Source organism: Vigna radiata, chromosome 7, assembly GCF_000741045.1.
Source record: "Vigna radiata var. radiata cultivar VC1973A chromosome 7, Vradiata_ver6, whole genome shotgun sequence".
NCBI classification, from domain to species: domain Eukaryota; kingdom Viridiplantae; phylum Streptophyta; class Magnoliopsida; order Fabales; family Fabaceae; genus Vigna; species Vigna radiata.
In genome coordinates this window covers 11,860,718-11,931,056 of record NC_028357.1, presented here as the reverse complement: position 1 = coordinate 11,931,056, position 70,339 = coordinate 11,860,718, and the positions used below count along the sequence as shown (strand labels likewise).

At 33.1% G+C, this 70,339-nt stretch overlaps 8 protein-coding genes across 12 annotated transcripts in view; 4 read left to right on the top strand and 4 right to left on the bottom strand.

Annotated features, from left to right (window-relative positions):
* The window catches only part of LOC106766065, a 735-nt gene extending 12 nt beyond the window's left edge, over positions 1-723 (top strand). Inside the window, exon 1 of the mRNA XM_014650823.1 lies at positions 1-723. This exon is cut by the window's left edge and continues 12 nt beyond it. Within this exon, the coding sequence (XP_014506309.1) occupies positions 1-723 (723 nt within the window).
* Positions 724-5,218: 4,495 nt separating this feature from the next.
* LOC106769354 (eukaryotic translation initiation factor 3 subunit I-like) lies at positions 5,219-11,106 on the top strand. Of its 2 annotated transcripts, XM_022783131.1 has the most exons (11): positions 5,219-5,370; positions 6,766-6,853; positions 7,091-7,111; positions 7,207-7,422; positions 7,497-7,712; positions 8,475-8,602; positions 8,689-8,808; positions 8,928-9,017; positions 9,392-9,478; positions 9,583-9,662; positions 10,822-11,106. In XM_022783131.1, the coding sequence occupies exons 4-11, from the start codon at positions 7,239-7,241 to the stop codon at positions 10,895-10,897; spliced, it is 981 nt and encodes a 326-aa protein (XP_022638852.1). In that variant the 5' UTR covers positions 5,219-5,370; positions 6,766-6,853; positions 7,091-7,111; positions 7,207-7,238; the 3' UTR covers positions 10,898-11,106. The 2 variants fall into 2 exon arrangements, with proteins under 2 accessions (XP_022638852.1, XP_014510436.1); XM_014654950.2 differs by lacking the exon at positions 7,091-7,111.
* A 166-nt stretch (positions 11,107-11,272) lies between these two features.
* Positions 11,273-13,031, bottom strand: LOC106769355. Its single transcript, XM_014654951.2, has 3 exons — positions 12,510-13,031; positions 11,888-12,037; positions 11,273-11,547 (listed from the first exon to the last, which is right to left on the bottom strand). Exons 1-3 carry the CDS (start codon positions 12,894-12,896, stop codon positions 11,344-11,346), a joined length of 741 nt encoding a protein of 246 aa, XP_014510437.1. The 5' UTR covers positions 12,897-13,031; the 3' UTR covers positions 11,273-11,343.
* A 270-nt stretch (positions 13,032-13,301) lies between these two features.
* Positions 13,302-15,618, top strand: LOC106765374 (mitochondrial outer membrane protein porin of 36 kDa). The gene is made up of 6 exons (XM_014649962.2): positions 13,302-13,528; positions 13,679-13,746; positions 14,076-14,186; positions 14,503-14,589; positions 14,728-14,936; positions 15,043-15,618. The coding sequence occupies exons 1-6, from the start codon at positions 13,480-13,482 to the stop codon at positions 15,347-15,349; spliced, it is 831 nt and encodes a 276-aa protein (XP_014505448.1). The 5' UTR covers positions 13,302-13,479; the 3' UTR covers positions 15,350-15,618.
* An 8,725-nt stretch (positions 15,619-24,343) lies between these two features.
* Positions 24,344-26,805, bottom strand: LOC106766754 (hypersensitive-induced response protein 2). Of its 2 annotated transcripts, none has more exons than XM_014651498.2 (6): positions 26,649-26,805; positions 26,178-26,392; positions 25,528-25,648; positions 25,353-25,444; positions 25,168-25,264; positions 24,344-25,000 (listed from the first exon to the last, which is right to left on the bottom strand). In XM_014651498.2, the coding sequence occupies exons 2-6, from the start codon at positions 26,364-26,366 to the stop codon at positions 24,639-24,641; spliced, it is 861 nt and encodes a 286-aa protein (XP_014506984.1). In that variant the 5' UTR covers positions 26,367-26,392; positions 26,649-26,805; the 3' UTR covers positions 24,344-24,638. The 2 variants fall into 2 exon arrangements, with proteins under 2 accessions (XP_014506984.1, XP_014506985.1); XM_014651499.2 differs by having other exon boundaries at positions 26,178-26,384; positions 26,649-26,804.
* Positions 26,806-42,918: 16,113 nt separating this feature from the next.
* LOC106767264 (mediator of RNA polymerase II transcription subunit 10b) lies at positions 42,919-46,760 on the top strand. 3 transcript variants are annotated; one of them, XM_014652114.2, is made up of 7 exons: positions 42,919-43,074; positions 44,469-44,547; positions 45,340-45,582; positions 45,681-45,761; positions 45,861-45,963; positions 46,078-46,167; positions 46,493-46,760. In XM_014652114.2, the coding sequence occupies exons 3-7, from the start codon at positions 45,350-45,352 to the stop codon at positions 46,562-46,564; spliced, it is 579 nt and encodes a 192-aa protein (XP_014507600.1). In that variant the 5' UTR covers positions 42,919-43,074; positions 44,469-44,547; positions 45,340-45,349; the 3' UTR covers positions 46,565-46,760. The 3 variants fall into 3 exon arrangements, with proteins under 3 accessions (XP_014507600.1, XP_014507601.1, XP_022638851.1); XM_022783130.1 differs by lacking the exon at positions 42,919-43,074 and adding an exon at positions 43,164-43,483; XM_014652115.2 differs by lacking the exon at positions 44,469-44,547 and having other exon boundaries at positions 42,981-43,074.
* Positions 46,761-51,884: 5,124 nt separating this feature from the next.
* LOC106768600 lies at positions 51,885-59,513 on the bottom strand. The gene is made up of 10 exons (XM_014653837.2): positions 58,921-59,513; positions 58,266-58,343; positions 57,600-58,156; positions 56,021-56,653; positions 55,715-55,869; positions 53,724-53,935; positions 53,488-53,621; positions 53,026-53,357; positions 52,840-52,943; positions 51,885-52,333 (listed from the first exon to the last, which is right to left on the bottom strand). The coding sequence occupies exons 1-10, from the start codon at positions 59,216-59,218 to the stop codon at positions 52,263-52,265; spliced, it is 2,574 nt and encodes an 857-aa protein (XP_014509323.1). The 5' UTR covers positions 59,219-59,513; the 3' UTR covers positions 51,885-52,262.
* Positions 59,514-61,357: 1,844 nt separating this feature from the next.
* Positions 61,358-68,052, bottom strand: LOC106766064 (protein NRT1/ PTR FAMILY 4.6-like). The gene is made up of 5 exons (XM_014650821.1): positions 68,014-68,052; positions 66,262-66,373; positions 65,966-66,183; positions 62,418-62,849; positions 61,358-62,296 (listed from the first exon to the last, which is right to left on the bottom strand). The coding sequence occupies exons 1-5, from the start codon at positions 68,050-68,052 to the stop codon at positions 61,358-61,360; spliced, it is 1,740 nt and encodes a 579-aa protein (XP_014506307.1).
* Positions 68,053-70,339: the final 2,287 nt, after the last annotated feature.

Here is a 70,339-nt window from a genome sequence, read left to right as displayed (position 1 = left end):
ATGCCCGACCGACCTCCGCCTCAGGTTGAAAAGTTTGATGGCACGACGAATCCAGATCATCATTTGCGGAACTTCATTGATTGTACAGCCTTTTACACTCAAAGTGACCCGGTAAAATGTCGGGCGTTCTCCCTATCACTGAGGGGTGAAGCCCTAGAGTGGTATTACACCCTTCCACCCAATTCGGTGGACAGTTTCTGCATGCTGATGGGCATGTTCAAAAAGCAATACTCCACCAACCGGTACGAGGAGGTTACTGCGGCCGAGCTAGTCAATCTCAGACAGGGGAAAGACGAAACTCTCAGAGCCTTCATGCATCGATACAATCACGCCGCTCGGAAGATAAAAGGTGTCAGTCCCGAATTCATCATTAGCAGTCTACCCAATTGCCTAAAAGCGGGATTCGTCTCTGAAAGCTTATACGCTGAGTTACCCAGTACGTTGGAGGAGTTGCAGCAAAAAATGGCCAAATTTATCAAAATGGAAGATCAAAGGATCTTTCGGAAACAACAACACGAGGAGCATCCGGTAAGTGGTAACAAGAAGGAGGGGAAGCGTCGGGTTGAAAATGCCCGGGATCAGAAACCACCGGCGATTCTAAACCCTAGATACGACCGCTATGCGCACCTTACTGTCCCTAGAGAAAAGGTGTTGGAGAAGGCTCTACAGTCCAACCTGATCTTTCAAAGAAGAAAATTTCCACCTAAAAACGTGGCGACGTAGATATGTCGATTCCATAATTCAGGGGGGCATACTACTGAAGGCTGCCAAACTCTCAAAGACGAATTGGAGAAGCTAATTTGTGCCGGACACCTCCGGGAATTTGTGAAGGAGGATTCTGGCCGCACAGGACACTCTCCCAGAAAGACATGAAGAAGCCCAGAACAAGCAAAGCAGAAGGGTAACCACTCATGCGACCGTTCTCGTAGTCCCCCGAGGCATAGATCCCGTAGTCGACCTAGAGAGCCGGATCTCACGGTCAAAGGTAGGATTGATACTATTTCGGGCGGTTTTGCTGGAGGAGGTGCTTCATCCTCAGCCCGAAAGAGACATTTGAGAAGTCTACACAGCGTACACTCGGTGGTACGCAATCCAGTGTCAATGCCTGATATAACCTTCACAGACATGGATTTTCATGCACCAGATCCTGATCAAGACGATCCCATGGTCATCACAGCCCGCATTGCACAGTATGATGTGAGCAAGGTCCTTGTTGATCAAGGCAGTTCAGTCAATATACTATACTGGACAACCTTTCGAAGAATGGAAATCGCAGAAGATGTGATTGCTCCGTTTAACGAGCAAATTGTTGGTTTTGCTGGAGAAAGAGTAGACACCAGGGGGTATCTCGACTTGCGAACCCGCCTGGGGTCCGATGATGATGGTAAGGAGCTCCGAGTTCGTTTTTTGCTGGTGGAGGCGAACACGTCCTATAATGCCCTTCTAGGATGTCCTTGCCTAAATGCTTTTGGGGCAATTGTCTCTACCCCACATTTGGATATGAAATTTTCTACAGATAGAGGAAATATATGCACCGTTTGGGCAGATCAGAAAACCGCTCGTCAATGCTACGTAGCCGGTCTAAAGGTGACGCCTTACAGAAGAGAGAACCGTACTGAAGCTATTCTGATTGATCTTGATCCCAGGACCAATACGGACGAGCGGATACAACCTCAAGGCGAGATAAAGCCTTTCATAGTGGGTAGAAACGAACAACAAACTACGTCCATCGGGGACAACCTTCAACCGTTAGAAGAAAATGCATTGAAGGAGTTATTAAAAGGCAACAACGACTTGTTCGCCTGGAGCGCGTCGGATATGCCTGGAATCCATCCCAGCGTCATCGCGCATAAACTGTCCATATTCCGAGAGGCCCGACCGGTGTCACAAAAGAAACGGAGGTTTGGTGATGAAAAGCGGACGGCCATTCGAGGTGAAGTAGATAAGCTCCTCAAGGCAGGGTTTATACGTGAATTGACCTACACTACATAGTTATCTAATGTAGTCATGGTAAAAAAGGCAAATGGACAATGGAGAATGTGTGTGGACTTCACTGATCTCGATAAAGCATGCCCTAAGGATTCTTATCCTCTCCCCAATATTGACCGGTTGGTAGACGGAGCTTTCGGACACACCGTTCTAAGTTTTTTAGATGCCTACTCGGGGTATAATCAAATCCCGATGTACGCCCCGGATCAAGAGAAGACAGCCTTTATCACAGAGCAGGCCAATTACTGCTATGAGGTCATGTCGTTCGGACTCAAGAATGCGGGCGCCACTTATCAACGCCTAATGGATAAAGTCTTCCATAATCAGATAGGCCGTTGCATGGAAGTATATGTTGACGATATGGTAATCCGAAGCCACACACATCAACAACATCTTAAAGATTTAGAAGAAGTCTTTCAACAACTCAGACACTACAACATGCGTCTAAACCCTAATAAATGCACTTTCGGGGTGTCCGCCGGAAAATTCTTAGGTTTCATGTTAACCTATCGAGGAATAGAAGCGAATCCAGACAAATGCTGGGCGATATTGGAGATGCAGAGTCCCACTAAGTTAAAGGATGTCCAATGCTTAGTCGGACGTCTAACAGCCCTATCACGATTCATACCGAGGCTTTCTGATCATATCAGACCTATCCTGAAGAACATGAAAAAAGGTGTACCTCGGCACTGGGATAACGATTGCGAAGAAGCCTTCTCTAAAGTAAAAAGCATTCTAACCAGTCCACCTATCATGGCTCGTCCAACTGAGGGGTTCGAGTTACAACTCTACTTGGCTGCATCCAGCCACTCGGTAAGTGCAACTCTCATCCAGGAAAGTCCCGAATTTAAGCTGATATATTTCACCAGCCGAACCTTGCAAGGGGCAGAGGAAAGATATTCTCAGGTGGAAAAAGTGGCGCTAGCCCTGCTGACAGCGGCACGACGTTTCCGGCCGTATTTTCAGAGTCATCAGGTAGTCGTCCGGACAAACCATCCGATTGCTAAGATTCTCAGGAAGCCTGATTTGGCGGGGAGGATTGTAGCCTGGGCGATCGAGCTATCTGAATTCGGCCTACGATATGAACCACAAGGTTCCGTTAAAGGTCAGCACCTAGCAGATTTTGTAGCCGAAATCTACCGTCCGGAGGAACCCAACATTTGGCATCTCAATGTAGATGGGTCTTCTGACAGAAGAGGAGGAGGAGCCGGCGTTGTGCTCGAAGGACCAGACGACCTACTGGTCGAACAAGCGATCAACTTTAACTTCCAACTTAGCAATAACCAGGCAGAATATGAAGCTCTCATTAGTGGATTATTACTGGCCAAAGAGTTGGAAGTCAATCATCTGGAGTGCAGAATGGATTCTCAACTAGTTGTGGGACAGCTTAACGGAACTTTCCAGGCCAAGGATTCTCAATATGAGAATGTAGAGTGAAATCACTCAGCTAATTCAGAATGAATTAGGTAAAGAATCGCAAGTATATTGTAGAGCAAAATAGCATAAGAGAGAGCGTACCTGGCTTGTCATTCCAGTCCTGTATATATAGATTATTATCAAATATAAACAAAATATAATATAAACAACTATACCTGAATATCTGGTTGTTCAGATCTTATCTGATATAATATTTGTTAAGATATAAATGCGATGGATTATATCCTCATGATGGACCGTCGGCCCAATAATAATGACCCATCATTTATGATGAAGGTTCACTAATCTTTTGGACTGTTCGGTTACTAGTCGTAACCGTTCGGCCCAAATAGCATACCGTACACATAGATTTTTCACATGCCTATATTCTAGGGGGAATTTATCTATTTCATGTGATATTTTTTTTGAAAAGTTTCTAAATTTTTAAAATTAAATAAAATAAGAAGGAATGTAAAGTTAAATATATAAAATGTATAATTTGTATTTTTCATTCTTCTGGTATATTTATATTTTTTTCCATTTTAGTTTTTAATTTCATAAAAATCATAGTTTTAATTTAATCCTTAAATTTCTATATATTTCTAGAGTTTAATAATTAAATTATTTCTTAATGATACAGTGATATTTACGAATAAAGTTTCTTATACAAAATTATATTTACGAATAAACTGTTTTTAGGTGGAAGGACGAATTTTAAGACATTTTAGCATCGAAATGGATTAATTAGTTGCATTATATAAGAATACAGAATTTTGTTTATATTAGGTTGACTCTCATTATAGTGTAATTATTTGATAATGTGGAAATGAGGAAGTATAATAGATTATAAGATTTAATTGTGATTTTTTCTTTTATCTGATAAATTAGAAAATACCATTGGAAATAGATATAAGAAATATAAATAATATTATTTTTTATTTTTTGGTGTTGAATTTTTCAATATTTAAATATAGTTTTATTTTATGAGAGTAATATGAGAAATTATATCTCTTAATTGGGTTAAAATGAATATTGATGGTATAATTGTTTTGGTTTGGTGTTATAGAGTGATAAGGAAGTAAGAGTAAATATGTGAATAACTTTTTACTTTTTTTAAGAATGCAAATTTTTATTTCTATTAAATTATAGGGTCATTTATGTTTTAGAGAATGTTTAGAAGAAGGATTTCAAAAGACTTACGTACAGATGATTTTTATTTATACAATATAAGTGGTTTAATAAGTTTATTCCATGTATTTATTTATATTTTTTTTATGATAAGTATAATTTCTGAGATATAATTTTTATCATGGTTTTTTTTAATAAATTTTGATGTAATGACAAATGATGGATAAACTTTAAAATGTACCATAACAAAAATGTTAAAATTGATAATAATACATAATATGATTTTATTTAGAATTATGAAACAATAAAAAATAAAATACACATTTAAGGTCTCACTTAATTCATTTAAGAACATATCTATCATTTTAAACGATTTTTTTAAAATATAATCTTATAACATAATCGATTCTTTAATTCTTCTAAATAGTAAAATATATTAACTTAACACAATTTGTAACTTTACAATAAATTTATATATTTAAAAAAACCGTTTATACAAGTAAACATTTATCACATTTAATAATTAAGTCAAATAAATTTATAATTTAATATTTATAAAATATGCTATATAATAATTTTTTAAAATAAATATGCCATCCAAAATAAAATAGATAAATAATGAACTGGCATCATAGAAAAAAAAAAAAAAAAAACCTTAGGGCTTTTTGCCACTGCAAATTCAGGGTCAGGCCCATAGGCTTCATATTTATATGAATCTGAATTTAACTTTGGATCTCTGAATTACCATCACCGGAACCAAATCATACTCGGCTAGGCACATTCGGAGGAAGACCCATCATAGCTTATTCTGCAGCTTTCACACCTTCATCTCTTCAGGTACCATATGCTTTTATTTTTTCTTCTTTTTTGTATGTATATATAATAAAGAGACAAACTCTTCTTTCTTGTTTTTTTGGAGAGGTTTAATTTTCCAAGCTATCTTTCGATGTAACATAGTTACGAAGTAGGATGTTAAGCATGTCTGAGTTGGAAACTCCAATGGAATGGAAGAATTTGAGTTTCGGCAAAGGGGTATTGTTTTCAAGGTTAAGCGCAAGGATTGAGCGATCTGGGTTTTCAAATTGACCCTGTTGGAGTCTTCCCTAGCTTGTGTTGGAGATACCCCACATGGGTTGGTGGAGTAAGATACTTTAAAGCTTCCACCTTGTGAAGCTTTCTATTAGAAGTGAATAAGTTGAGTAGAAAAAAGTGAGGCAGTGTATTTGGGTCTCTAGAAAGAACACTCAATGCGTGGTATGGGTAGGCATCATATAGTCACTTCTAAGTTTTAATACTTAACTTTACACCAAATTGAGATTATTGCATTGCACACCGTCTTGGCTGGTCATTTGTTGAAACCACAGTGTGGTTTGGACAAAAGGGTTTGTGAAATTTTCATCTCATGCAAATTTTAACACTGATTGATTGATTGATTTTAATATATTATTCCAATATATTAGGATTCATTTATAATGTTGGGATTTGTATTCCTTTATGCTTCACTGTACTATCAAGGGCAAGCTGTGAAATGGGATGTTTTCTCTGGAAATTCTCTAATAAGTGTAGAAGGTTACTGTATTATTTTGATTATACACGGGTGCTTGGAATCTAAATTATATTTAGAGAAATAAATAATGGTCGAAAGTTCTCATATAGTCTTATAAATGAGTGATTGTTTTATAAATTATACCAATTGCACAGTTAGTTTTGTGAGCTGCAAGGGTGTCACTGTTGCACTCATTTTGCATCCTCTTGTCATATATGATGAATTTCCATCCCGTTGAACTTTGAGTTAAGACTATGTGAATATTTCTATCTATTTTAATTTTATTTGCGTATCATTTATTTTTTATACATAAAGAATTCATATATATCATATATTTTAATTGTTATATGGCTTCTGCTATTTACGCATAATATATGGTGGATTGTCGGCTTTCCAATGTTTATCACCATCAACTATCACTGGTGCCCACTAAAATCATATTGTTAAATCATCATTTTTTTCAGATAGACATAAGTATTGTAGATGTGTTCATGTTCATATATTCTTGGAATTGCAGCCTTGCTAATTATCTGCTATCATTAGCCGCCCGGCCCCCCAATATTTCATAGTTCATACTTTTTATTTACAGTAAACTCTCAAGGGTGAAGAGGAATTTTAAGTATGTATTTAGTTGTAACATATCTTCATTACTCAATTTTATCTCTCTGTTTCACTTTGTCTCACAGCACGGCTCCAGTTCTCTCTCAAGGTTTCTTTACTTTCAGAAGTTATCGTGTCTGGCTTTGGCCATCATAAAAGTCAAGTCTTCTTCACGTAAGCGAGAATCCATAGATCTCATTTGTACTCTTGTTCATGTTAATCCAACTTATTTCTTTGTGTGCATGTTTCATCATTTTTATTTAATTTGAGTTGACATTCAGGGACTAATGACTATATCTTTGAAAAATTGTTCTTGAATAATTGAATGGAAATTTACTTGATTCTCTCCTTTATTTTGAAATTGTTTGTACCTGTTCTTTTTACAAATGTACGGGACTTCTCTCTTGTTAGCAAGGTTATCAATGGAAGAAGGTGAAAATTATGCCAAATAAGCATGCCATTGCAACCTATGTTACTGCCATAGTCGTTTTCCTTTGGTTCACAAATTGCCTATTTTGATTGGCCAGAAATTCGTGACACCTTAAAACCCTAACCAAAGATGAGGCCGATTTTGATGAAGGGCCACGAGAGGCCACTCACGTTCCTCAAGTACAACAGGGACGGTGATCTCCTCTTCTCCTGCGCCAAGGACCACAACCCTACGGTCTGGTTTGCCGACAACGGTGAACGCCTTGGCACTTACCGTGGTCACAACGGTGCCGTTTGGTGCTGCGACGTCTCAAGCAAGTTCCCTATTACTTTATCTTTCTATTTAGCTTTTCAAAACTGTTCCTCACACTGATTGTAAGTGGTGCAGGAGATTCTGGTCGACTCATAACGGGGAGTGCGGATCAGACCGCGAAGCTATGGAACGTGCAGTCTGGTCAGCAGTTGTTCACCTTCAATTTTGATTCTCCGGCCCGGTCTGTTGATTTTTCTGTCGGGGATAAGCTCGCTGTCATTACCACTGATCCTTTTATGGAATTGCCCTCTGCAATCCATGTCAAGCGCATTGCAAAAGATCCCTCCGAACGTAACATTTTTTCCCCTTGCTGATCTACTGTCTGTTTTCATAGATTTATTGAGAAACTCGCGTAGAAGAACATAAAGAAAACATGCACATATTTAAACAATTTTTTCATACGCACTTTTAGGAAAAAGAGAATGACAAGAAAATGAAATAATTTTCTTCTTAAGCTAATGCATACCTTAAAAATTAGATTTTAAAGTTATCCGAAAACTGTTATAAATTAGTTTACCCATAAACTAAGTATTACAGAGAAATTTATTTCATTTTCCCTTCTTAGGTTTGTTTTTCCTCGATGTGCTTACGGAAAAATTTGTTTTTACAGGTCCTTTGGGTTTGTTTGGACGAATTTCTTCAAAAGGATTTATAGAAGTGAAAATCAAGAAGAAAATAAAATGAGTTGATCAACTTGTGCGCAAGTTAACAAAATACAAAAATTAAACAAACTATATGAACGAGTTTTACGAATTAGCTTTTGCATAAACTGCTTTTTTCTTTTCTGCAAATCTTTATGAGGAAGTTTGTCCAAACATACCCTAAATAGATTATGTATTATTTAAAACCAGCTTTTAAGAGTTGTGTGAAACAATTTCTATGAATTGGTTTATGCACACTTTAATTTTAACCTCTGGAAAAATTTACTTTTGTCCAGATTCTTATTTTTCACATATAAGTGTGTTTAGAATTTAACCAATGGAGAATTTAGTTTCTTTGGTCTCAGCTACTATATCTATTGCCTGTGTTAATTCTAATGCTTGTTTTTCTCAGAGACTGGGGAGTCTGTACTTCTCATTAAGGGTCCTCAGGGACGAATAAATAGAGCTGTTTGGGGACCACTCAACAGAACCATCATTAGTGCTGGTGAAGATGCTGTTATTCGTATTTGGGATTCTGAGGTGACTTCACTTCCATTTTACCGGACCCTCTTCTTTCCTCTACAGTTTGTTAACATTGTTACATGATTTCTCTCATTTCTTTGCAGACGGGAAAATTGATTAAGGAGTCAGACAAAGAATCTGGCCATAAAAAGACAGTGACATCACTTGTCAAGTCTGCGGATGGTTCACACTTCCTTACAGGCTCTCTGGACAAGTCTGCTAGGGTATCAACTTTTTTGTTTCCGTGATTTCTTTTTCCTGTTGATTCTCATGTTTTTGTTTTCTTTGAGAGTTTATTTTATTTTCACCTAACCATTTTTTGTTTGTTTAAATTGTTAACTAGCTTTGGGATACTAGAACATTGACTCTTATCAAGACCTATGTCACAGAACGGCCAGTCAATGCAGTTGCAATGTCGCCACTTCTTGATCATGTGTGTATATGTGTATTTTAAATAAGTTAACCTTGAATTGTGATATTCTTTTCATTTACCAATGCGAGTATTTTTTTCATCTGCTTTATTAGATTGAAGTCTTTATCCGGGAAATCAGTGTCCTATCATTTTTGGAACTTGGTTGAATTTATTTTCATTATCTTGCTTTATTGGTAGAGATTTATTCCTCAATCCACATAAGGCCGATTCTTGTATATTACCATCGGTATCTAATTTATGGACTAAATGTTATTCCAATATATTTCATCATTGCTATCACCTAATGTACGTCTTCTATTTGCTTTAGAATCCTCCTGTTATTTATTTGGTCCTATGGTTTTCTTATGATTTTCTGAATTCCATGCCCTATATAGGTGGTACTTGGAGGTGGTCAGGACGCATCAGCTGTTACAACCACTGATCATCGTGCTGGAAAATTTGAAGCCAAATTCTATGACAAGGTAAGTGTTTTTCTTTCTTCGTGTACTATATTTAGTTCTATAAAAATATAGAATTTCTACTCATTTTTCTTTTTTATTTAATATATGTATTTTCATTTGATTAGATTCTTCAAGAAGAAATTGGGGGCGTGAAAGGGCATTTTGGACCAATTAATGCATTGGCCTTTAACCCGGATGGAAAAAGGTATATCCAGTGTCCTTCAACTCCCTCTTGCATTGCATCATGACTTACTTTCATTCTTTAGACCTACCACCGTTTGTTGTTATGTTAGAGAAGCCGACAACCATGATTATGTTAAACTACTTGGTGAAATGGATATGCACTCTCTTTATCAAATTACTGTTTAAAATCTCAGTATCTGGTGTTTACCATGTGCATACTTCTCTGTTCTTCTATGGGGGATCCACTCCATTGATCAATCAAAGCCCCATATTTTGTGTAATTGTTCATAACCATATGAAGTCTAAATTTGAACACTTGGTTATGCAGATGATTATTATATGAAATATAGCCTTGTATGAAGATGCCTAAATTTCGGACAGTAGTTATGGTGATGTCATTAGATGTACGAAGAATACACAATCTGATATCGCTAGATGTAGGAAGAGCACTGATATCTTTAGATGTCGGAATAATATATATAGTCTTAGATGTAGGAAGAATGGATAATATGGTGATCACATGAAGTGGTTCTGATTTTGTGATTGATCATGAACTGATGAAATACTTATATTCAGTTGTCTCTTGCCTAGTAATATCACTATTTGCCCTTACAATTTGTTAGGTTCCTAGATGGAGGAAACCAGGAAAACCACTGCAAAAACCTAAACTTACTGAATAGATTTCTTATTATTGATTCTATGCTACAAGTACAGTCTGAATGCATCCAAGGGACAATGTTCCCTTCACACAGGATGCAAATGACCCTGTCAACAATTCAACGTCCCTGCATACAAAGATCCCCCAACTATATAAAGAAAGTCTCACCCAACTAACAACTACTTCTCTATATGTTTCCTCCTAACATACACATTACATATCCTAACACAATTAGAAGGAACTTTTAAATTTATGCTACAATATGTATTTGTTTTCTGTACTATTTAACTGTAACTGTCATAAAATGAGTTTGAAGACACCTTTTTGCATTTCATAATTAGCTTACTAGGGATTGAACAATGTTGTAAGTTAGCACATTTCTTGGTTGGCATCTTTTTCAATTATCATTATGTCTCAGAATATCTAATAGTTGTGACTGAACATTATTGCACTTTAGTGTTAATCCTTTCTGAATGGCTTTTTCGTTTACTGGTCTTAGTAAAACAAACTTTTTCTTTTGTAGTTTTTCAAGTGGAGGTGAAGATGGTTATGTACGGTTGCATCACTTTGACTCAGATTATTTCAACATCAAAATATAGTGCTGGATGATCCGTGGTTAATATTATATGTGGTTCCTAGAAGTTAGCTTTTAGTTTCTTTCAACTAATGAAAAGCCGATATGATTATATGTTGGTAATATGGAGGGATTTATGAATTAAATTATGCCTTTTTGTATTATGCTGTATTAACTTTAACACTATCAATTTTGGTTTGAGGGGAATTCATACTGAAGGAGTTTTTCTTTGAACATCGTGATTTTGACAAGATTTTAAGTTTGGCTACTATTTGGGAGTAGAGGTGTCAAATAGGTTAACCCGACTCGATTGGATGAGCCACATTATAAATTTGCGTTGGTCTGGTTAGATTCATATTCTGAATAGACTAACTTTTTTTGGTCTGGTCAGTTCCTATTTGACTTTTAAGTTATATTAATGAAATAAATTTTAATTTTAGATAGGTATTCAGACCAATAACGAAATAAGCTTTAAAAACTGCATATCTTTGCAGTTGGTTCTATGATCATCTTCTGCAGCGCAGGTGCCACCCTCATAAGATAAATTGCAATTTCAATTTCACTTGAATGTCCTCTAACAGTTATTACTACTTCCTTCAGATCTTCATGTGAGAATTTCTCAGGCCAATCACTTTCGCTTACCTCATCTTCAGTACAGCAAAAATAAGTCCTTAACTGCATCAGAAGAAAAAAGACTGCTAAATTCTGCATTGACATATATTTGTCCCCCTTTTTATTTCATACAATCTTCTATATTTGTTTTCATTGTATTTTTCTATCTATACATGTTTGCTTCTTTAGTCACTTTCCTCCTTTTTTTCTTAACAACTTATTTTCAAATTGCTTATCGCAATTTGCATTGTATATTAATATCATCAGTGCATGGTATAGATTATAACCATACAGGAACCATGTAGTTTTGTATCTCTGATGAATAGATATAACACTATTTGAAGAAGTATATTTTAAAAAATAGACTTTGTTCCTAATTTTAAGAAATCACTGATAAACTTACGTGTAAGTCTAGTCTTCGGAGTACAGGGCATGTCTTAAGAATTATGGCTACCCAACCCAGATCCTGTCGAACTGTAGCCACTTTAATAACTTCAAGATGCCTCAGCCATGGAAATGTTAATGCAGACAATCTATTTTTCATAACCTCACCCTGGAACACACATGTCAAACATTTCAGACAATTAACACTACTTCCATCCCAGAAATGATGCTACAATCTGTCTGAATTTTAAAAAACTTTGTAATACATTTTTACCTATTTTATTACAAAGCAACAACTCATAAAATCTAAACTCTCATTAATATTATATGTGATTGTTTGTGAAAGAATATACTTTCAAAATATAGAAAAATAATTTTTAATTTATATGACTCAACATCTCCTTGGTCCTTCCGTCATCATATATGCAATCGAAAATAGTTTGGTTAATTGCCACTATTCCCCATCAACTTTTAATGTCAAAAAATAAATATTAACATAGAAAATAGAGTTTAAGAATAAAGTAAAGATAAAAAGTGTGTTAAAGTATGATAGTTGGAAAGGAAAGAAGAAGAAAGAAATCGAAACAAGTGCAGAAATGTAGAAGAGCATAAGATAAATTGATCTGCTGAAAACCACATACCATGAAACAACTGCACTCGAGGATCAAAGTTTCCATCTGGGGTAGAACAGTGGGAAGTTTGAGGATTGGCCAAAGCTTCTTATGACAAGCAGAAGTGTCACTCACAGGACTGTAGAAAGTTGTAAGTCTGGGCGCATCAAACACAAGTTCAATTTCTCTTCCCTTGTATTCCAAGGTCTCCAAACTGGTGTTGTGGAGCACGAGTTTCTTCAATTGTTGGCAAAGACTCACGTTCAGGTACTTCAATTTCTGGCAAAAGGGATTCTCTATTGTAATGTTTTCCAAGTTGTAACACTCACACAACCCCAACCATTCAAGATTGCTGCAGCTAGACAGCAAAAACCGGAGATGAATCTCAGATTTCAGATCCACTCGGAAGAGGTCCATTGTTGTGAGTGTGCTGAAACCATGGTTATATGAGATGTGGGGGGCAAGAACACAATGCGCCAAGCGCAGACACTCGAGAAATGACTTGAAGCCACTTCCACCCTCTTTGTTGCCAACAATATCACAAGGAAAGACATGGTATTTTATCAAAACATGTTTTTTATAACATTAATCATTAATAAAGTTGATAAATATTGAAATATTTGTTTAATAACAAATTATATTTATTTTTCGAAATTTTATTTTTAAAAAAATATTATTCAATAATAAAATATTTCCCTTTTATGATAAAAGAGTAAAAATTGGTAGAAAGAAAGATGCATCCTTGTTTGTATAGTTTACACGTAGTAGAAGCAATTGACACCAGAAAAAAGAATCACGAATATGCTCCCAGCTCAACTCTTGTCCCGATTCTCGTGGCAACTCTTCCTCTTCTTCTAAATCAACGCTCACGGTTTCATCTTCCCATCCAACGGTTCTCCTTCATTCTCTCCCTCCCCAATATTAGGGTTTCGTTTTCTTCAGCTTCGGACACTTCCCACATTTTCTCCTCTTCTCCCTCTTCAGTTTTCTTGCAAAAATCATGGTGAAAGGTCCAGGTCTCTACACTGACATCGGCAAGAGAGCTCGAGGTAACTGGTTTTTCCTTTCGAACCATTCAGTGAATTCAGTCTTCATTTCTCTCTCTCTCTCTCTCTCTCTCTCTCTCTGCTTTTTCTTTTTTCGATTTTCATGCACTAATCTGCTTGAATATCTCACTTATACTGATGATTGCTACGCAGATCTTCTGTTCAAGGATTATCAGAATGACCACAAGTTCACCATCACCACTCACACTTCTACTGGAGTGGTAATAAATATTTGTCTTTGTAGTGATTTTATCGTTTGAACTTGATGGAAAACGTATTGTTTTTGTTTTCGTATATTGGTTACTCTTTAAGTTTCATTGCTTTTTCTACATTCTCATTGGAACCTCGTCTTGTTAGAGTTAGAAGTTTTGCATGTTGTTCTGTCTGATTATTTTGCAATAATTGGCAGTAATTTAAAAATGATTCAAGAAACTAGAGAAGCTTTTTCATTTGAGATTATGTTATGTTAGCTTGAAATCTGGATTTAATACTCTGTTGTAATAGCTTAGGTCTCGTTGAACTGATGATTTCGCTGGCTTTATGTGTTCAGGAAATTACTTCAACTGGAGTCAGGAAGGGTGAGTTATATTTGGCCGATATCAGCACTAAGCTGAAGAACAAGAACATCACATCTGATATCAAAGTGGACACTAACTCAAGTGTAAGTTGAAATTTATTGGTGAAATAGATTTGAATTAGAACACTAGCCATTTCTTTCATACCTGTTGGATGTAATAAAAAGGTTCTTTGATTGTAGATGGACAATATTTTTGCCTTGTGATTAATAACCGGTTATTCGCTTTATTTATTGTATTATGGGTTTGCAGATTTGTTATTTGAGTAATTTGTATTACTGTGCTTGGTCACTTTACAATTGAATTGACTATTGTGCACTCAGAGTGTCATGGAAAAAAAGTCCGATGAGTAGCTGGTTAGAGACATATGATACATTTCTCATCTGACTGAATACTTTTCAGCTACGTACAACCATTACCGTGGATGAACCCGCTCCTGGACTCAAGGCAATTTTTAGCTTTATTTTTCCAGATCAGAAATCTGGCAAGGTAAAAGGCATTTTCTTAAATTCACTTAATGCAGGCAATATAGGTTTGTGTTTTCTTAAATTCACTTAATGCAGGCAATAATAATAGTTTTAGTTATCCTGGATAATGATATCTTCTGAATTGTCCATGGTTTAACAGGTGGAACTCCAGTACCTGCACGAGTATGCTGGAATCAGCACCAGCATTGGATTGACAGCAAATCCCATTGTTAACTTCTCTGGTGTGGTTGGAAATAATTTGATCGCTGTGGGGACAGATCTTTCATTTGATACTGCGTCCGGCAACTTTACTAGATACAATGCTGGGCTGAATATTACACATGCTGATCTCATTGCATCTCTAACTCTGTAAGGATCTAATCCCAAGGCCACCAATTTTAAAGAGGGTTATCGATATATTGTTGTTCATCTTGAATTGGTCTCATGATTCATCCGTTCCTTTTTCTTAATGTAGAAATGATAAAGGTGATACCCTTAATGCCTCATATTACCACATTGTAAGCCCTTTGACTAACACTGCCGTTGGCGCGGAGCTTTCACATAACTTTTCCAGCAATGAGAACTCACTCACCATTGGTACACAACATGCTCTGGACCCGTTAACGCACTTGAAAGCTCGGGTGAACAACTATGGTCTGGCAAGTGCTCTGATTCAGCATGACTGGAATCCAAAAACTCGTTTCTCTCTTGTTGGGGAGGTGGATACTGGGGCCATCGGAAAGAGTGCAAAGGTTGGTCTTGCTGTGGCCTTGAAACCTTAGATTTAGGCTTCACTTGTTGAGGTAATAAGTAATCGTAGGGTTTCGATTTCCCAATGAACCTTTGGTCCTTCATTCTGGAGATATATCAATTTCTTGATATATTGGTGTGCTCGAGTGTACAATCTCAATAAGCACAAACAAAACTTCAATTTGTACTTAACAGATCCACTCGAATTTTATTGATTTAGGGGCACCTTTGAGTAAGTTTTTGAGGTATGGAAGGTGATTAATTTCAATATAATTTGGGGTGCACATCAAAGGTTTGATTAGATGGCTGGTGAGTGTTTGGTAATATTTAGTTTTCTTGGTTTTATATTTAAAATCATCCAGATTTTTATTGTATCTATTAAGATGCACATTACACAAAACGACCCGAATGAGAAACCGATTTAGACAAGGATTAATTAAAATTTATTCCAACTAGTTGAAGTCTTTTTAAGAGTTCTGAAATTAATTTTCTCCAACCTTTTAAAGGGGCAGAAGGCGTATAGGGGAAGTAGTACTAAAACGAGCAAGAGTGCCTCTCATCTCTTGGAGTTGTGTGATGGTCTCGCGTCTATTAATTTTCTGTATGGATTTGATCTAGGAAACTTTTATGTTGAAAACTAACTAGAGAATCTAAATTCTAATTACAGTCTTTAAACTATTAATTCTTTCTGTTGAGATTTAATAACTAAACTTAACAGACTTTGTAAATTCGATATTTTTACTAATTTTTGTTTATTAATTTTTTTTTTATTTTCATTTAGGAAAACTGCAACTTAATTCAACAAAATTTAACTAAGCCAAAGGTGAAGACAATGTTAAACTGGATTAATATAATGTACCTCAATAAATTGTTTCAATACAATATTATTTTTATTTTTATTCTTTAAATGTAAAATTAAAGTATTTGCTATATTCTATGTTCTAAATTTAAATTTGAATTTATTGAAAGAATATTATTTTGTATTGTTTATAACATGTTATTTATTGAAGGTGAAAAAAACTCCTCCTATATAGCAGGTGAAGTTAACTGAGGGGTGATATCTAATAGTTGGTGTAGATGCTGATATACTCAGCAGAGGATGTTAGTCATTCGTTAATTTTTATACATGTTAAGATTTTGAACTTTCTTAAAATTTGAATATTATAAATTTAATATTTTTAATTGAGTTTTTATTAAATTTTTTAATTTATCAATTAATTAAAAATTTTACAATGTAATTTTTTCATTCACTCAACTAGTTTTAAACACGTGTGTGGGTTAGTATTTCGTTGTATGAAAAAATAATAAATAATACTAAGTTTATAACTATGTTTTCAATAAAATCAATTTTGAAAATGATTTATATATTTATAAAGTTAATATGTCTATAAACATATAAATAATAGATTTTGTTAAAAATACAAATATAAAACATGTGAAAAAAATAGTGTGGATTTTCTAAAAATATAAAGGATATAGAGAAATATATATAGTAAACTTGTTAAAAATATAAATCAATGAATAATCAGTCTTGTCTAATGTATTGTTAAACTCGTTTAATTAGTATTTGTATAGTGTATATTATTAGACTCATCTAATCAGTATATGACATTTAATAAATATTAAATCATTTGTCTAATTAAATAATAGATACACTCGTTATTAGTAGACTCATATAATATATGAATTAAAAATCAACTAATTTTTTAAATAATTTTTAGGAATGCATATCATGGATTAAATTGATTAAAAAAATTAAAATTTTATATGTACTATCAATTTTGGAAATTGTGATTTTAAATTTGAGAAACTAATAATGTTATTTAAGAACTAAGATTATAATTTTTTAGATATTACATGATAGTACCAAAAACAATTATATTTCACTTTTATAAAAGTAAACATATACAAATCAATCAATCAATCTTAAGATAAACAAGTTTTTTTAGACTTGACCATCCAGATACATGTATTGATGTTGAACTCTTAGGGACCTGCACCGTGTGTGGTGAAACAACCCGCTCACATCAAACTACCACATACCAAGGTTAATCCATCAAACATTTATGGCTAAGCAACAACCATTAGACTAATGATCTCCTACTACTCTCCACGACATATCTTACCCTTCTCTACTTGAGATGGGATGTTTATTAAAAGTTTCATAATCATCCACCATTTTGGAGCCCTTACATCAATATATTACACTACTGAATACCACCATAGAATTTCTCTAATAGATTTATGGAATTACATCAAGTACAAATATCATGCACATTCCTTTTCACAAACTCAACATCATTACCAAATCATAATTGAATAAACACCATATCATGTGTGAATAAATATCATACCCACTCATATTTAGATCTTAACCCACAAAACATCACTAATATAATAATACACATGCATAGAATCCCAAGTGACTTAATTCAAATAGATCCAAAATAATAAAAACACAGAAACATGCATTGGCTTAGGAGCGGGGAGCGCTCAACGCATGTCTCTATTCAACGCCATTGCTTACGCAACCATGCTCGCCCAACAAGCCCCACCTCTCACCCAACGAATTATAGAGGAAAGGTTCCAAACCCATAGAGAAAAAATGTCTCTCAGTGCTTAAAAGTGTTACTCAATGTCACACAACACATGAGCTTTCTAACTTTGCAACGCTCAACACCACACAGGGTCGCTTAACGTCACACCAGAAACCAACAACTATGATTATTGATCTGATTGCACTCAAGACCTATCCAAATGATTGAATTGGTATTCTTGACACTAAAATTGATCCAAAAACATGTTTAAATATCATATTGAATAACAATTTTCTCAATTGGCCAATGACTCAGTCCATCAAATCAAACCAATAACCACCACAGTCCCACACAACAACTTAGCATATCAAAGACTTTAACAAAACAAGAAGCTAATTGAGTCTTAAATGACACAAACAGAGACTCCTAACATCAAGCTCACTTAATAAATAATCCTATAGAATTTCACCTGTCAACCCATCAATTTTAAATCAATTTCAACCAGCATTCTAACTCATTACCTAAAACACAATTTAGCAAAAATATCAGTTAATGATGGCCTCAATTTCATCAATTCAGACAACCAAAACAAGTATCATTGAACAAGCAATCACATAAGAATTTTCTCGTAACAAACAATAATATACTAAAATCAAGCATCTATATTACAACACAACAGAATTTTAGCAAGCTCAAATACACAAATTCAACAACTCAATCCATTTAATCCAACCCAAGCATACAAACTCAGATTATCACTATATTGAAAAACTTAAAAACAAGTTATTAAGCTTCCCTTACCTAACAAATGATTAAAATGTTCTAAGAAGCTTAAAACAACTCCAAACAAATAGGAAGCTCTATCTATTCCTATGAACAATAGAAACACGATCAGAGCATATCGTTAAAAATACTTATCAACAAAGACTTAAATTGATGACTCAAAAGACATACACAAGTTGAGTGAGGCTCACATGCAACAAATATAAGAAAAGACAAGAGAAAAGAGGTTGGAACTCAACTTACTCATATAGAGAAACTGATTGGTCTAAGTTAAAGAGCTTGTCGTAAGGATCACTCCTACAGTCTTGGTTCTTTAAACGGATGAAGGATGAACAGAGGTTGAGAACTCTTAAAAAGAAGGTAGAGAACTCTAGAAAGGTGGTTCCTAAATAATTTAGGTGTTTTTAAAGTAATGAAACTCATTCCTAATAAAACTATTTATATCAAACTCTTTTAATATTAAAATAGTCTCACAAATTTTAACCTACTACCACTCCTAAAATACCAATTTCTAAGTTTTTACATTGTTCCTACTATTTTTTACTAAATAATATTAGTTTAAATTTTGCATAATAAAAATATAAAAAATATTCAACAATAAAAATATTTATATAATAGTTTAGTATAATAATGATAAATATATTTTTTATTAGCACTTTTTTAAGATAAAATTATTACATGACAATTTTTTTATCTGTAAATACTTTGTATTATTAATAAATCTATATTATTTTTTTTCAAATAATATTATTTTAAGACATAAAATTAAAATATATTTTTTTCTAAATTTAACTTTATTATATGGCAAAATTATTAAAAATCACAAAAGGATAAAATTAAAAATTAAAAGATAATATAAACATATTAATACTTTAAATATAAGGTAATCATTAGTAAATTATTAAATGATCAAATAATTAAAAATCATAAAAGGATAAAATTGAGAATGAAAAAAGAATAACATAGGAAAAAGAAGTAATACTATGAGTTATTCTTTAGTAATAAGTATGTTAAAAATACATTAGATAAAAACATTTAATTATGGCTAAAATATATAATAGCTTAGAAAGAAAAATTAATACTTTAAATATAAGTTATTCTTTGATAATAAATATATTAAAAATACAATAGATAAAAACTTTTAATTTTGGCTAAAATGTATCTAAGAACACAAATTTAAAAAAATTAATTAATTAATTATTTTAAATATTAACTTTTTGTTTTAAATAATTTTTAAGAAAAATTTTGTATGAGAAGGAATTTTTAAGTTGATTAAGAAAAAAATAATCACGAGAAGGAATTCTTACGTGATAATATGAAAATTTTGTATTGTTAATAAATATATATTTCTACATTTAACTTTGTTAGATGACCAATCAAGTAATTAGAAATCATAAAGGGATCAATTAAAAAACAAAAGGTTTAATAGGTTCGGAGGTTCCTATATTTGTGAGTTTATTTCAATTGAGTCCTCCAATTTTGAAAGTGATCAATTAGGTCCCTAATTTTTTCAATTTGATTCAATAAGACCCTTTCCGTTAATTGTAGATAATGCCGTGAAGTTTTTTAACATGTAGCATTTGACGCTTGAAGGTTGGACAGTTTGAAGTGCAGAGGTGGATAATTTATTTTTTTTTAAAATTATTGGATAATAAATTAATAAATGAAAATAAATCAAAAAATAAAATTAGTAAACATATAAAAATTATGTTTCTAGGTCACAATTGGTCAAGTCTGAAAAAGAGGGAAAATTTGCCAAAGGAAAGACCTAATCGCACCAACAACGAAATAGTTGAGAAAGAAGGAACATCAATTACATCAAAAGGTGAACTAAATTCTAACTGATAAGCAAGGAAAACAGTGAGAGAACTCTAATGTTAAAGTCTACATACCTCCACCACCATTCATGGTCCTTAGTAGCAAGCTGAAAGTATGTCAATGCCATAGTGACAAAAGCGGTGACAATCAATAGGATGATGAAATACATTAACATAGATCTGCTATGGGAGGACGAAATTGGTGCTTGCGTGAGAGAGTTACTGGGATAAAATGAACAAACGAAATCGGTGGAACTCGTCAGCGGATAAAAAGACAAAGGTAAATGATCAGAGGAGCGTGAATAAAGAAATAAAGGAAATTGCAATTGAGATTAGGGATTTGGAATGAAAAGAAAAATAAATGAAAGAGAGGAAGTAAGAGTTAAAGAAATCGGTACCAATTGGTGAGAGGGAAGGGAGAAAGACGAAGGTTAACCTTAAGTAGCAGATTTTCCCTTTTTTTGCATACACGACCAATTGTGACTCCAAATTGTAACTCCAAATTAGTAAACATTTACTAATTTCATTTATTGATTTATTTTTATTCATTAATTTATTATCCAATAATTTTAAATATTTTTTATCTACCTGTGCACTTCAACACTGTCCAACCTGGAAGTGTCAGATGCCATATGTTGAAAAATTTCACAGGCGTTATTTGCAATTAACGGAAAATGTCTTATTGAATCAAATTGACAAAATAAGGGACCTAATTGATCATTTTCAAAATTGGAGGACCCAATTGAAACAAACTCACCAATATAGGGACCTCTGAACCTATTAAACCAAAATAAAAATAATAGTATAGAAAGTAATCCATAATTTAATATAAATTATTTTTAATAATTTATTAAATAATCAAGTAATTAATGATTATAAAAGGATAAAATCTAGAATGAAAAAAATAATATAGAACAAATATTACAACATTTCAATTATACGGCAAAAATATAAAATTAATTTATAGTCATTTAGCATAACTATAAAAACAAACTTTATATATACGAAGTATTAATAATCAAAACTATACACGAGAATGATTATCTAAAACTACCAAGGCTAAAACATAATTAATAAGAATAAAATCACTAAAGCTCTTACACCGCTGGATCAACTCCATCTAATGTTTGTTCTATCGTCACATCATCACCTTCTACTCACACCCACCAGATGATTATTGCCAAGACTAACAACGCACAAGAACTTCCAACAAGACACTAACAAACATGGTAAGATATTGATATAAAACAAATTATATAATATACATTAAGATTTCATACATGAGTCATATTTCACATAAAACAATCCAAACAATCTTAATCAAGCTAAGATCTAGACTGAACTATCCAAATTTAGTATAAATGGCGAGCTATAGCAAGTCATGCACTTTTGGTGACCTTTATTGCTCAGTAGAGCCATTACAAATGGGTTTCACCCTACCACACTCACAAGGTTAGTGTGTATCACGTCTTAGGCCATACCGGAAGCACCTAGGCTTTTGCCTCCTGCTACTCTCACCACATGTATTAATCCTCTCTACTTAAGAATGAAGGATCATTAGAGTGTCAGGATAACTCCCAAAACTAAGCTTCCTACATTCATACCAACAATACTTTGATACAACCGCTAAGAATTCAGCATAAAAAATAACCATGTGATCAAATTCACTTGCACATTATGTAACACTTCAAGCATAGCATTCAATATTTACAGACTATACACTCTAAAATACTACCAATTCATACTTTAAAATGCACATAAAATAAAAACTAGCTTCTCTTACCTTAAAGAGAAATAGTATAGCTCTAAGAATGCCCAATAGTTGCTTAAATCACAAGGAGCTCTAGAAACGCGTACAAACCACCGAATTGTGATCAGAGTGAGTCCTTAGGACCTCAAATCAACAAAAATCCAGGAATAAAAGATCATTGACATGTGCGAAGGGGTTCCTAAGCATGATCATTGACTGAAAATTGAAAGGAAAATTAATAGAAACTTACTTGCTCTAAACCAGAAATTGATTAGATAGGAATGGAGATTACTCAGTTGTGTCTCCTAGGTACTTCATGATCGTCAAATAGAGAATCAAGAAGTTATATATCTTAGAGAGATGGTAGAGAAACTCAAGGAACAAGTTTTAAAGAAATTGTTTGTGTTTTAAGTAATGAAACGAATTAAAGAAATTCTATTTATATTATTAAATTATTTTAAAATTAAAATACTTAGTCTCATTATTTTAAAACATTCGTCAACTCTAATATTCAAATTTATATGTTGTTACATATAAAGGATAGAGTTAAAAAATATTATTATTATTATTATTATTATTATTATTATTATTATTATTATTAATCAATTTAAAAATGCCTTAAATTGATAAAATAGTAAAATAACTTATTTATATATATATATATATATATATATATATATATATATATACTATTTCTTAAAATAAATAAAAATAAAATATATATTTTTAAATTTTATTCTATTTATAACCAAATAATTATAAATCATAAAAAGATAATACTAAAAATGAAAAAAATAGTATGAATAAATTTACACTTTAATAAATGACCCATTAATTAGATGTTATAAAAGAATAAAATTAAAAATAAAAATATAACATATACAAATTAGTTTAAAAATAAAGTAAATAAGTAAAAAGGTAAAATATATTTTATGTATATGTAATAAAAAAATAAGTATAAATAAAAAGTTAAATAAATAAATAAAAATAAAAAATAAAAAATTAATTAAAATTTTTAATAAATAGATAAAAATATAAAATAACTTATATATATATATATATATATATATGTGTGTGTGTGTGTGTGTGTGTGTGATAGTAAAATAAATATAACTAAAAAATAAAAAATATCAAATGATTAAAAGTCAATTTTTAAAATACTTATAAAAAAATAAGGGTTAAATATGTTTTTAGTCCCTATACTTTGGGGCGATTTTGGTTTTAGTCCATCTTTCAAACTAAGGTAGAATTTAGTTTGAAAATGAACTAAGGTACAATTTAGTCCTTCAACTTTAGAAAACTCTAGTTTTAGTCATTTTTACCAATGTTTTTTAACTTTATTTGTTATTTCAAGCACGTTTCATTATAGTATTTGGATTGTTTACTCTGTTTGACACTTTTTGCTTCAATGTTAATTAAGAAACGCGTTTGAAACAGCAAATAAAGTTAAAAATATTTGGTAAAAAAGACTAAAACCAGAGTTTTCTAAAGTTGAAGGACTAAATTGTACCTTAGTTTGAAAGAGGGATTAAAACCAAAATCTCTCCAAAGTATAGGGACTAAAAACATATTTAACCCAAAAAATAAAATAAATTTGTTAGTATGTTATTCTTTTTATATTATAATAAATAATATCAAGGTACACACTGAACTTAATAAATTGATCCTTTACAAGTTAGTGCTCACCCGAAACAAAAGATTTTAATGTCATTTTTACTCTAAGTTTAACCAATTTTTGAAATATTTTCTTTTTCTTCTAAGATACAAGATTTTAATTACCAAATAGTTCTCTAATTAATATTTCGTTTGTTCTACTCAATTTTTTCAATTTGCTTTCAAAATATCCTTTTTTATTCTGCTTGATTCCTTATTTTAGAGGAACTACAAAGAAAAATTATGACAGTTAAAGGAATTAAGTGGAAAATTGTGAAAGGTTGAAAAGACCAAATGATCAAGAAACAAATACTAATTTAACTAAGTAATTACTAATGTGGTACTGTTTAGTAAAAACATTTGAGGGATTAATCTATAATTCTATGAAAACTGTTCAACCATCACCAACTGTCATGGATCTTTTAACAAGTCTGTCTCATTGGAATGATAATTTTTGGCTGAAAATATTAACTAGACATCCCCAAATTGAATCAATAAGGCAACATCCTGGTAAACATAATCTGAGTCTTCAGTGGGGCATACAAAAGCTCAAGCCATAAGCTAAGCAAGTTTATTTTAGTATCAAAGGGAAAAAGCACAATACAATGTTTGACTATTCACAACTCAAAAGAAATCAAGGATAGAAAGACAGTGGATGTGGAAAGGCTTATTAAAACGTAAGTTCAGACTTAACAGTCATAGACAAAATTAAAATGTATATATGGATAGAGTTTGGAAGAGAGAAGGTTCCTATAGTTCTAGTAATGTGATATTTGTTGCTTCATGACCGAGTCATACTTCCTTGTAGAAGACCATCTCTAAACTGTGAAGCAATATCTCTTACAGCACCTGGTCCGTGTGGAACAAAAACAGAATTGGATTTTGAGGACGCACCAATCTCCTTCAACGTGTCAAAGTATTGGGTCACCAAAACCATGTCCATTACATCCTTAGATGATGTCCCAGGAACATTCTCTGAGAAGGCTAGCACACTGTCCCTCAGACCATCTACTATGGCTTGACGCTGCCGAGCTATTCCAAGCCCTGCTAAATACTTTGATTCTGCCTCTCCTTCAGCCTTTTTAATCTGCAGAATCTTCTCTGCTTCAGCTTTCTCATTTGCAGCCACCCTCATTCTTGCAGCTATTATGGCATAGGGTAAATAAAGCTGGTAAATTTGAGAGGACATTGATACTGATACACTTTTATTCCAAAACTATAAATTTTGTTTAACCTAACCGCGTCAATGGCACTAATTTCCTGTAAATGAATGTTCCTTCTAATTATACTAAACAAACACATATTCATACCAGCATTTATCTCGTTCATGGCTCTCTTCACACGCTCGTCTGGTTCAATATCCACAATAAGAGTCTGGACTATCTCATATCCGTAAGCAGACATAGCCTTCATATGCATATAGCAAGTTAAAAACCAATGGATGATAACTTCCTAGTCCTCACTCCTTAACATACACACACAAAAAACTAATCACCTTTTCAAGTTCTTCCTCAACAGCTCTTGCAATTTCTTTCTTCTGCTCAAATGAGGCATCTAGATCCATCTTAGGAACACATGCCCGAATGACTGAAATAGCATAATGGATTTGTCAGTTTTCTGCAATAAACCTAACTTTTATCAAGGAGTTTACTAAGATACAAAATGGGCACCGTCAAAAACATAGGCCTGAATCTGTTCCCTAGTATTGCTAAGCTTGTAAAAAGCATCAACCGCCTTCTCTGCCAGCGCTCGATATTGAATAGACGCAACAACAGTGACGAAAACATTGTCCTGGTATGTAATAAGTTCAGATAAACGGAGAAAATTATGAAAAAAGAAGTATTACATAAGAGTTTCTCATTTATAACTTATTAATAACTTCTACTCAAAATAAGCAAAAGTAATTTATAGGAAGTCACAAAATCAAGAATCCTTAGACTTATACAATCAATATTTTAAAACACTTACTATGAAAGGAGACAATTTATATGTAGTTTCATGAATATTGTTCTCTAATTGGAATTTTACTTTGATAATACACATTGATATTTAATAGAATATTTTATTATGAAAATTATTAAGGTAGAACTTCAAATTTGATTAAAGAACAGTAACAAAAAAAATCTATAACAAAGCTTCTATGTTTTATCTATTATAAAATTCAACAAACTTACTAGACGTACGGTGATGTATGATTAATCGACATTGTAAAAACCCTATACATCGCAGGTACATTTCCATTAAATTGGAAGACCAAACACCCCCTAAAGCTAATCAAGTTAATTGTGTTGGCTATACAATCTGGTAATCAAGAAGAAACCTTTGTTTTTGTTTCGCAACGAACATCCAGTTGTTGCACACGCAAAGAAAGGTAACCAGCTATTTGAGTGCCAAAGAACCAGGGCACACAGTGGAAACCAGGTTCAAGCACATCAGCATATTTGCCAAAAACCTCTTTGATAGCTACCGTAGATTGTTCCACTTGAAGACAACCCAGAGCTAGACCCATCTATATTCTTTCGGAACCCTGAACAACTAATTGTCAATAAAAAAAGAAAAGAACATGATTGTTATATTATCAACAGTTTTCACAACAAGCAGAACATGCAAATTGAAGGGTACTAATAGCATGAAAATTTAAAAGGGGTAAGAGTGTAATGAAGTGAGATCTAATCGGAAGAGAAAGAACTCAAAGAAAACGCAATATACAGAGAATCATAACATACAATCTAATTCCGAATTAGAAGAAAATTAGAACGAAAGACCCAAGAAAAGAAGATTTTTTTGTTACCTGAAAGTTAGAAGGAAGGAAAAGGAGTGCCACAAACACAGTTTTTTTGTGTATGTCTCTGTATCAACCCAACATTTGCGGGTTCATGATCCCCTGCTGTTAAGATATGAACAAATACACCTTCATTCTTTCCGTTCCCTTTTTTTATTTTCAAAGTGAATTTTAAAATATTTTTATTGTATTTAAGTATAACTTTTAAAGTTTAGAACAAAATTAATTATTTTTTCTATGGTAGGCAAAACGGACGAGGGAATGGTCCTTCAAAGAAAAAAAAAAAAAAAGTAGATCGGATCAGGATATTGAACACGTTAATCCATGTTATTGTCACTTTTTTTTTCTTTATAAATTTTTTACTTATTTTTATTTAGTTTATATTTGCATTTAGTATGATGTAGAAATAAATAATAGTAAAATAGAAAGTGTTATAAATATTTTACTGGATCAAGAAAACTTAATATTTTTCTCAATATTTTCAAAAGAACCTTAATGATTTTGGTAGTAAAAAAAAGACAGAAAAAAAAGGAGAAAAATGCGGGAAAAAAAGAAAGAGAAGAAATAAGTGAAAAGAGAATTTGTTTGATAAAAATCAAATAAAATATTTTATTATTATTTTTATTATAACAAAAAATAAAAACAAAAAATACATTCAAAAGAGTGTTATATAATTTATTAATGGACATATAAAAGGGATTTATTTCTCTCTTACTTCATAATTATAATAAATATGTATCTTATATTTATTTGTATTTTTTTCCAATTTGGTAGTGGTGTCAAAATGGACCATCCGATTGAGTCTATCATGGGTAGATGATTTAGTGAGTCAATCCAATCCAACTCATTTATTAGTGAGTCAGAAAAATTCGAACCCGACCAAACTCACACCATGGGTTGGTGGGTGAAAAAGTTGGTTCACTGGCTCACTCAATTAAATTTTTTTAAATAAAAAAATTACAAACTTTCTATAATTCAAGAAAAAAATAATAAATATTTTTTTATAAAATTAAAATTAAATTCTAATAAAATAAAATTGGATAGGTGAACTGATGAGCCAACCCGACGCATCACGAATTCAAGCCAGATGAGCCGAGTTTAAATTTGAACTATATAAAAAAAATATATAGTTTTTTCCAGCCCAACTCAGTCCGAACCTGTGGTAGGACAGATTAACCCGCGAGTTGTAGCTTTTTTCACCGTGCTACCATTTTCGTATTAGAATTTAGTTTTTCTCATATTTTTGTTTAAATTTTTATCCAGCCTTTGTTTTTGTTTTTTTTTTTCATATCTATCATCCTCTTTTCTATTATCATGTTTCAATCTAATTGTTGAAATATTTTTAAAACTGTATTTTTATTTAACTTTGATTTACAGTTGACAGTACAGCTGGAGAGAATCTAGGTTTGCCTGTGGAGTGAGTGGACATATGCATCTTCCTTTTTTTGTTTGATTAAGGTGCATTGGATTGATGCCAAGATATTTTTTTGAAAAGTTTCTAAATTTTTAAAATTAAATAAAATATGAAGGAATATAAAGTTAAATAAAATGTATAATTTGCAATTTCCATTCTTTTGGTATATTTATATTTTTTGCCATTTTAGTTTTTCAATTTTATAAAAAATCATAATTTTAATTTAATTATCAAATTTGTATATATTTATAGAGTTTAATAATTAAATTATTTCTTAACGATACAGTGATATTTACGAATAAAGTTTCCTATACAAAATGATACTTACGAATAACGTTTTCTATACAAAATTATATTTACGAATAAGTTGTTTTTATGTGGAAGGACGAATTTTAAGACATTTTAGCATTGAAATGGATTAATTAGTTGCATTATATAAGAATAAATATATTTATAAATGAGTTATGAATTTTGTTTATATTAGAGTTACTCTCATTAGTGTAATTATTTGATAATTTGGAAATGAGAAAGTATAATAGATTATAGGGTTAAATATGTTTTTAGTTCTAAAGTATTACTGATTTTTGGTTTTAGTTCCTACTCAGAACATTGATGACATTTCATCCTTTTAGTATTGAAACATGTAACTTTAGTCTCTAAAAATGGAAGGCGTTAAGTTATTGTTAATGTGGCTAACGACCCTGCCACGTCTTCACTGAGCACTTTCTGCCACGTTGGTTTTTTTTTAACATTTGGATTACCCTTTTTTGGATTTACACATGTGTTGAGTGATCACATCAATTAGGGATCAGATTATGAAATAGGATTTAGGGCAAATTCGTTTTTTGCAATTGGGGAAAAGTGACGTTTCTAGAAACATTACTCGAACAGTGAATTGGAAAGCTTCTTCTCGAAGCATTGTATTAAGGTGGTCGTTGTGGTGGTCGTGAAAGAGACATTGGGTGTGAAAGGCAATCGCGCATTGTGTCAAGGTAAGTTCTCGTACTTTGTTTATGATTGCTGGGTCGATTTTGGGAGTAAAGTGTTAATGTCTGAATGTAGGTCTAGAATTGGTGTTTGAAGTTTGTTTGCATCACATGGGAAAGTTTGTTAGTGATAAGGGGCTACAGTATGTTGGCGGAGAGGTACACGTGATAGTAAGACTTGATCCAGATCATTGGTCTTATTTTGAAGTAGTTGGAATTGCTAAAGAATTTAAGTATGATGCAGACTTCAAACTATGGTGGAAGGGGTCCAAGGAAATGCTGATGAATAATTTGAGATTACTGGGTGATGACAGGGTAGCAATGAACTTGGCTAAGTATGCAGAGGAGACTGACGACATGGTAGAAATATATGTTCAACATACTCCCAGTGAGGTAGTGGAAGTTCTGTTTCTTAGTTGATGTGAAGAGACACATGATGGAAACATGGAGGGTGTGGCTGAGATTGTAGAAGAGGGTGAAATGAGTGTACAACAGGGTCATGCTGCTGAGGAACATATAGAGGTTCAAATAGGTGAGGAAGAGGTCGAAATTGGTGAGGAAGAGGCTGAAATTGGTGAGGAAGAGGTTGACATTGGTGAGGAAGAGGCTGAAATTGGTGAGGAAGAGGTAGATTGTGATGGTGGTCATGGACATGATTATGTTGATGAAGAAGAGGAAACATGGAGGAATGTCGTTGAGGGGGAAGTAGAAGCTTTAGCTGAAGAGTTTGTGGATGAAAGTGAAGAAGAAAGAATGGATAATGATGATGATGGGTTTGGTGTTGAGAATGATAGGGTGGATATGTTCGTAGAAACATTAATCCAGTTTTGGAAAGGTGGAATGCAATGAAAAAAAAAAAGAAACGTGTGACTAGAAGAGGCAATGTTAGGGAAGATTCATTTGTAATGGATGATGAAGTTGGAGACCATGAGATCAATGAGGAATACAACGATGATGAATTGGATTCAGATTTAAAAAGTGATGAGGATGGCAGCTCGAAAAGGGGCAACTTTAAAAAGTTTAGACAAGATGATATGAACAAGGATTTCAGATTCTCATTGAGGATGAAATTTTGTTCATTGAAGGAGTTTAAAAATGCACTAATGGAGCATAGTGTATTAAATGGAAAAGAGATTAAGTTTGTGAAGAATGATCTCACAAGAGTAAGGGCAGAATGTAAAAAAAATGTGGCTTTGTTATTATGGCTAGCAAGGTAGGAGGGAAGGAAACATTTAGGGCGAAAACCTTAGTTGGACAACACAAGTGTGGAAGAGTTTTTGGAAACAAAATTGCAAGTGTGAATTGGATTGCCCAAGTTTTAGTTGACAGGTTTGTAAATGTGGCTAGCATGACTGTCAACCAAATCATTAATGACATTAAAAAGTCATTCAGTGTTGGAATCACTACTTAGAAAGCTGGAAAGGCCAAACAAATTGCCTTGGATTCTCTGGTTGGTGATGGGGAAAGACAATATGCTTGTCTATATGATTATGTGGGGGAATTGCTAAGAGTCAAGTGTGGAACTTTTAAAATTAAAGTGAATCAACCCCAACCAAGTTTCCCACCAAGATTTGGCTCTTTTTATATGTGTTTAAAGGGGTGTAAGCAAGGTTTTTTAGGAAGCTGCAGGCCCTTCATAGGGGTGGATGGTTGTCATCTTAAGACAACATATGGTGGCCAAATGTTGGTGGCAGTTGGCCGAGACCCCAATGATCAATACTTCCCATTGGCTTTTGCAGTGGCCGAGAATGAATACAAGGAAACTTGGAGATGGTTTTTATCACTACTTTTGGATGATATAGGTGGCACTGATTGTCAACGTTGGGTGTTTATTTATGATCAACAAAAGGTATTTCAATTTGACTATTTTGCTATTTTTATTTTCTAACAATCTCATCATTTGCTAATCACCAATACATTTTCTAGTTTATAGGGACTAATGACAGTTTTTAATGACATGATGGATGGAGTGGAACATAGTTTGTGCTTAAGGCACTTGTATAACAATTTCAAGAAGCGATTTGGTGGAGGAGTGCTCATTAGAGATCTCATGATGGGAGCTGCAAAGGCTACATTTGAGAAGGATTGGGAAAAGAAGATGGGTGAGTTGAAAGCTATTAACATTGATGCATACAATTGGTTGCTAGGTGTCAACACCCAATTTCGTCCGGATAAATAAATAAATAAAAATTGATTTTATCTTATTTTATTTTACCCTTATTGTAATTTTATTTTATGTTTGAGTTATTACATTTTATTATATCCCACTTTATTCTATTTTATTATATATTTATTTTATTTTATTTAATCTAATTTTAGGCTATTTTATTTTATCTGTAAGTTAGTTTATTTTGTTTTCTTTTTCTTTTACTTTTTACTTTATATTTTTTTTTTCTTTTCTTTCGTTGTTATTATATTTTACTTTTTTTATATTTTATTTTATTTTATTTTATTTTTACTTTTATTCTCGTTATTAGTTTATTTTACTATATTTTATTTGTTTTTTTTTTAAAAAAAGAAAAAAAAGGAAGAAAAAAAAAACAAACAAAAAAACCCCAAAGTCAACTAAGCTTCCCCTCTGCATCACAACGCCGTTTGCAGCAGTGCTTACCATCCTGCAGCAGTGCTTACCATCCTGCAACAATGCTGTCAACACCCAATTTCGTCCGGGTAACTATATGATAATGTTTTGGTTTTTATTTTATTTTACTTTAATTTATCTTATGTCTTTTATGATTTTATTTTTGCTTTTATTATTTTATTTCAGTTTTTATTTTTTTAATTTGTTTTTTCATTTTTTATATTTAGTTTTTCTTTATTTTTATTTTATTTTGTTATTTACGGTTATTTCATTTTTATTTCCTTTTTTTTACTTTAGTTTCTTTTTTTGTTTAGTTTTATTTTATCTACTGTTACTTTATTTTTTATGTTCCTTTGATTAACTTTTTATGTTACTTTAATTTTTTGTTAAAAATTGTAGAAAACAAAACAAAAAATCAAAAATAAGAAATAACGGAAAAAAAGAAAAAAGAAACAAATCGTAATAGTCAACTTAAGTTGGTTTTTTAGGAATAGCAGGCTTTGCTGCTTCCCATCCTCAGATTACACAAACACAAAATGAGCTTTCTATCCTGTAAGGTTTTCCATGCAACACTGTCCCTCTCTGCTCACTGTGTACAAGCTAAAAAATCTTTACACAGAACCATAATCTAACATCAAAAGGGAAATAAATTTTGAACTGCTTGGCGAACTGAAAAGTGGAAACATGAAAAAGAGAAGAAACAAAGAAAATCCTGCGCCAGAGGATAGGATACCCTATATACAATAGAGAGGGAGGGATACAACAACAAAAAACAGCAAGCAAGAGACCATCACAAGGGGGGCATTATGGATTCTCACAAGAGATGAGAGGCACAAGGAGAGAGTATGGAGTACTAGGTTTCATTTACAACCCATTATCGTCACAGAGAGCATTTGGAGACTCACCACCGTGGACTCACCTATCATCAACCATCACAACGAAAGAGTAAAGGAACTCACGGCNAGAGAGAAAGGGAGTCATTTGCCTTCATCTTGGTCGTCAACTGTGAACCTCTCATCCAGCCTCCTCGCACCTGCAAGAACGTGGGATAATAAAAAAAAGGATCAATCGAAGAAAGCAGGGGATTAGAACCAAAAGAAAGAGTTACTTTGAAGCTGCGAAGGTAAGTTTTCTAATCTAAACTCTTGGTCTTGTCTTATGTGAATGCTACATGCTCCTCTGTTATATGATATGAATGACATGTTGGTATGAATGAATGATATTGGTTGGATATACATGAAGGATGTTTGATCAGTATACAGATGTTTGCCTCTTTTGTGACTTCACTTGTCAATCAAAATACATCCAGTATGCCTGCAGCATTGAATAAATGGCAATAGGAGTTGGGTATATATGTCCCCTAGCATGACTTCAATGTCCATTACCCAGAAAACACATAACAAAAAGCAATCGAAAACCATCTTTCCCCGGTACCAAACGGAACCAACAAATCAAATCTACCTAAGCTTTTCTGTTTCCTCCTTTCCCTGTCAACGCTGGAACAAATCCAGGAAACGAATCAAGAAGGAAGAAAACCACGGCTTAAAATTAAAAAACATGAAAAAAATCTCATAAATGTGAGATTCCAGCTTCAACGTAGAATGAGTGTGTGATAGTAACTGAGAACAGAGGGGATTCGCGTGGTGATTGTTGTGGCTGCGGCGGCTGGAGCTCGTGTCGACTTTCGGAGGCGCGGTGGTTTCTCAGTGTCTGTCCGGCGAAGGGTCGTTGTTTCGATGACGGTGGCGGCTCGCGGTGGTGGTCGGTTGAAGGAAAAAAGCACGACGCTTCCCTGTTCTCACGCGGGGAAAGGAAAAGAGGGATTCGCGTCTAGGCTGGCGGCGGTTCCGATGGTTTGGTCGCCGGCGTCGTCTCGGACGGAGTAGGGGCTTTGTCGCGGTGGCTGGTCCAGGCTGACGACGGCGTGCGCGTGGTGGTGGAGGATATGAGATCGCCGCTCTCTCTCGAAGGATGTGTTATCGTCGGCGAAGCCAAGACTGGTCGGACGGCACGGTGGCGGCTGGTCCGGTGGCAGGCGTAGGTGGGCGCATGAGAGGAAGCTGTTGCCTCTTTGGTTTGGCTTCTGCGAATGAGAGATGGAGTTGCAAGAAAACCCTAATTGGGTTCTGATTAAAATTTGGGCCTGGACCCAAGAGATTCTGGCCATGCAACCCCCCCTTTGTCTTTGGGCTCAAGCCCATTCGGTTTTATGAAAAGAAAAAAAACACCTTCTTCCGCACCCTCATTTTCTATCAACACACCCCTAAATCGGGCCCAGGTTTGGCCAAACCAAAAAACCCAAAAAAAAAACATTAAATAAAAACCCTTTCTGCACCCCGGTCTCTGCTAAGTCGAGCCCTCTTTCCTACCTGGGCTTTGGCCCAATCTGTTATAAGTATTTAAAATTCATTTGCAGACCCCTATCTCATATTCACACCCCTCTTTTCCACTTGGGCTTTGGCCCAACCTATTATGAGAATTAAATTGGTTTGGACACCCCTCTTTTTATTTTTACCACCCTTTTCCATTTGGGCTTTGGCCCAATTTGTTTATTTTGTTTATTTTGTTTTACTTGTCATTTTGTTCCCTTTAGTTTATTTTATCATTATTTTTACTTTATTTTTTTATTTTTATTTCTCACTTTCATTTTATTTAGTTATTTCTTTTTATTTCTACTTTTTTTACTTATTTGTTTATTTATTTATCTCGTTTCATCTACTTTAAAAAAATATAACAAAAATATTTCAAAAGGTTTANTTAGGCACACGTGCGACCATTCGCGTCAGCCTTGTGTTAAAACCTTTTCCTCTTTCTTTTAAAAAAAATATAACAAAAATATTTCAAAAGGTTTAAGCACACGTGCGACCATTCGCGTCAGCCTTGTGTTAAAACATTTTCCTCATTCTTTCAAAAAATAACAAAATATCTTAAAAGGTTTAAGCACACGTGCGACCATTCGCGTCAGCCTTGTGTTAAAACTCTTTTCCTCCCCCTTTCAAAAACAACAAAAATATTTTAAAAGGTTTAAGCATACGTGCGACCATTCGCGTCAGCCTTGTGTTAAAACCCTTTTCCTCCTTCTTTCAAAATAACAAAATATTTTAAAAAGGTTTAAGCACACGTGCGACCATCCGCGTCAGCCTTGTGCCGAAAACCTTTTTCTTCTTCTTCCAAAAAAATCAGCAAAAAAAAAATATAAAACATCATGTTTTCGAAACAATCACCCAAATGATTCAAAGAACTACGTAACCCTGATTTCTCAGTCCAACTGAGAATACGTAAGAGCAAGGTCAATCCTTGTCGGGCACAAAAAACACAAAAAATATTTTGTTTTCTTTATAGTTTTATTTTTTTAGGGGAAATTAAACATTTTGCAAACTACATCAAATTCGCGTATTTAGTTAAAGGTATTGCCTTAGGGCAGGCGTTGTGGGGGTGCTAACACCTTCCCCATACGTAATCGACTCCCGAACCCAATCTTTGGTTTTCGTGGACCGTGCCTTTCTTTATGGTTTTTCCGTAGTTTTCCAGAATAAACTATGGTGGCGACTCCAAACTCTTTTTTATAAATATTTTCTTTTTTGGATCGTCGTCGTCCCGTCGCGATTTCTGGTTGCGACAAATGCTTAAATTGTAGTGTGAGAGAAGGTCTTTGTTCCTCAAACAAAAAATCCCTACACCATAGCTGTAATCAGATACTAAAATTGTAATCAGATACTAAAGGGGAAAGGATATTTGAACTATTTCGCTGATCAATCAAAGTAATACATGAGAAGAAGAAAAGAACAAAAAGCAAAATCAAGGTCAACTATGCTTCTCTGCAAAGTTGCTTTCCAGACACAGAGAATGCTTGAAATGGATACATGCAGTAGCAGCGTGAAGGGACCTGGTCCTTATTCCTAATTTGTCTAACGTTGATCTGCATTCATGGAAAGAGTGAAGATTTTGAAGGCTTTTGTTCAACTGATACGATGAAAGCATGAAAAGAGAAAAAAGACAAATGTGAGATCCTGAGAGATATTCTGAAATGTAAAAAAGGACCTTTACCAACAGAAGAAGAGCACGAGATCAGAGGAGTTAATATCAATATCAGACCAACACAAGAGGAGGAACAACAACAGAAAATAGGCACTGATAGAGAACACTGAAAAACATTTTTCTTATCCATCGCCTTACCATCTGAGGACGTTAGAGACTCACCCCATCATCAACCATCACAACGAAAAAGTAAAGGAACTCACGGCCCGAGAGAAAGGGAGTCATTTGCCTTCATCTTGGTCGTCAACTGTGAACCTCCCATTCAACCTCCTTGCACATGCAAGAACGTGGGATAATAAAAAAGAAGGATCAATCGAAGAAAGCAGGGACTAGAACCAAAAGAAAGAGTTACTTTGAAGCTGCGAAGGTAAGTTTTCTAATCTAAACTCTTGGTCTTGTCTTATGTGAATGCTACATGCTCCTCTCTTATACGATATGAATGACATGATGGTGTGAATGAATGATATTGGTTGGATATGCATGAAAGCTGTTTGCCTCTTTTGTGACTTCACTTGTTAATCAAATACATCCAATATGCCTGCAACATCGAATAAATGGCAATAGGAGTTAAGTATATATATATATCCTCTAACATGACTTCAATGTCCATTACCCAGAAAACACACACCAAAATGCAATCGGAAACCATCTTTCCCCTGTACCCAAACACAGATTCATTGTCCTAAAGGCCAAACTCCCTCGCCCTTCACTCGGTGATTTCTGCATAGTCAATCTTCCATATCTTATAGTCTCAAGAGCGTGTTTCACCTGTATCAAACACAACATACAAGCCAAGTAATGAAACAACACTTTATATCAAATGTCAAATCCTCCTAGGAACCAAGTGATACATGGTCTGTAATCTGTAATCGCGCAAATAGGGAAAATAACAAGAAAAAAAACAAAACATGTAAAATCTCATGAATGTGAGATTCCAACTCCAATATAGAATGAGTGTGTGGTACAGTAGAGTGTATTCAAGTAGAAGAGATTCGCGTGGTGATTGTTGTGGCTGTGGTGGCTGGAGTTCGTGTCGACTTCTGAAAGTGCGGTGGTTTCTTGGTGTTGGTCCGGCGGAGGGTTGTTGTTTCGGTGACGGTGGCGACTCTCGGTGGTGGTCGGTTGAAGGAAAGGAGCACGACGCTCCCTGCTCTCACGCAGGGAAGGGAAAAGAGGGATTTCGCGTCTAGGCGGGCGGCGGTTCCGGTGGTTTGGTCGCCGGCGGCGTCTCGGACGGAGTAGGGGCTTTGTCACGGTGGCGGCTGGTTCGGTGGTAGACGTAGGTGGGCACATGAGAGGAGGAGGAAGCTGCTGCCTCTTTGGCTTCTGCGAATGAGAGGCATCACTCTTGGATGGAGTTGCAAAGAAAACCCTAATTAGGTTCTGATTAAAAATTTGGGCCTGGACCCAAGGGATTCTGGCCTTGCAATCCCCTCTTTTGCCTATTCACACCCCCATCCCAATTCTGCCCAGAAACTTCGTCCTGCACCCCTTGCCTTTCCTTGCACACCTCCTTTTTGGTTTGGGCTTAAGCCCAGTCTGTCCTTAATAAAAAAATTCATTTCTTCCAACGCCCCATTTCTTATCCTCGCACCCCCCATTTTCTTTTTGGTCATTGGGCCGAGTACCAAAAAAACAAAAACAATAACTATTTTCTACACCTTCCTGTTTTTCCTAAGTCGCGCCCTTTTCCAATTGGGCTTGGACCGAATCTGATATTTGAAAAAAGGTGGATTTGCACCCCTTGTTTTCCTAAGATGCACCCCTGGCTACTTGGGCTTAGGTCCAATCTTTATTTTTTATTTATTTAACTTTAGGTTTGTTACATTTCTACTTTCTATTTCATTTTTCTATTTTTTTTTTATCATTTTTATTTTTATTTTTATTTTTATTTTTATTTTTATTTTTTTTATTTTTTTTATTTTTTTATTTTTTATTATTTTTTTTTTATTTTTTTTTTCATTTGCTTACTTACTTATTTTATTTTATCTACTTTTAAATGGATATTTAAAAAACAAAAATATTTTAAAAGGTTTAAGCACACGTGCGACCATTCGCGTCAGCCTTGTGTTAAAACCTTTTCCTCCTTCTTTTAAAAATAACAAAAAGTTATTTTAAGAGGTTTAAGCACACGTGCGACCATCCGCGTCAGCCTTGTGTTGAAAACCTTTCTCTCCTTCTTTTAAAAATAAAGATTTTATTTTAAAAGGTTCAAGCACACGTGCAGCCATTCGCGTTAGCCTTGTGTTAAAACCTTTTCCTCCTTCTTTTAAAAATAACAAAAATATTTTAAGAGGTTTAAGCACACGTGCGACCATTCGCGTTAGCCTTGTGTTAAAAACCTTTTTCTTCTTCTCTCAAAAATTAACGAAAAAATATAAAACATCATGTTTTCAAACAATCATCCGAATGTAATTAAAGAACTACGTAACCCTGATTTCTCAGTCCAACTGAGAATACGTAGGAGCAAGGTCAATCCTTGTCGGGCACAAAAAACACAAAAAAATATTTTGTTTTCTTTATAGTTTTATTTTTTAGGGGAAATTAAACATTTTGCAAACCACATCAAATTTGCGTATTTAGTTAAAGGTACTGCCTTAGGGCAGACGTTGTGGGGGTGCTAACACCTTCCCCACACGTAACCGACTCTCGAACCCAATCTTTGGTTTTCGTGGACCGTGCTTTATCCTTTTATGATTTTTCCGTAGTTTTCCCGAATAAACTATGGTGGCGACTCCAAATCTCTTTTTCCAAAACTCGTTTCTTTTTGGATCGTCGTCCCGTCGCGATTTTCTGGTTGCGACACTAGGTATTCCTACCAAGTGTTGGTGTAAACATGCATTTAGTACCTACTCTAGATGCGATGTGTTGATAAATAATTTGACTGAGTCCTTTAATAGTACTATATTACTAGCTAGAGACAAATCAATCATAACTATGATGGAATGGGTAAGAACTTACATTATGAGACGATTTGCAACACTTAGAGAGAAAGCAATGACATATCCAGGAGTTGTAATGCCTAGACCACGAAAAAGGCTTGATAAGGAAATAGAAAAAAGTGGAAATTGGATTCCAACTTGGGCAGGGACTGAAAAATTTGAAGTCACACACGAGTTTACAATGGATAAGTTTGTTGTTGACTTAAGTAACCATTCATGTAGTTGTTATAGTTGGCATTTAATAAGAATACCCTGCAGGCATGCTATTGCTGCCATAAATTACAAAGTTCAAAACCCTGAAGATTATGTCCATCCTTATTACAAGAAAGAAGCTTATGCCATTTGTTATGGCCCTGAAATAGTTCCAATTAATGGCCAACAAATGTGGCCTACTTCTGAAAACACCCTCTTACTCCTGCCTCCAATTTATAAAACACCCCCTGGGAGGCCTAAAAAACTAAGAAGAAGAGAGGCAGATGAACCTGTGAGCCATACAAAATTGTCAAAGAAGCATGCTATTATGAGGTGTAGTAGCTGCAACCAATTTGGGCAAAATGTAAGAACATGTAAAAGGAAAAAGAACAACAATAAGGTACAAAATCTGTCTATTACAACTTCACCTAATTATTTTCACAACATGGATTATAATGTTGCTTCCTCTTTTTGTAGAACACAAGGGGCACTTCAAGTGCTGGAGGATCTGGTAGCAGGACGAGATCTGAAGCAGAACCATCGCTATCAACTTCACAAGGAGGAGGAACATCAAGAAGGGGGGCTTCTCAAGTAGGAGGACCTCCAACAACAAAAACTGGAACATCAATCAGTGGAGCAGGAGCTGCATCAAGTAACCAAGCTGCAAGAAGAACACCCTCCAGGCTATTGGCTGCACAACATCTCGGTTCCCAAGCTAGTAGCACTTGAAGCTAGTACCAAGCTGCAAGAAGAACAACCTTATTTTAATGTATTTTGTATTACACACCCACTACTATTAGTAGTGGGTAGTACATTGATTAAAGTGATGTAGTTGGCAGGATGTAGTTGGTAGGGCCCACTTGCACTACTTTACTATTAAATGCACAATATTTTTTGTGAGTGGTAAGGGACCACTTGAGTTACTTAATAGTATGGGACCACTTTATGTTTACTTTTGAACTTCGGAATACTACAATACTGCTGCAGATTTAAATTGGGAATACTGAGTTATTGTTCACGTGAATGCTGACTTTGGGACCACTTTATCTTTACTTTTGAGGATGTCTAATATATCTTTACTCATACTAATACAATTGCTCTTGTCAATTTTATTGTAAATTTGACTACTGATATTGATACTCATAGTGACCATTAATTAAGTAGATGTTTCTTCAAACGACTTTTATTTTCCTGATGGCATACTGATTTCTTAGAAGGACTTGGTAAAGTTTTTGCACAGGGGAACTAGACCCTAGCTTTTGTCAATCCAATGTGTAAAATGGAAATGTTGAAATGATGAAGCAGCTACAAAACTATTGCAGCACGGTAAAAGTGGCAAAGTGACTGGAACTGCAGTGACCAAATTCAGTTGCAGTGATTCATATGGTAAAATGACACTTCAAACATCTTTGTAATATCAAATGGAACATGGCTAGTGATTAAAACAGTAGGGAAACATACTACACTAAAAAATGAGTGGCTCACATCTTAATTCAAGCAAAATTGATGGTTCAAAATGTGATTTGGTACATTGGCTAGAAAAATACCAAATGAACAGTAAAGAATACTTTCAATGCACAAGATATGACTCCACAAGCAATGAAACAACAACAATACTGTCAAGATCTCAAAATGAGTGGTCTAGTTGAGGATTTCAAGCAAAAGTGAAGGTGAAACTATGATTTGGTGCTGTGACTGGTGGAAGGTCAAATAAACACTCTAAACAAGTTTACAATGTGCAAATAAACTTGTTCAATCTGTGAAAATGCACAGAAACATTGAAACTCACCAAATCACCTTTTCAGTGGCTTGAAAATTTTACTGGTCTAGTTCCCCTTTTAACACCAATTTAAGCAACTCCACCACCAATTTTCAGATGTAATGGTACAAATGAATTATAAGCACACCATAGCAGTTAGACTCAACATATTAAACTTGAGTGAAGCACTTGAACTGAATTTAAAGATGTTGAACAATAAACTAAGTGTTGAACTCAATTTTATTCAATCATAATTCTTAATTACAATTCATCTTCAGTAAAAACATAATACAAAAGAAAATGGTTAATGCCCATGACAACATAAACAAGTACAACATCATTTTCCCAACTTTCTTCTCTTCTTGTAATTTCCTTTTCAGCTTCTCTATCTTCTTCTTTAGATCTAGGACAACTATATAATTTTCCAAACACAGTTCAACTCCTTCACGTTTTTCTTGAATTTCAGAAACTTCTTCTTCATGCCATTCGAAGTAATTACAAGTTGAATTACTTTACAATCAAAATAACACACCATTAATAGAAAGTTGAGCACATGAATTAAAAGATTTAGTCACTTACTGCCCAATTTCTACATCTATAGAATAGTCTTCCTTTGTTCTTCGCAGTAGTTGCCTTCAAAAGCAACAGTGTTTCACCACAACCACACATTTTAGATGGTAACCGTGAAGATCATCCACAACTTTGCGACTTTGCCGAACCAATCGTCCTTGGCGTCCAACCATTTCCTACACTCTCACCTTTCATTTCACTACAAGAAACAAATACCTTCATTACCTTTCGTGCCAACCCAAACCCTAAATTCCCAATCCTTAAAATCAAAGGCAGAACAACAAAACAACTATATCAACTTACCTCTTGAAGAAGACTATCTCCCTCTTGAACAAGACGATCTCGAACCTAATTTGCCCCCAACTCAGATCACGAACAACAATCCCAAGGTGTCTTAAAATGTGGTTTATAAAAGATCAAGTCACCAACACACGTGCTACAATGTTAATCTCCTTCCAAATGTTAAAAAACCACAACGTGGTAGACAATGCTCAGTGAAGGTGGAAGAAGACGTGACAGGGTCGTTAGCCACATCAGCAATAACTTGACGCCGTCCATTTTTAGGGACTAAAGTTACATGTTTCAATACTAAGAGGATGAAATGCCATCAATATTCCGAGCAGGGACTAAAACCAAATCAATGATACTTCAGGGACTAAAAGCATATTTAACCCTAGATTATAAGATTTAATTGTGATTTTTTTTCTTTTATCTTCTAAATTGAGAAGTTAGAAAATACCACTGAAAATAGATATATAAGAAATATAATATTATTTTTTATTTTTTGGTGTTGAATTTTTTCAATATTTAAATTAGAAAGATAAGGTAATTTTATTTTATAGAGTAATATGATAAATTATATTTCCTAATTGGTTTAAAATAAATATTGATAGTACAATTAAAAGTGTTTTGGTTTGCTTCTATATACTGATACTTTTAAAAGAAGTCAGAGTAAATGTGAATAATTTTTCATTTTTTTGTAAGGATGTAAGTTTTTATTTATATTAAATTTATGTGGTCATATTTTGGAGAATGCTTAGAGGGAAACTTTCAAACACGTACATTGAAAAATGATTCTTCATTATTCTTTTTAAGTGTGTAATGACTTTTTGTCAATGATTTTGATTCATAGAAAATAATTTAAGTGGTTTAATAAATTTACTTTAATGTATTTATTTATATTATTTCATAATAAGTATATTTAATAATATTTCTTGAGACATAATTTTTATTATAAATTTGATGTGGTTTTCTCTTAATTTGTATTTTTTTTATCATGAATCTGATGACAAATTATGGATGAACTTTAAAGTGTTACTATACTGAAATGTTAAAGTTCATAATAATTCATAATATGACCTTATTTAAGACTATCAAACAATAAAAAGAATACACATTTAAGGTCCTACTTAATTCGTTTAAGAAGAAATCTATCATAAGGTCTTACTTAATTCATTTAAGAAGAAATCTATCATTTTAAACAATTGTTTTTTTTTTAAATATAATCTTATACCATAACCAATTTTTTAATTCTTCTAAATAGTAAAATATATTAATTTAACACAATTTGTAACTTTACAATAAATTTATATATTTAAAAAAATCATTTATACAAGTAAACATTTATCACTTTTAATAATAAAGTCAAATAAAGTTATAATTTATAATTTAAGATTTATAAAATATGCTTTATAATAATTTTTTAAATAAATATGCCATCCGAAATAAAATATATAAATGATGAACTGGGCATCATAGAAATAAAATAAAAAAAAAAACCCTTTAGGGCTTTTTGCCACTGCGAATTCAGGGTCAGGCCCATAGGCTTCTTATTTATATGAATCTGAATTTAACTTTGGATCTCTGAATTACCATCATCGGAACCAAATCATACACGCCTAGGCACATTCAGAGGTAGCATATTTTGCAGCTTTCACACCTTCATCTCTTCAGGTATCATATGCTTTTATTTTTTCTTCTTTTTTGTATGCATATATAATAAAGAGACAAACTCTTCTTTCTTGTTTTTTTGGAGAGGTTTAATTTTCCAAGCTATCTTTCGATGTAACATAGTTACGAAGTAGGATGCTAAGCATGTCTGAGTTGGAAACTACAATGGAATGGAAGAATTTGAGTTTCGGTATTGTTTTCAAGGTTAAGCGCAAGGATTGAGCGATCTGGGTTTTCAAATTGACCTTGTTGTAGTCTTCCCTAGCCTGTGTTGGAGATACCCCACATGGGTTGGTGGAGTCAGATACTTTAAAGCTTCCACCTTGTGAAGCTTTCTATTAGAAGTGAATAAGTTGAGGAGAAAAAAGTGAGGCAGTGTATTTGGGTCTCTAGAAAGAACACTCAATGCGTGGTATGGGTAGGCATCGTATAGTCACTTCTAAGTTTTAATACTCAACTTTACACCAAATTGAGATTATTGCATTGCACACCGTTTTGGCTGGTCATTTGTTGAAACCACAGTGTGGTTTGGACAAAAGGGTTTGTGAAATTTTCATCTCATGGAAATTTTAACACTGATTGATTAATTGATTTTAATATATTATTCCAATATATTAGGATTCATTTATAATGTTGGGATTTGTATTCCTTTATGCTTCACTGTACTATCAAGGGCAAGCTGTGAAATGGGATGTTTCAACATTCTCTGGAAATTCTCTAACAAGTGTAGAAGGTTACTGTATTATTTTGATTATGTACGAGTGCTTGGAATCTAAATTATATTTAAAGAAATAAATAATGGTCGAAAGTTCTCATATAGTCTTATAAATAAGTGATTGTTTTATAAATTATACCAATTGCACAGTTAGTTTTGTGAGCTGCAAGGGTGTCACTGTTGCACTCATTTTACATCCTCTTGTCATATATGATGAATTTCCATCCCGTTGAACTTTGAGTTAAAATTATGTGAATATTTCTATCTATTTTAATTTTATTTGCGTATCATTTATTTTTTATACATAACGAATTCATATATATCATATATTTTAATTGTTATATGGCTTCTGCTATTTACGCATAATATATGGTGGATTGTCGGCTTTCCAATGTTTATCACCATCAACTATCACTGGTGCCCACCAAAATCATATTGTTAAATCATCATTTTTTTCAGATAGACACAAGTATTGTAGATGTATTCATGTCCATATATTCTTGGAATTGCAGCCTTGCTAATTATCTGCTATCATTAGCCGCCCGGCCCCCCCAATATTTCATAGTTCATACTTTTTATTTACAGTAAACTCTCAAGGGTGAAGAGGAATTTTAAGTATGTATTTAGTTGTAGCATATCTTCATTACTCAATTTCATCTCTCTGTTTCACTTTGTCTTACAGCTCCAGTTCTCTCTCAAGCTTTCTTCACTTTCAGAACTTATCGTGTCTGGCTTTGGCCATCATAAAAGTCAAGTTTCACGTAAGCGAGAATCCATAGATCTCATTTGTACTCTTGTTCATGTTAATCCAACTTATTTCTTTGTGTGCATGTTTCATCATTTTGATTTAATTTGAGTTGACATTCAGGGACTAATGACTATATCTTTGAAAAATTGTTCTTGAATAATTAAATGGAAATTTACTTGATTCTCTCCTTTATTTTGAAATTGTTTGTACCTGTTCTTTTTACAAATGTACGGGACTTCTCTCTTGTTAGCAAGGTTATCAATGGCAGAAGGTGAAAATTATGCCAAATAAGCATGCCATTGCAACCTATGTTACTGCCATATTGGTTTTCCTTTGGTTCACAAATTGCCTATTTTGATCGGGTAGAAATTTTCATGTTAGTGTTATGGTTGCGCCATAATGGTTATTCAACAACATTCCTTGTTTGTGTTGCGATTGCCACTCTAAGAGAAAGAAATGAAAACTGCAAAGGGATGCAAGTGTAACTCTATGTCACATATGAACTGAATATAACATGTTTTGACCGATGATGAGGGTTTTGATATTTTGAAAAGTTTGTGGCTGTCAATTGGAGATTTTGTCCAAGACTAATATATCATGTCCAACTTTACTAGAACATTTTCCTTTAGTTCATGTTGTTGATGATGGTATGATTTGCCAATGGTCTTATTCTTATATTAGAAGAACCTTATGCATGATTTTAGTTTTTTAAATCTGTGCAGTAACACCATGTGATTTACTTTTAAGAAAAATGCTTAATTATTTATTTTGGATTGAATTTTTTTAATAAATATTTTGTTTATAGGAAAATACACATGGATTCATCACAAAGCACAGCTCTGGGGGGAAATGGTGGAAGTGGTGGAAATGGGACATTGATTTCTCAAACTAATGATATGACAGCTTCTGCAGCAGGAGCTGATGATTCTATGCAGAAGCTGAACCAGGTCAGCAACTCAATTCAGAAAACCTTGGGCCTTATTCATCAGCTTTACCTCACAGTTTCTACCTTCAATGCTGCCTTTCAAATGCCTCTACTCCAGCGCATGTATTTTATTCTGATCCTTTTCCTGTAATGCTTTTTTCTCTTTGTTTTGCTTTTGCTTCATGTTCAAAGTTGATCATATTTTACTTTAAACATCTCAGTAATGGCCTTGTTGTAGAACTTGACAACATGGTTAAATTGGCAGAGAAATGCAACATTCAGGTTCCCATGGAGGTTGTTAAGTGAGTGATTTACCTTTGTATGTGCTCATATAGTTTTCTTTTGACCTAATATAAGTTATCTTTTTTAATTTTTCTCATGAGTTGAATTTTCGGCTACAGTCTAATTGATGATGGAAAGAATCCAGATGAATTTACCAAAGATGTTATAAACAGCTGTATTGCAAAGAATCAGATTACCAAAGGAAAAACTGATGCCTTAAAGGTCTATTCTTATTCTTTATTTTCGTTACATGTAAATTTCTTTCTGTTTGCAGCTTTGTCTCCCTATGTATTTAATAAGCAGCTTTAGTCTGACCTAGCATTTCTGTTTGGGCAGAGTTTGCGCAAACATCTTTTAGAGGAATTGGAGCAGAACTTTCCTGATGAGGTTGAAACTTTTAGAGAGAGTCGTGCTGCCGCAGCTGCTGTAAGTATTCCTTATTTGGTTTTGGTTTTTTATTTCATTGAGGAACAGAGATTTAAAATGACCTTGCTATGTCATTGGTGTGTTCCTGTTCAATTATGATTCTTAAAATTAACCAATCCCACTAAATTTAAAGAATCTTGGGGTTGACTTTACTGCACATTTTCCACTGTATATTACATGGTTAATTTAATAGGACTATAGTAAATAGAAGCATGAAGAGACTATTTATATTGCTAAATTTTGAAAGTGCTAAGCAGGTATAGTGAATTCAAGAATTATGTATCTTTGTTCGTTACATAAATTTTGGCCTTATTACATCATGCAGGAGTTGAAACGTCTGGCACAAGCTCAAAGTGCACTACCAAATGGAGATGTGAGGGTTAAATCAGAGCATTGAGTGATATGTTTCTTGTGCCTTTGCTTGTCTGTAAATGGAACTCAATATTTCTGTTTCTTTTCCTATGTTATACGTATGCATTGTATAGTGAAGTTCATCTCTGCTTCCCTTTTGTCTGCTTCTTTGTTAAATGTTGTAAATCTGATCACTTTTGCTTACGGTTAGTTAATTGAATATTATTGCTGTCTTTTGAGTTTGTGTATAAGTGCTTAAGGTCTATTTTCCACAAAGAAATTAATCAAACTTGTTTTTATCTGTTTGTAAAATACCTGTTAGTAAAATAGTAATATGTGTAATAATTCTTTGTAGGTCAGATGTGTAAATTTGTGTATTGATTATGTTGTTCATCTTCCTCTTTTCTAAGACCATGTGTTTGTCTCTTAGCAAACATCAATTTTTTTCTGCTATGTACCTTAAAATGTATGATACTAATGGTTTTTGTGGGGATATATTTCACGAACTGATGAAAAGTATGAACTATCCATACCTTCTGTAAGCTCTAAAAAGACATGTAATACACAGCATAATAGTTGGTCATATTATAATGGTGGACTTAGTGAAATTATTTTCTACACAAAATGACCAATTAGATGATGAAGTATCCAATGTCCTTAAGGATGGGGAGAGGCTTTAAAGTTATCAAAACTTCAGTCATTAAGGGACACTCATTTGGATTCGTGGTGTGGCTTTGAGCCAGCATGAGTGGATTTTTTAGGTCTCTTTAGATCTTCCAATTAAATATGACTTCCCTACAATTAAAACCAAAGTATTTCCACCAAAGTATTTATATGTTGATTTGATTGGATAAACATTCCACAAAGAATATGAGCCATATAGTTGATATATCCTAGCTTGTTATGAACCTTAAATATAAATGACAACAAAAACACTATTAGAACAAAAATGAAAAGATAGACTAGAAAAGAAATAAAAAGTACCTTACTTGAGTTAATGAGTTGAATAATGATTACTAAAGTTACTAAATACTAAAGATAAGATTTACGGATAGAACAATTAGAATAAAACTGAAATGATAGAGCAGAATAGAAGTGGAATACTCCTTCAGTTAGTGATATGAATGAGTAATGCATAAATTCCTAAATACTAACATTGAAGGACAGAGTATTGCATTATCGAGTATCCTCAGGAACTTTTTCAAAAAATAACTTAAAATTTAATGTCTAAACTTGTCTTGTGAAAGTATAAAGATTATTAATATAGACTTACACGTAAACATTAAGTGTTTATATAAAAAAAAACCTGTAATGTTCTCTAAATTGATATCCTATTTTCAAATTCAAATAAAGGAGACTTAAAATTTATCACTAATCCAATTTTTTGTTGCTAATTTCTTGAGAAGGTCCTAATAGTTTTTTCATACTTTGATTGTGTGTATTTGATCCTTGCCCTTTCCCTTGAGTGGAGTGTCAAAATAGTCTTATCATGTATTTCGTGACTTGTTTTGCAACATTTAAAAAGGTTATAGATAATTCTCCTTGATGAAAGATGTCTTTGTCACAAAAATATAAATTTTATTATATATGATGAAAATAATTGTAGTTGATATCGTAAGTATTATTTGATTCGAATAATGATTAATTGAGTGATTCCCAATTCAACTCCATTGTTATATATATATATATATATATATATACACAATATTGTATTAAACTTTCGGAGAAGAAACTCATAAAGAAGGGAAACTTTACAGAATAAGTTTTTGTGAAAAATAAATACAATAATTGAAGAATAATATTACTTTAGCATTGTGAGTCTGTTGGTCCTCATACCTATAAGAAAAAAAGTACAAAGTAAACTGAGGTTTTGAATTAGTTAGTCTCCTTTGATACGTCCCTCAGCAATTATTTATATAACCTTCATAAATTTAAATTGTAAAACAAATTATACGCTTTTAATGTAAAGACAAATAATCCATCATGTAATAAGAGTGATTTGTAATTATTAGGGGTACATAAATATAAAAGTTATTGATTAAGTATTCAAATAAATGCATGAATCTAACTATTATGATTAGTAATGTTTAAAATTTCAAAAAAAAAAAAAGATCTTTATAGCCACAATTGGAAAAATAAAGATTTAAAAAGTATAATTGTTATTTTATTTTAATGATTACTTTAAACTACTTTTTTTTCTTCTTCTTTGGATACAATTCATTATGTTTGTTAATTTAAAATAAAAATAAACTAAAATAAACAATTCTTATACAAGATAATTTTTGAGCTCGTGGGTTAAATGTTATGAGCGAAAAATTAGTCAACATTTTTTATGAAATGAATTAGCTTGTCTTTTTTTTTTGGATTAAATGTGAGACAATGTTTTCACAGGTCCGTTCGTATTGACAACCAAATACTTCTAATGTGTTATGAAATATCTCTTTAAAATATAATACATGATTATATTCAACATAATTTGTTATATATATATATATATATATATATATATATATATATTCATGTTTTAATAAATTTATAAATATAAGTGGGAGGTAAACTAAATACTTAATTAAGACTCAATTGAGATTTTTCATAGTTATTATCATTATATAGAGAGTGTGAATCTCTCTTCCTTTTTCTCTTTAGAACTTTGAGATAATGTTAAAATTGATGATATTTTTTTATCAATGAAAATAAAAATTTATAAAATAATAGAACATTAGGGTGCTCTAACTCATGCAAAGTTAGAGTATGTAGAAAGGTTATATCCCATACATTCCATAAGATTTACCCCACCAAAACAAAACAACAATATGAATAGTATGGATATTAGATCTTATGAATACACTAGTTTAGAACAAAAAATCATCTTAAAGTATACTTGGAAGTTGTAATCCAATAAGCAAAAAATATCAGTATATATTGTATATTGTAGGTGGGTGAAAATGCCATTATAATGGTGACTCTTGTCATTGATTGCATAACTTATGATAAAAAAGAAGTGCAACCCTTTGATCCTTTAGTATCCTTTCTTGTACTACCTCACCATACCTTCTATATAATATCAACACAAATACTAAAACACATTGAACTCAAATGTAATAAACACAATTCCTACCACAATTTGTATCTCCTCCTATGTTTTTTGTTTTGTGCCTACACTTAATGTTTACTATTATACAGATCTCAAGCATCATACTAAGCTCATACAACAGCCGGAATATGTGAACTTTGTCTTTAGGATTTTATGTGTTAGCCATGCCCAAACCTTTAATTGTGTTCAAATAAACACTTTCTTCAATCTTGTACACTATTACTAAAAATAACTCCATTCTTATGGTTTCATATTATTCAAACAATTTTCATCTACATATACACCTACACATGTTATTTCCTTTACTATTCAATTGTAATAATCTAAACCGGAAAAAGTGTTCTTGTGGAACGTACACATAGTTGTGAATATTAATAATGGTTAACTTTTTTTACTATTTTTTCACAAATGATACACTGTTTCTTCATATTATCCCCATAAAATGCAAGTTATAATCCCAATTATCACCCTTTGGCGGCTTAAATTTTCTCTTGTAGTCACTCTATTTAATCACCCTCCGTAGGGCACATAATAATGTTTTAACTTTTCAAAATTGCTCATAGAAATTTACATATCTTCTCCTACAATACTATTTTTATTTTTATAGTAACTTATATGCATGTTTGATAGTATATTTCCATGATTTGTCTCCATTCCAACTTCACTAATCTTTGATGTCTCTGTTAACATTGAATTGTGTCTATGATTTGAAAGAATTTTGTTACATGTTCTAGTTTCTATTCATATCATGCACTTCTCCATTTCCATGTCAAAAATTGATGATGATGTAGCCAAATGGTCAGGAGACCAGCAAAGATTTGGACAACTTTTACTACTATGACGAATCAGAGAAATAATTAAGTATTATACGATGATGCTTTCAGGTACAAAAAGGGTATGCCAGATTCATTTTGATGTATGTATGCTTCAACATGTGTCGATCTAATACTTTATTATCTATTTTCTCTTCAGTTTTGCTTTTTACATCCATGTTTTAATTATTAACCAAAACATCTTTCACTTTCGTAATAAATTACTAAATTTACTTCTATTAATATAACTAAAACTATACTTTTAATAATAATTTATACATATAATTTTATAATAAAAATAAATTTACTTTAATATTTTAAATCAATAATTAATAATGATACTAATAATAATAATAATTACCAAAAAATCACTAATATTTAAAAGTTTTTTTAATAAGAATATAATAATATTTTAATCAAAATCAATTTTGTTAATAACTTTCAATGTTAACTTATATTGAACTATATATTATGAATATTTTAATTATTACACTAAACTTTAAATTTGATAACATTCGAATAAAATTTAATTAGTAAGACTAATTGTGAATATTAATAAAATTTAATCAGTAAGACTAATTGTGAATATTAATTAATAAAATTTAATTTGTTAATTTTTTGAAATTCATAAATTATTAGCAATAGTGATATATATTAGTTAACCAAATATTTGAATAATGCTAACATTACATAATTTATATTTTCTTCCATAATCTTATTCATTAATAATAAAATGATTTTATTTAATCCATAAAATAATTTTATGTAATCATATTATATAATCAATTAATTAGTTTAAATTAATATTTTAAAAATAGATTTCAAATTAAAATCTGAAAACGTAAAGTCCAGTTTATATTTTGACATTGGGTAGGGAAATTTTTGTATATTTAGGATTATTAGAGAGTAGGGGGTAGAGGGTGATAAAGTGTATATAACATTACCTAATCATGCATTCACTAAAAGTTGCGGTAGTTCATTGGTCAAAACCGAGTATTACAAGCTTGCGTATTCATTTCAAAATGTACATTCGCAATTTCTAATTTAGCTTAAAAATATTCAAATCTCACTTTCTAATTTATAAACCTATGCTATTGAAAGATTACTGCTAACACTCCTCGTCATTTAATAAATTATAGATTACAGCATTCCTTGAAATAAATTACAAGTTAGAAAAAGATTCATTAGCATGGAAGGAACTCATAGTTATGGTTCACATACTCAGACAAGATTTCTTTGTCTATGTCCCCCAACAACGAGAAAGAAGTGCTAGAGGTTATCCACAAAAAAGCATATTTGGCAGGTCCAGGAAATAATATTAAAACATTCCCTATAAATACGCAAAGCAATTTCAAAGGCCACTTGACACGACTTAGATGCAATCACATCAAACCATGTGTAATAATTTTTCAAAAATAAAAAGTTCAAAGTTAAAGTCATGATGAATACAAGGCTTCCAGTGATGATAAAATGAAACGCACTGAATTGCAGCTGCCTACAGCCATGAATGCTTTCAGTTCGAAGAGTCAGAGATAAGTACATCTTCACAAAAAAATCGATCTATCTATAAAGATTACAATCTTCCCCTAAAAGGGGTATGTAACAATAATCTATTTTAAGCTCGTGGTTTTTACAATACAAAGTGAACCGCTATTTCTGGACAAATTAACACGCCAACTCCATCACAATGCTACGATAACGAAAGGAAGAGATACCTTCGTGCAACTGAGAGTATGTTGGAAGAACGATTCTAAATCCAGGCAAACAAATCGTCCGTATTTGCTTCCACTGCACTGGATAACATGAATAATGAAATATGCAACCAGCCTCAGTCCATCTTAACTAATCCCCTTGGAAATGCTGGATGTTGCATTTATCTTTAGAGACCGCTCAGGGATGTACGTAACACCTGTTCAGCCCATAATGTAAACACGTAAGAACCTGAGCAATATCATAATTTTCATTTTGCATCTCGATTAACACTATATGGAGAACAGGGAAACTTTTTCTTATGAAGAATGAAACAATGCACAAAATCAACCAAACTTCATAACAAATACTTGTAGATCATATCTTTGCATCAACAAATACCTAACATGATCATCGAGAAAACCAAGAAATTAATGACTAGTCCCAACCAGAACAACCAACTTACAAAAAGGACCCAATGACCGTCTGGCACAAAAATATCATCATACCTAGGGGATGCCAAAATAAAATCTTATAAAATGAATGACTAATATTGTTTGGCCCAAGTTTGAATTTTACGTTATGCTCATTGAATGGTCCTTCAAAAAAATCATGACAGTTAGAGAATTAGCAGACTTTTAGGCAGTTCATCTTCTCATAAATCCAATACATGGTAATTCTTGTTCTGAGTCAAGGATTAAGAAGGGAAAGTCTCGTGATCTTTACCTTTTTCCATGACATCAATTTGCAAAGAGTCAAGTGTAATTATGCCATCTGTCAACGGAAGCAGTTCAAGCTTAATGGTGGCTGTTGACTGAGATGGGATACATCTGAAGTAGCCAATACACGGTTTTATATTAATTAGTGTTAGCTTTAACAAAGTCATAATAAAAATGAGAGCCGAGATATTACCCAAGTGGAACTCTACTGTGCAGCCAAAGATGTGTACAACTTAGGCCAGCACTAGGGATGACATCATCATTCATTGAAACTGACTGAGGTCTGACATCATCTTGTTTGTCGTTTTCTTTTAAAGCAGAAGTAAAGCTCCCCCCCTGAGTGGTACCGACATGTCTTTCCACATTTATCCTTCCTAAAAACTCTGTGAAACCAATAAAAGGACTATTTGGACTAGTGGGTGAACTCAGAGAGACAACTGAAGGGGGTGAAGTGAATGAGGCTGGAGCGAGAACTGTCAACGTTAGATCTTCAGATGTCAAATTCGAAGCTTGAAGAGTTAAAACCTGATAAAAGAGAAACTATGAAGCTAATCAAACTGTAATTTTAGTAGGATAAATATTCAAAACAAACTAAATACGAGCTCCAAATGCAAGTCCAAACTCAAGACAGTCAATAGTTAAAACATATATTGACCTGCACAGGAAGTTGAGAATTTCTTTCATATGGTCCAGGAGACTCTCCTGAAATCTCGGATGCAACAGAGATTATAATATCCCTTGATGTTCGAGGTCGCCAACTGGTTGCTTGCTTAAAGAATAATCTTGATGCTACGTTAAGCATTAAATCAAGGGGAAAACAACCAATTAACAACTCAGCAAATATTAGATAATAGTAATACACCAACAAACCGAGGGGGCAAAAAAACTTACTTGTATAATTGCATCGGCATGACACCATAATGGCATACTGATTGTCAGTTGACACGATCTTTGTTCTATCAGGACTCTTGGAGGAAAGACTTGATTTTGATTCCGAACTTGGAGATTGCAACTTTGGAAACTGAGAGCCTTCTTCTTGTGTCTTAACATTTTTCCACATAGAAGTTGCAGGTTTAAGGATGAAAGAATGCTCTTCACCTCTCCTATAATCAGAAACTTCTAGTTAGATGGTGATGATCGGAGTTAACTACATAAAGGATATACCAAATTTTGAATTTCTCTGACCATATTTACCATTAAGCACCTTCTTTTATTCTTTAACAGTTAATCAGATTGATTTATACTCAACAAGATACAAACTCATATATGTCAGAGGAGGGGAAGCAACGGTAATGAATTGGCAGGATCCAATCGTTTCCTTGTCCAAAAGTTAAAAAAGCAGTTCCCCCAAATCTCGACGAGGGAAGGGAACTGTATTCTACGCATAAACATTAGAAGATTTCCCAATATTATCCTCCTCATAGCCTTTTACTTTCTAACATATTATTTCCATGTCCTCCACTTCACTATTCAGTTGGTCAAATATGAAATAATAAATTCAACTATAGTAGTGGCATACACATTAGTATCAAAATCATAAATAGATATATTGGAGAATTGCTATTACACTTTTTAATAAAATTCAAAGGTCACAGATATGTCACCCTTACTTTCACCATACTGCCATAAGCAAGATTCTCCTTCCTTTCCAAAGCCAATATGGTACTGAAGAAAATTTAAGGCCTTTCCATCACCATTAACATCAGTGTTCTCAATTGCATATTGAACCCCCCACACACAAGTACGGCCTTTTGAAACAACATCTCCCCCCACGCATATGTAATGTAAATAAATAACCAGGGGCACATTTAGCACGAGTTTCTACAGATTAAGATCTTTTAAACAAAACTCAAAGGTTATTATGAAATTTTGCATTTCTGCTCTTCAAAAGAAAGATTCTCCTCCCATTCCTAAACCTTCATAGGATTAGAAAGTTTAAGGCCTTTTTCCACATCAATAAGAAACATTCATGATACTAAGGAAAAAGTGGCACGTCTGGCTTCTTTGTATTTTTTTAAAAATAAATGAAAACAAAAGGAGCTCTAATGGAGTTAAACAATAGTGTGTGGTACTTCTAGAAAGTGTAAGATTTTGGGTAACAAATAATCACTGGGTAGTTATAGGAATAAAATGGGATATACAAAATGTGTACACTAAAACATCATAACCCTTTTATATATAGTTATAGATTATAGATTAAACAATAAAACTGTAAATAATAAAATATCTTAGAGGAATCTAAATGGATATAGTACTTTCTTTATTTACTGATTATGGACAGTTGGATTCAAGGATTAAACTGAACTCCACAAAATCTGATTTCTAAGGTGAGATTAACACAACATTTTTATATGTCAAATATTTCAGCAATACCAGTAGCTAATGTGCAACCAAATCACAACCCTTGAGGTTGCAATAAGGCAACTTCCAAAGAGGCTGCAACTAAAACTGGCTAGGAAAGATGTGAAGGTAACTTTCCAATACTGTACCTTACGTCCAAGACTTCAAGCCAAACAAGGCAAAAATGAAGGTGGCTGAACAATGGATATAGGAAATATTTTGATTCCATCTTAAAAGTTGTATCTAAGGTATAACTCAATCCTACAAAATTATTGAAATGCAAAATGAGTTTTTTATTTCGCTTATATATATACTTTATTTTAATCATATTACTAGCTGATGTGTGACTAAACCACCACCATTCCAGATTGCAATTAAGATAATCTCTAAATATGCTACAACTAGAGGCAATTTAGGCGACTTTCACATGCTCATTGATGGCTTAAATGCCACGGGAAATAAACATATGCAACTAAATCTGGTTGTTACAGCATGTTAATAGATAAATAACAATACAAAAAAATAAGAAACTTAAGAAAAACCTGAGGGCTAAATTTGGTAAAGAATGGTCATTTCCGGCTTCAATACACGCAATTGGCAATGATGATGGTGGTTCGCTTTTCGTAGCCTCTTCGAAAACTATTGTTATGGCATCTATAAATATCACAATTTCTGGAACATGTGCAGGAGCAACATTCTGGGGAACAACTTATGAAATGTCAATAAAAACAGAAGCTGAAAATAGTCAATAGTATAAATGCCCCCAAAAAAGAATGAGCGAGTAATATTCAACAAAAATACGGGAAAATATGCCAGATAATTTGATTCAATGACATTATAGTTCAAACCTTTATCCGAACACACAGAAGATCCTCTGAGTTGCAGTCAGCTGCGAAGGAATGAATCTCTACAGGTTGTATTATTTCAAATTTCCTTCTCCACCTTCTTCCAGGTGTGTAGATACCTTCTAATCCACAGCAAACTGAAAACCTTTCTCGCTCCAATGAGACACCTCTAAAAGATAAAAGTTCTTCAACTCCACTTTTTTTCTTCAAAAATTTCTGAGATGAGAATTGATCCCAGTCTTCAATTTCAAAGTTTGGCTTAGAACTAGCCGCTTTTAAAGGAGCTGTTGGTGGAGTTGTATTCTGGGGTATTGCTGACATGGACTGACTTCTAAAATGGCCACCAAAGGAAAATAATTGAGAGCTAGATGATGATGAAAGATTGGACCTCTGAGAGGCGCCACTAATTCCTGAACTTGAAGTAAACTGAGGAGATAATGGGTGGGAAGGAGGGGGAAGAGAGTTATCTAAAGGAAGTATCCATTTCAATAGAGCTCCACAGGGATCCCGATGTGTACGAACTGATTTGTCCTGGTTCTCAGGAGACAATATTTTCTCCTGATACTTTTCATATTGGAGAATTTCTATACAAGGGTCTTTAAGAAAGTCAACACCAACATTCACCTGTAAAAGAACCTGGATCCTTCCAAACAGGAAAATGGAATAAGATCAGTAAGCTGGGTAAAAGAGAATGGCCAGGCATACTTAAGGAGGATATCAAAGGACAAAATTTTCATAAAGATCTGAGGTACTATACGGGCAAGGCAAATGCCACTAAAATATATCTGAAATTAAACATACTTAAGTAAAATGAAGATGAGAGACCAAGGTTCTGGCCAGTAGTAGCTAGTGAAAGAGTGAAACAATACCTCTACACACAAAAGATATGTTCCAGAAATCTAAATAATGATGATAATTAAACAGATCAATATAATCCGCAACAGCCCAAGTAACTTACACAAGGAAATATTTGTCTCCAAATGCCCCATAGAAAAAAAAAAAAAGCAGTCAAGAGAGATCATTCAACAAAGTCAGCACAATACTATCAACATGCAGTAAGACTTTTTACACTTCTACTAAATGATTTTTACAAATGATAAGCAACCAAGCACTCAAGAAACCCTCCCCTGAAAGCAAGTTGTTGGGGGGAAGGAGGTGTGGCCGAGAACCAAGTCACTCTGAAACACTCTCCAGGCATGCACACTAGACGTGAGACTTAGGCAAACTATAATACCCAAATCCTTATCAACACAAGCAAGATAAAATGAATTGGATGGTACCCATAAACTCATAGCACAACATCGTCCAGATGCAGTAAGATTTTATACATTTTAAGAAAATGATGTCACGTGAGTTTACAAACAACATGAACAAATGAATTAGATGTCAAATACATTGGCTTTTGTTGCATGCAAGGGAAATGAAAATTGAAGCAATCAAAAGACTATATAAGGGCTCAAACCCCAAATTTAAATGAAATGTAGCACTCTTCTGAATGTCAAACTTTATGATCCATAAACAAATTTTAGATAAAAAGAATGAATAATCATATTCATAACCACCGAAATTTTATGACACGTACCACTATATCTCCATTTGGTAGGGCACAACACTTGACTGAATTTCTTGCCACTCCACTGGAAATAGTTGCATCAAAATTTGCTCTATCAATAACTGCACTAATAGAAGATGCCTTTTTTGCAGTCTCTTTAATATCAAATGATGAGATCCTTTGCCCATTTAGTTCAATGGAGTTGGACTTTTCTGAAGAGGCTCGTTTAGACCAAAGTGGCTCATCAGCCTCAGCAATCCTGGCAAAGAAATGAGAATTCTCAAATTTTTGTAGCAACAATGCAGTTTGTCTTTTGTGAACCTCCATCCTTAAAAGGGATTCACCAGCATAAGCATCCCCCTGGTGATTGGTGTTCACATTTTCCAGGTCTTTCTGCTCTTCTCTACTAGGGTTCAGTTGCTCTTCTCTAGACACTAAGTCATCTCTGTTTTCAATATTTCCATTTTCCTTGTCATGACTTTGAGACATGCCACTTTTACTCATCACAGCGGCAACTTTAAATGGAGTAATAATCTCCATATCCTGCTTACAAGCAGATAGGCATGCTATAATCTGAACTTGTTCACCTGAATTCAAAACATCAATTAGATCCTATCAGCTTCCCATGTAAACTAGCAGACCAAATCAGGCATTTAAACACTCTGATTCATGTACCAAAGAAGTAAGGAATCTTACCGGGAAAGAGAAAGGAACGATCTAGGGAGCGAAAGAACTGCATATCTGACACATGATTCCAATCTTCAGGAAGTTCCTCTATAAAAACAAATTCAAAATCAGATGAACCGCATCTCATCATATAAGCAGAACAATCCTACCCATAACATAATCAATTATCATAGACAAAAAAAAAAAAAAAACATGTCCTCCTAACACTTTAAACCGAGTGCTAACAAAAACCATGTTGGGTCGAATTTCACACATGTCCAAATCTGAGTTGCCACTTAGTTAATAACAATGATGATCAAGGCAGAAGGAAGTGTGTTTAAATAAATATTTTCATAATTTAGTCTAGCTAATGCATAAATGACAAATAACTTTGTATAAGCTAAACGAGGGAATTTCTATAAAAGTCGAAATATAAAGTTGATTTTAACATGTTGGAAAATTCAACACATTTTACTAGTAGTTTTCTTGGCATACAAATTTATCCAAACAAGACTTAATCGGTTAAGTTCTACACTACATTCTCCTTGATCTCAGTCTTTCAGTAGAACTCAAACACACTCCTTGATCTCACTCTAATTTCCTGTTTCATTAAAATAATGAACCAAACGCTGTCTTAAGTAAGGAAGAAAAAAAGAGGAGTTTGTAGGAGCATTGAAAGACATACTATAAGGAATAGTGATCCATCCTTCCTCTTGAGAAACATCCAAGTGCTTAGCCAAAACGGAGGCGTCGTTTTTGGAAGTGAAACGGAGAGCACCATTTTCGCCATCGACCTCTCCGTCGAAGCGGCCGACTTGGAGATAGGGGTCCTCGGCTATGAGACTCTCCAAAGACGAGACGCTATCTGAGCGGGGCTCTGGAGTGGAGGGAGGCGGAGTCTTGGTGGGACTTGGGGCTGTGGTGGACGAAGGCTTTTCCCTATCGGAGTAGACGTGCGTGGTGGTACGCATCAGGAAATTCATGGTGTGAGTTTCTCCGGAAATCGGAATCCGAGGGTTTAGGGGTGATTGGTGAATTTGAGAAAGTGGTTGGTTGGTTCAGTGAATGAGTGATGGTAGTGAGAATGGAGTCAGGGAATGAGTGAGTGAAGAAGGAATTGAAGGATCGAAGAAAAGGAGAATTGGTACCTCTGATGAAGGATCGAACCCAGACACAGAATTGGAGCTCTCTCACTACTGCCAACTGCAATCTCGATCTGTTTCCGTTTCTGTTTATGCTACACTCCTCTTCCACCCTGCCGCAACACAATTTCATTTCTTAATAAACCACCCCCTCAAACGCATCGTTTAGATCATGCCATACTCTACCTCCTCACTTGGGGGTAATTACGTCAGATTCGACTTTAATTACGATTTAAGGAAAATTACTGTTTTTTTTTTCTTGTCTTATTGTGATTTTAGTGAGATGATTTTCTGTTCAAAACTCTATTAATTAATTTTTGACATAATGATATGTTTTGTAATTATTCTCCCGCAAAATGAGAAAATATTGTAGGAATTTGTAGGATCTGAATAATATCTGTACATTTAAAAATATTGAAAACATATATTAAATATAATTTTTTTAGTTGCATATCAAATATATGTTTGTAACATATATTTTAATTAAAGAAAAGTGAATCAAATAACCTTGGTCATTGAGCTTGAGTGATCAGATGGTTCCATTAGTTTTTTGTGGCATATCATTTCAATGTTTTAGTAATATCTTGAAGCTATAGAGTGAAAGCTTAAAGGGAAATGTCTCTTCCTCTCTTGAGTCATCAATGAGTTATGCAACTAAAAAAATATTGTGAACTAAGTATATAAAACTATTAGACCCCTAAAACATATAAAAAAAACTAATTGTGAAAAGTTGTTCAAAATGTAGTAAGAATTTTATTTAGACTTTCTTTCTGGAACTTTCACTTTTACTTGGCACTAATATAAGAAAAAACTTTTATAAACAATCTTAAATGAAGTCTATTAACGTAGATTTGTATTTTAATTCGTCAATATTTTATTCTAATATACCTATGAAAAATTAATATATAATATATAATATACAGTCACAAAAAATTTCAAAATTTTCTAAGTACTCAAAATATCTCAAATAATGCTATAAAGTATGACAAAATTGGTGAAAAATAATACAAAAATAAAAAAAAACACACTTTAAACATACTGTAAAAAAAATGTGTACCCCTACAAAATAATCCTCTTTATGTATAAGTATTTATATATAAGTATAGATGAAAAAATCATGTTTAAAAAACTTGACTAATTTTTCGATAACAACTAATATTAAATAAGTAAATTTTATTAATTTTAATTATGAGAGGAAATATTTCCCAACATACTTTCACACAATGTTAGATGGAGCACTCTTATAACAAAAATTTTAAAAGTTAGATTGATACGAAATGTAAATTAGCTAAAGAATGTTTCCTCATAATTTCTGAGCAGTTTTGCTAGGATTCCGAAGGATTCAAATTCAAAAGTATTTATATTGATATAATGCATATTATACTCAATATAATGAACTTATTTTCACTTGATTTTTAAGATGGTGATTAATACTATTCTAAATAGTATAATTAATTAAATTACTTTTTTTAATATATTTATGTAAATGTAAATAGTACTTGCATTATGACGTCCAGAAATAAGACATAATGTATATATATCTCTATGAAATAATCTTTGTATTTGTTGTGTTATAGAAAAAAAAAAAAGTAACTCAAAAGTTGTCTGTTTTAATAATAATAATGTTCCATTCCAATGTATAAAATTGCAAAGGTTATACTAATTTTACAAGGAAAATGATATTTTAACAACACTTTTTGACAATAGGATATGTGTCACCATTTCATTTGTCTGTTTGAATTTATTTTAAAAAATACTTGATACGAATCAATCATAAGCTGTCATGTATGCATTGTCAAAAAGTTGTAAAAATAAAGTTGTTAAAAGAGAATTTTTCCATTTTACAATGAGAATATTAAAATTTAAAGATAAAAGTCCATACAAGTTATCTAAATATCTTTATTACATAACAATGCATCTCTCCTTCCTATTCGATTTCTACTGGTTTGAGAAGATTTTGATCCATGGCCTTGGTTTTCTTCATTGTTTTGTGGTTCCTATCCCTCTATATTTGTATCTGAAGGCCCAAAACAGGTAATGTAAGAAGTTGAACACGCTTAGCACACACAGAAGCCAATAAAACCTGTCTAGATGATAGTGGTTAAGGTTGGCACCAGATAACCATGGTCTGTGTGAGATGTCACCAGTGACACTGTTTACTATTGACACGATTGCTGAACTTAAGTAGTATCCCACAGCCAAAGAGGCAAAACTGAGTGATGTGGCCAAAGATCTCATCCTAATCGATGTCTCTGTGAAGAAAAATTCCAGCAACCCAGCAAAAGTGAAAAGATCAGCGGAACCAAGGAACAAGTATTGAAGAGCAATCCATATGAATGAGATGGGTAGTGGTTTGGTTCCATCATCCACAAGACCTGAGTTTATGGCCACCCTTTTCCTCTTTACTTCAACAACCGCTGCCACTGCCATGGAAAATATTGAGAGGACTAATCCAAATCCAATTCTTTGGAGGTGAGTGATTCCCATCTCAGTTTTCGTCAATTTTCTTGCAAATGGGGCGATTACTAGGTCGTAAATTGGTGCCAGGATCATGATGAAGACCACTGGGAAAACTGATAAGGATGCTGGTGGCACCTTTAAGGAACCAAGTCTGGTGTTCATAGTTGCCGCTTGTTCAACAGAGAAAGTGTTTAGTTGAGCCAGACAACAGTTTAGCATAATGGTGCAAAAAAATATAGGTAGTGCTTTCAACACTATCTTCACATCTTCCACTTGTTCCACAGTGCATTCCATTGATGAATACTTTGGGTTGCTTTCAACTGCTCTGTTGAGAAATTTTAGGGTATTTGTTAGGGCTTCACTCTCCTTGTTTTCATTACGTCGACTTGAAGTCGTACTCACCACTGCACTGCCAGAGTTTCTGCCGAAGCAACCATTAAATGTAGCAGCAACAAGTACCTGCTTCGTGAAAACCAGGAAGCATATCCATGATCAGGAATTGAACATTACTTGGGAAGAAAGAAAAACATTAATTCATGATGTCTTAAACAGCTTCTCTTCAATAAGAACATTATAGTACCTTGAAAAAGGTTGCAAGTGGACTTCCAGAAGGGATCTTGTTCCGATAAGTAGAAGAGCCTGCCAAGAACACAGGGATAGATAGAAAAATGCTTATGGTAGGGATTCCAAAACCCCATTCCCAACCTTTGTTGTCTGCAAGCCACACTACAAATGTACAAGCAAGAAGGCCACCAAAAGACAAGCAGAAGACAAAGTAGTTGAAAAAGGTTGATCGTTGCTTCCTTCCAGATGGGGTGCTCTCATCAAATTGCTCAGCACCATGTGGTGGCAGTGAACCCTTGATCCCTCCAATTCCAAGAGCCACCAAATAAAGCCCAGCAAACAGCATCGCTGCTTTTCCACCATTCACTTCATGGCATGGGCTGCCTGCCTCACATGCTGCTGGCCTCAGCGAACCCACACGAGCTTGCACAGTAAGCAAAATCAATCCCTGCACACAAAAGTTACACCAGTAATAATGATATACATACATATGAACTACTATAATCTAATAATGTATAAGAAAAACTTCAATCTTTATCCACTGCATAGCAACCTATTTTTCTATCTTTATCGAGTTAATTGAAATTTTATACCAAGAGGAAAAATTTATTTACCTCTTCCCCTGAAATCTTGTTAAATTAAACAACTCTTACCTTCATTTTGTTTTAAAAATACACAATAATATAAGTTATAACACAAGTTTTTCTCATTTTAGTTAAAAAATGTATTGATTACCACTTAATAAAATAAAAATTTCTAATAAAATTAAAGATTTTTTATGAGAAAAATGAAATAATTATCTTTTTATATATTAACAATATTAACAAATTATGTTTTCATACCAGGTGAAATTGTCTTATAAAAGTATAAAAAATATATTTTAAAGGAGCTATAATTATCATTCCGTAAAATTTATTAAAAAAAGTGTATGAATTTTTTCTATAATATGAAATGTAGGAAAGTGTAAATTAAAATTGACAATATTCATTCAAAAGTGTTTGTGGATAGACTTAAGGTGATTGAGAAAACATTTTAGCTTTGGCACGCAATTTTAACTACACTAGATTTCACCAAATTTGTCTACCTTAGCTACTACTACTATACTATATGGATATTAGCTAGCAGTAGATCTCTTAGAAGCCTCCACGCTTGCCTTCATCAATTTAGGTATATCCATTGCAAAAATAATTTAAATGTTTTTATTTATCTTCTTAGGTTTCAATCTCATTATTTTTAAGACCCTTTTAAGACTTTTAGTTTGAAAGCAGAGTATAACATTCATACTTATTAACATTTTATTGAATTTTTCAGAATATAAAAAAATAATAAAGATTTTAACTAAGTTTAAAGGTTCTAAATTTACGTATTTTTAATTAAGTTCCTATTAAATTTGTTCTGTATAAATTATACTCAATTTTTTTTTCGATTGAATTATTTTCATTTAACTTTTTTCATTAGTTAAGTGACGTGGTTATTTTCCTATAACATATTGTTGTCTTGTCTCTATATATTTAAAAATGTAAATTTTATGATTAATATAAAATAATATTATAGTTGATATTTAATGTTGTTTCATATTAACTTAAAAATCCTTACATTTCTTAATACATATAAATAAGGAAGTAAGATGTCATGATAAAATAATAATACATTATCCAATAATTGTAAAAAAAAAAAATCAAACTACGAACAACCAATTGAAAAATATAAAAAATTTAATAAAGACTCTATTAAAACTATAAAAATTTACGAGAAATTGAAATTTAATTAAAGAGAGAATAATTTTTATTTTCATGACTTACAGTCTTATTTAAAATACAAAATTTTAAATTCTGTCCTAATATAAACTAGTGTAATGAAAAGATGTTGTAAAATTCACGAGGAGAATTTACAAAACTTATTAGATGTTAAATTTATAACCCTGGGCATAACTTCCTATAGAGATGCCCTAAGAGTCATCTCATTTTAAGTTCAAATTAATGTATTAAAATTATTTAATGGATAAATATTTACAATAATTATACCGAATTTATATTAAGTAAATTAAAAACACATGAGTATAACATTATTATCATTAATATTATTATTACTATTATTAAACAAGAAACAAGGCAATTAATAGGTAAATATGAAAATATTATAAGTATTTTTTATATATTTTCAAAAAAAAAATATTTTTAATATCCTCAAAAAATATATTAAAAATACTAATAAATATTTATTTACTATTAAAAAAAGTATCACAAAAAAATATTATAGTAATTTTTGTTATATTTATAACAAGTATACAACATTAGCTAATAATAAAAAATTAATAATTTGGACACTATTTATTACACTAAAACAAATATATGATATACTATTAAAAATTATAAAATTAAACAGAAATTACAAATCGATACAGTTAGTTTTTTTTTTGTTATTTATTTATTTATTTAATTAATTTGTTCTTTAGAAAGTCTCTACAATGTTTAAGATTTTGACAAAGTAAGAAATGTAATTAATATTTTGAGTCTAATAAATACACTATTATATTCTTCCTCCTTATAATTATTCATTTACTTCTAAATGTATAGAGTATTGATATTGATCATGTATAGACGTGGAAAAATAATCGTTTTTTTTATTAGCCTGCATCATTTTGTAAATGACATTAAATATTATATTTAGTATAGGAGAATAAAATTCATGAACATAAATAAATTATTATTTCATCTGTTTCTTTTATACACCGTTTAATTTATTTTTAAAAATATATAGAAATATCATCAATTTTATTTTATTTCCCATTTTTTATCATTTACGTTTTTTCATCATAATAAACAAAGTAAAATATTGTTTGAAACAGTAAAAATATAAATGATAAAAATTTATTAATGTTATCATAAAATTTGAAAATACATGAACATTTAATAAATACATGAAGTAAATATTGTAATTATTAATAATATCACAAAAGTTATTATCATTCCTCAAATGTTTACTAACAATTAGTATATGAAAACAAAGCTCATAAATATAGTAAATGAATATATAATAATCATTAATGAATGTATAAACTCAAAAAATCATTAATAACACCATTAAAATCCATTGACATTCCCAAATATGTAAGGATGTAAAAAATAAAAATGAGAATTAGAAAACTTGTACACTACTTGAATATATAAATAAAAATGAAGATAAACTTTTAATTTAGAAATGACAAACAAACTCACATGTTTTCCTATCCCAAATAAAACAATTAACCAGAAAATCTTATAAATATTTTATTAAGAAAATGTATTATATTTAGAAAATAGCTCATAAAATAAATATTATATTTACTTTGTAAGACATAGAAGAGGGAAAAAGGATCTTGGTGGTGGGGATGCGAACATTCCAACAAAAAGAAAGCAAGTAAAAAGGGAAAGATGGTGAAATTTTCTTTTGGAAATCTCTTAAAAACAATGGCAGATTTTCGATTTTTATAACGTTGAATTCTGCAAAAAGAAATCGAATAAAAAGGAGAGAAGTAAAAGTTTGAAAAGGAAAAGTAGGTATATGGTAGAGGAGGGTGCATACCAGGAGTTCAAAAACTGAACTGATGAGGAAGGTATGATAAGTGGTGAAAAAAGCATCAGAGCAGAAACCACCAAGGAGGGCAAGGAGGAAGGCGGTTCCAATGAAATTTGTGACATTGTTTGCAGATTTTGAAGGAGACATGTGCATGAACTTAATCATGTACAACACCAAATTGCTTGCATTCGCCACAAACGAAAGACTCTCCAGTATCTCCACCACTGCACAGACACACACTTTCAAATTAGGGTTCTGTGATATCATGAACTGTAATGATTAGAAAAGTCTGAGAGACATACCCAAAACGAAGGAGGCCGCAAGCATGCCACCGTGACGGCCTCTAAGAGCAGGTTTGTTCCTCCAGTTCACATACCCTTCCCATGTGGTTGCTTGGTTTTCTTCTACTTCTTCCTGTTCGTGAATTGGAAAGAAACTGTAAATTAAACTAATGGAGAAAAAAGAGAGAGACAGAAGAGTGAAAGAGAAGCAGACCCACCATAATTCTCTTTCTTCCTCTGAGGTTTGTGCGATAGGGGAGAAGAAGTGATTGAATCAAAGCTCTGTAGTAGTGGCACACACTTATAGCTCCAATGACAACACTTATTGCTGCAATCGCAACACACTTGTATTGTACTACACTTTTAAAAATTGTATTTTACACGTTTATGGAAAAATGATCTTCTTTAATTATTTTTTAATTTCTATATAATTTAAACTATTTTATCGTCTGTTACTACTCCCTTGGGATTCATCTCACTGTAAATTTTTTATTTAAATTTTGACGTGGATGATAAAATTCAAGACTATACCAATTTATCTTTATCTTTAAAAAGTTAAACGTGTAAATGAATTAAAGTTTACATTAAATGAATTGAAGTTTACATTAACATCGTAGTACAAGTGGACTGAATCTGATGAAAAATGCTACGATTAATTATTGAGAAAGTTAATTTTATTAAAATTTGGATATAATTCAAAAACATAATTCTCATCCACTTGTTTAACTAAATGTTACACTAGTATTAGGGTAAGAAAGGAGGAAGAAAAAGAGAATAAAAAGTGAAATAGATTAAATTAAGAAAAAGTAAATAAGTAGAAATTTTGTAGTAGATTTAATTAATGTGGCAAAACCAATCATTTTTTATATGTATTTTATAAATATTATTTTAATTATTTATTTTATTATAATAAATTAAAAATTAAATGAAGAAAACGGAAATAAATTTTTATATTACTAGTTCTCATTTATTATTTTGATATTATTTTTATTATTTTAACAAGTGAAAACACATAGTGTTACTGTGTTCACTTTTTCTCATGATAATGAAAAATAATAAAATTATTATTATTAAAATTATAAAAGTGAACTTAAACAATTTTTACAATTTTATTTTATTTTTTTTATAATTTTTTTGTAGGTTATTTTTTATTATTTATAATTATTTTAATTTAAAAAAGATTAAGTTTTAAGAAATAATAAAATAAAAATGATTAAATGTTAAGAAAAATATCCCTTAAAAAATAAAATTAGTAAGTTAATTATTGAGATTTCTTTCAACCAATCGACTCATTCCCAACTTTTCCATTTTTTTTTCTTTTATTTTGCATTGAGTTTTTCTTTCATGCTTTTCTTTTTCTTTTCTTTTCTATCTTTCTCATGCTTTTATCATTCAACACATTAGCTCAATGCTTTCTCTTTTGCCTTTCAATTTCCCCAACAACCCAAACTTGAACCTTTATCAATACCATTCAATTATTCTCAACTCAACTCAAGGTAAAGATTTTTCTCAACAGGTTTTCAAAGTGTCTCAGGCTAAGGTTCAAAAAGGGTAGAACACATGGTTCTCTTTACTTTGGGCAAATATTTGGCTAAGTAAGGGTTTCCAAATATGGCCTTGACCATATGACATAAACATGTAATTCAATCAATCATAAAGATTCAGGCAATATCATTCATGCTTCCAAATGAATAGCAAATATATCAATAAACACTCTGGAGCTCAAAACCTTACATAGCTATGCTCACTCAACATCTTAAATATCAATCATACATCCTGCTTAGCATCATAATCACAATCACAAATCATCATGCATCTATTCACACAGCTAGTGAACAATTCACCTGTATATCAGCATGTAACACAATCTCAATCATCATCCACATCAAACTTCATCAAGCACACTCATCATGCAATAAAACAAGTCAAACCATAGTTAGAAAAAGTGTTCAGGCAAGTACAGACACCTATACTACTCAACAAAATTCAACCTATTCTAAAAGTTCAAAATACAAAAGAAAAAGAAAGATAAACCCTACTCTAATGTGATGACATCCATCAGTAGATGCCCTATCAGCTCATGTTGTCATCTGAATCCTCATCGTCTCCAGCCTCTTCATCCTCAAAGTCGTCATCCTCCTCCTCATCCTCGTCCATAGTTGGAGCTTCAACTGCTCCAGCTCCACTTCCTTGTGCCTGCTCCTGAGGCCAAGCCATAGAACTATGGAACTCGTCCATAGTCCACTTGTGCACCGGTGGTGTGTCATATAGACCTATAATCATCTCAATTGTGGCCACCTGCCCTCTGCGGAGAGACTCCATCCTAGCCTCCATCATGGACATGTACATGTCCCTCATCTGAAAGGGCTCTGCATGCTGTGCAGGTGCATCATCCTGCCGGGCTGCTCCTCTCCTAGGACGTCTCTTAGGAACTGGTCCAGTTACCTCATCTCCTCCACAAAACTGCCTGTAGTAAGCAGCATCTATGGCCTTCCCAGGCCTCTCAAATGGTGGAATAGACGTATCCACCCCAGCCTGTTGACACAAGTAAGTAATAAGGGAATGATATCCCAATAGTGTCCTGCTACTCACAGTAGTAGCACAACTTTGGATCTCGTTGGCGATGACCTCACCAACATTCACGTCCATCTGTCTCAACATACAATAGGTGAACATAATCCTATGAAGAGTGATATCAGAAACATGGGAGCACGGCTGAACATTGGCATGAGTAAATGCCATCCAATACTTTGCCAAGGGTGTTAGATTTGCCCTTTTGATGTGAATGGGCACTCCATTAGGGTTCCTGTGAAAGTGTCCTCCAGGTACACAAAGAACCCTCTCAATGTCCTCATAATCTGAAAACTACCCTATGTTCAGCGCATACTAGCACTGCTCACCAACCCACTTAGTGCCCAAGAAGTTGTTAATAGTCTCGCAGTCATATCTGATAATCTCCCCTCACACATAACTAGTGTACCGCTCCATTTGCACTCCTCTGGATAAGACATTAGTGTAAAACTCCTTCACAACCTCAGTGTTAGCTGGCGCAGGATATGTAGCCAACTTCTCCCAGTTTCTGCTTTCAAGCTCCGCACCAAACTGAGGAGCCAAGTCTAGAATCCAAATGGCCTTCCTCTCCATCAACAATCTCCTTTCTTGCACAATCAAGAAGTGCTCCTCATGTTTCCTAGAGAGAAACCTGTGAGAATAAAATCTCTGTGGATGCTTCTCCAATGCAATGCTCTAACCAAAAACCCCAAACTTTGTCTTGAAATGGGTGAAAAGTGAAGAACTATGAAATTTTGGTGAGTAGGTGATGAGAAAAGTGGAGGAAATCCTTTAGAATGTTCTTGAAAGTGAAAGCAAAGTGCTAGGGTCTGTAGAGAACGCTTGGGCGCATCATAGAGAGGTTTTAAAAGTGTGCAAATGGGTCTCCAACGCTGAGCTTTTAAGAAGCCCATGTTGCAGTCCACGACGCCACCGCTCAGCGCTGGCTTACCGTTGAGCAGTGGGTGTTAAAAATTTTCTAACCGCTTGCCTTCATGTTTTAGAACCTATAACACTTGATTTCAACTTTCAATTTTCAATTTTTATGCACTTCCCCTTTCTTATGCAAGACTCAAAGCCTATAATGCAACTAAAATAGAGTTAAAAATAAGAAAACAATCAACTGGGTTGCCTCCCAGGTAACGCTTGTTTAACGTCACGAGTCTGACCCAAACCTTCTAGCACTCATCAATAAGTGCTTCCCAACACCTTTCACTAGGTGTACTTACCTGTATCTTTCAGTAGATACATAAATAATTAGCATCTCTCAGTAGATGCTTTCCCAGTAGCATTCATCAGTAAATGCTGACAGTGACATCCCTCAGTAGATGTCTATTCACCGTCCTCTTTCATAGCAACATCCATCAGTATGTTGTAGAAGCATCCATCAGTAGATACTATCATCACTGCCATAAGAAGCATCATAAAATAAAATAAAATAAAATAAAATAAAATAAAATAAAATAAAACAAAATAAAAGATAGAAAAATTCAGAAACTGGGTTGCCTCCCAGCAAGCGCTCTTTTAACGTCATTTAGCTTGACCCGGT

Coding starts and splice junctions, on each gene's coding strand:
- LOC106769354 (XM_014654950.2), top strand. CDS start 7,239: ATGAGGCCGATTTTGATGAAGGGCCACGAGAGGCCACTCACGTTCCTC. Junction 7,423..7,496: donor TTGGTGCTGCGACGTCTCAA/GCAAGTTCCCTA, acceptor TAAGTGGTGCAG/GAGATTCTGGTCGACTCATA. Junction 8,603..8,688: donor TTCGTATTTGGGATTCTGAG/GTGACTTCACTT, acceptor ATTTCTTTGCAG/ACGGGAAAATTGATTAAGGA.
- LOC106769355 (XM_014654951.2), bottom strand. CDS start 12,896: ATGGACCTCTTCCGAGTGGATCTGAAATCTGAGATTCATCTCCGGTTT. Junction 12,038..12,509: donor TCGAGTGCAGTTGTTTCATG/GTATGTGGTTTT, acceptor TGTGTGTTCCAG/GGTGAGGTTATGAAAAATAG. Junction 11,548..11,887: donor TCCGAAGACTAGACTTACAC/GTAAGTTTATCA, acceptor CTTCTGATGCAG/TTAAGGACTTATTTTTGCTG.
- LOC106765374 (XM_014649962.2), top strand. CDS start 13,480: ATGGTGAAAGGTCCAGGTCTCTACACTGACATCGGCAAGAGAGCTCGA. Junction 13,529..13,678: donor CATCGGCAAGAGAGCTCGAG/GTAACTGGTTTT, acceptor ATTGCTACGCAG/ATCTTCTGTTCAAGGATTAT. Junction 14,187..14,502: donor AAGTGGACACTAACTCAAGT/GTAAGTTGAAAT, acceptor AATACTTTTCAG/CTACGTACAACCATTACCGT.
- LOC106766754 (XM_014651498.2), bottom strand. CDS start 26,366: ATGGGTCTAGCTCTGGGTTGTCTTCAAGTGGAACAATCTACGGTAGCT. Junction 25,445..25,527: donor TCAGGCCTATGTTTTTGACG/GTGCCCATTTTG, acceptor ATGCTATTTCAG/TCATTCGGGCATGTGTTCCT. Junction 25,265..25,352: donor TTGAGGAAGAACTTGAAAAG/GTGATTAGTTTT, acceptor ATGCATATGAAG/GCTATGTCTGCTTACGGATA.
- LOC106767264 (XM_014652114.2), top strand. CDS start 45,350: ATGGATTCATCACAAAGCACAGCTCTGGGGGGAAATGGTGGAAGTGGT. Junction 45,583..45,680: donor ATGCCTCTACTCCAGCGCAT/GTATTTTATTCT, acceptor TAAACATCTCAG/TAATGGCCTTGTTGTAGAAC. Junction 46,168..46,492: donor GTCGTGCTGCCGCAGCTGCT/GTAAGTATTCCT, acceptor TACATCATGCAG/GAGTTGAAACGTCTGGCACA.
- LOC106768600 (XM_014653837.2), bottom strand. CDS start 59,218: ATGAATTTCCTGATGCGTACCACCACGCACGTCTACTCCGATAGGGAA. Junction 58,344..58,920: donor ATGGATCACTATTCCTTATA/GTATGTCTTTCA, acceptor TTGTTTTTATAG/AGGAACTTCCTGAAGATTGG. Junction 53,358..53,487: donor ATTCTCAACTTCCTGTGCAG/GTCAATATATGT, acceptor CTCTTTTATCAG/GTTTTAACTCTTCAAGCTTC.
- LOC106766064 (XM_014650821.1), bottom strand. CDS start 68,052: ATGATGATTTGTGATTGTGATTATGATGCTAAGCAGGAT. Junction 66,374..68,013: donor ATTATGATGCTAAGCAGGAT/GTATGATTGATA, acceptor ATTCACGAACAG/GAAGAAGTAGAAGAAAACCA. Junction 66,184..66,261: donor TGCGGCCTCCTTCGTTTTGG/GTATGTCTCTCA, acceptor GTGTCTGTGCAG/TGGTGGAGATACTGGAGAGT.